The sequence below is a fragment of the Ceratosolen solmsi genome, unplaced genomic scaffold, assembly GCF_000503995.2.
Source record: "Ceratosolen solmsi marchali unplaced genomic scaffold, CerSol_1.0 scaffold10, whole genome shotgun sequence".
NCBI classification, from domain to species: domain Eukaryota; kingdom Metazoa; phylum Arthropoda; class Insecta; order Hymenoptera; family Agaonidae; genus Ceratosolen; species Ceratosolen solmsi.
Window position 1 is genome coordinate 21,277,085 of NW_011948412.1, and position 72,089 is coordinate 21,349,173.

At 34.9% G+C, this 72,089-nt stretch overlaps 1 protein-coding gene across 2 annotated transcripts; it reads right to left on the reverse strand.

The window, feature by feature from the left end:
* Nucleotides 1-33,883: 33,883 nt before the first annotated feature.
* Nucleotides 33,884-44,146, reverse strand: Amun (protein amun). Of its 2 annotated transcripts, none has more exons than XM_011499428.1 (4): nt 43,952-44,146; nt 37,209-37,305; nt 35,924-36,239; nt 33,884-34,672 (listed from the first exon to the last, which is right to left on the reverse strand). In XM_011499428.1, the coding sequence occupies exons 1-4, from the start codon at nt 44,026-44,028 to the stop codon at nt 34,077-34,079; spliced, it is 1,086 nt and encodes a 361-aa protein (XP_011497730.1). In that variant the 5' UTR covers nt 44,029-44,146; the 3' UTR covers nt 33,884-34,076. The 2 variants fall into 2 exon arrangements, with proteins under 2 accessions (XP_011497730.1, XP_011497721.1); XM_011499419.1 differs by lacking the exon at nt 43,952-44,146 and adding an exon at nt 42,083-42,591.
* Nucleotides 44,147-72,089: the final 27,943 nt, after the last annotated feature.

Sequence of the window (72,089 nt, forward strand, 5' to 3'; positions counted from 1 at the left end):
TAATTTTAAAGATGTTTTTGTAATAATTTTAAAGATTATATTTACAACACAATGCATCATGTATTTGTAACGTATTTTCAAATTGCATATTACGCGGAACGCTGGAAGGGTAAGAAGAATTTTTATAAGGACAATAAGAACAGTAGGTAATTTCATTCTCCTTGTGTTCGATTATTGACTTAAGGCTGTCATTTTTAAATAGTTAAGCTCCCTCGACAGGCTTCTTAAGCTCTCGATAACGCATAAATCTTACGGTATTACAATAGCAAATAAAGTTATATTATCACAGTTGTAATATAACGCTGAAAATATGTACGAATTACTGGACATAATACAAGCACGTCTAATTGTGGTAAAGTTTATTGCTTTCAATTTGCTTCTAGTTTACTAAAAGGGAAACATATAGATAGGATGACAATCGTTTGACAGATCGTTGACTTAAATGTCCCTTATACGAGACTTCTTTTACATCATCTAGAGAGAGAAAGAGAGCACAACAATTGAGTTCTAACAAACAGTGAGTAGGTAGAGCTACTATATGACTATATACTGATAATTATTTGCTTAATGTGGCTTACAATCTGTTGCATTCGAGTCATCGGATTCCTTTGTCGGTCAACGTATTTAGAAAATCTGTTATGCTTTTCCATTACGAGATTTCCTGTAGACTTGCCTTGGATGTCACACATTTATTTAATTACACTGTCTAGGCTTATACGTCCATTTGTGACTTATACCCGTTTCTACATAATTTATATAATTATCTCTTAATGTCTAACGCTTATGAAGACTTCGATGAGTTGGCATGCAAGTGGTGATGATTCGGCGAAATTTCCACTACAACCGGAGATACTTTTAACTTTATTTAATCACTCGGCTCGCGAGTGCTTGTCCTTCCTTCGGATGCGCGTAACTATTAACTAATATAAAATAAGCCCCTTAATTTATGTAAAGTCAATTTGTTATTTTCAAAATCAAAAGAATGATAATAATGTATTGTAATTTTAATGAATATTTAATCGGCTGTTTGAGCGTCTGAAACGTAACTCTAAACTACGATAAGTAGTGGAAGGATTAATTTTAACCAATATCATTGTATGCGAAAATCCTTACTTACGAAAAAGCTTACTATTCGAATTCATCCAAAACGCGCATAATTTTACGAAGGAATATCCAATTAGAATTAGCTTATTTAATAGTAACTATAATATTATTTTACAGGGTCATTATTTATAATTTCAATATTGAAATATTTATTCTTACGAGCAATAAAATTTCATGATAAAGTGCACTTTTTAAACTAAATTCATTCTTTATTGTCCTTATATTTTTAAAGCTCGTATACATTATTATGCATAGTTAATATATCGATGTGCGTAAAGAGCACACTTTTCAAGATAAAATAAACGTTATTCATTACGTCTACTATAACTAAGCTTCTTTCTCTCCATTTATCGTTCACTAAATGTATTGTTTATTTTTCAAGGATACGTAAATTAATTTTACGAGCTCAAATCTGAACTCTAAAACGATGTCAAAACAGAACAAAAACAAAAGAAAAAAACTGCTTTTGCTGCTGTTCCGTCAAAGTGCCATGAACAGAAAAATTAAGGAGTATGTTGAAATTCCGAAAACAGGGAAGTAATGCACTTTATTATCTCGTTCGTATGGAATATGAAAATACACAAGAGGCGGTATAAATACAATCTTCCAGTAGATAATCATAATCTGCAATTTGTTCGATGCCACAGCTGCGTTTTAAATTAGAGTTTATAACAATTCCCATTGGAGCAAATTTTTCCCGCCTGCCATATTTACATTTATTCACGTAGAAGGGAGGAGCGAAGGAGGAGGGAGATTTATAGCGAAAAGTCGTTTATGCTACTAACGGCTTTACAATTGAAAATTTTATCGAGAAAAATTCTTTGTCAACACCTTAGAATCAATGCAATATTATAAATTTTATGATTTAAAAATCTGCCTCGGGTGTGTGAAATAACTAAGCCGTTAATCAAGACCTATGAAATGAAAATAACAATTTTTGTACGGTGTACTGGTGTGTATTGCTTTATTTCAGATGATGAAAGCTGTTACAGACCGTTATAATTATAACGGATATAAAATAACGAAATGAATGAGTTACATAGGCCTACCTTTTACATATGAACGTGCTTTGCTTGCTGGCGAATCGAACAAAACCAAAAACGTCATCTCCAAACGCACTAGTCGCACATACAAAAGCTTAAACGCTATCAAGCTATGATATCCCATTGTATAAAAATTTTCACGATTAGTCGGGATTTAAGATCGACAAAACGCGCAATAGCATTCGCACAGCTACTAATCAGTTGACTCTTAACGAACAATCACATGCTTACGTAAAAGCGCTTTGCTTCGATATAATATATTGTCTCGTATAGTATGCTCGGATCATTTGTTATATTTACCGGCTCGAAAGCTGCTTCGAAAGAAGATCGATCACTCGCTTACAATTCTTTGTTATATTATCGATTTAATTAGAAGTATGGCTGTTGATCTGTGGATCAGCATCGCGGGGCTTATGAAACGGACACACTTCCTTCTCCTCCTGCACTTCCATCGCATTAGAAGACAAATATCAACGAACGCCCTGGAAAATACGAAACTTAGAGACTAGCGAAACAATCACTAAATGTAAAGGAAACGAGATTTTCGTTTGCGGCAACCTCGACTGTAGCCCTCCTCTTTCTGTGTGCGTGTGTGCGCGCGCGCGCGTGTGTGTATTACCTACGCTTAAAAAGTATCAATTTCCACCGATCAGGACTCTCGGCACACGGGGCCTTGCACGTCACGCGTTGGAAAATCACGGTGCCGCCAATGAAAAACAAGGGCAACGGTCTCGCGTGTGATTCGCCGAGAAACTTTCCCTCCCACGTAAGCCGAAGTGCGAAAATAGCGCGAGGCCGAAAGCGTAAGGTTAGTTATCCGCGTCTGCGTTCTTTCGGCGATGGATCAACGGCGACCACGGACATACGCGAGGGAAAACCCGGCAACACGCGTAAGGGGATATCCATTCGCTGGATGGGATAACGAGGCACGGGGAAAGAAAACGCCCCTTAGGAGCGCGACCCCCATTGATAATGTAAGACTGGGGGAGGGGCGGAGGAGGGAGTATCGATCCCGCGGCCATTTTCACTACGGCGCCGGCGGATTCCTGTCCTGCAGCTGGACTGCCTACGACTCGTTATCCCACACTCAACGAGCCACTTTTCCAAACGAAATTCTCCCAACAACTGGCAAAGCTGCTGTCCTTCCGTTTTCAAGGTTAGGATCCGTGACTCTCCGCGCGCTCGTACTTTAGGACCTGCGAAATGATGAGTTGGTGCGGGCAGCGGGCTGCGGGCGGAGTGCGGGGGATGGGAGCCACGTTCACCGAGTATTGATTATAGGGGCTTACGTACATTTTTTTCTCTACTCCACTCTGCTCCGCTTTATACCACTCTCCTCTCCACCCCCTCCCGCTGTCCAACACTCTATCTCTATCAACCTCAGGATATATCGCTAATTGTAAAATAAATCTCAATGTTCGTTTTTTCCGTGAAGACTTTTCAATTTCATAGGCTAATTTTACGGCGAACTTTTGACTAAGCGATGCCACTGTATGGCTGTAAATATCGATTTGGAAATTTACAGGATCGCGTTTGTATTTAACGGCATGTTGTGCTTTATGGATAACTATAAAACAAATCATTTTTGCATTTCACTCGCACGTTAAAATACAATTTTGTTGCTTAATGGATAAGATAAAAGTTGCAGGATGTGTAATAAAGCTCGCTGAAACGAAAGGTAAGTTAAATGAAAATTTTACGCTATTCAATTTTTCCTAATTGTAGATACTACACCTCGGCAATCGTATGAATAATTTTTAGAATAACGCCGTCAATTCTAACATAATTTATTCGAAGTTGCGGCTTACAACAATTATTATTATGGACATCTAAAATAATAGAAAAAACAAAGGCAATAATACTTTCTACTTATTGTATATTAAATATTGTAATAATATTCAATTATAAATTAAGCCATCTCGTTTGGCAATTATCGTAATTATTTTAGATTGAAGGCTTTATTTTTCATTATTGATAGGTATGTCGTTATCGAATGATATCATGTAAAAAAAGTAGCCATAAGATGAAATTAATTCACTAACGTTGTATCCTTGAATGAACGGCATTCGTTAATCGATTTAACGCCGGTAAGGTAGAGGAAAATGCGCGTTACAATGATATTAGGAGACAAGCAGGAGATAGATATGTATAATTTTTTATTTGCTTAACATAATTAGATGGCGTAGAAAAAAAATCAAACGAGCGAATTTTTACGGCACATGGGGATAAATTTACTTATCGTGACTAAATGTCATCACACATTGAATAGAGCTTTTGTACTTTGTACTCGTACACTCGTACACTCGGTTTCGCGAATAATGTTGCGGTTCGTGTTGTCTTCGTGCACATCGCAATCATCTTGTCATACATTTTATTATTTGTGACGAAAGTCTCTGCATCTCTACGAACAATAACGAAGTCCAATGGCTAATACACGAAATCTGGCACTTTTTTGCGCACGTTGAAATCGCAATCGATCATCTCAATCGCGTACCGAAAGACATTGGATTATTATCAGCCCTAGTTTACGACTGAATTAATTGCGGGCCTTTTCCGTGCTATAACTGTTAAATTCAACATTAATTGAGCGAACGACGACTCGATATTTATATTATAAAATAAATTCGTCACCGAAAATAAAGTCATCGGTAATATTCCCAACAGAAGTTTCGTATTACAACAAATAAAATGAAACATTTCTCCCCTATTCAATTTTGACAATCGGTCGTTACAGTTTAAAGTGCCCTATGAAGTGCATCTCAATATTTTCTCAATCTTTTAGCTTTATACTCTCGATACTATGCACTACAAAAACAAACAAAAAAAAAAAAAAAACAAACAAAATAGTAATTAAAAGGGAGACGCGTCGTCATATCTTTTTTTTTTATTTTTTTTTATCAATTTTTTTTACCATCACTCTTCCACCAGTATGCGCAAGGCTTGATATTCTGAAAGAGCTTAGAGCGAGCCGCCAAAATCGATTACACTCGACCTTTCCCGCAGACAATATCGTATGTCGCAATCGCTTGAAGCACTGCTGTTGTTGTTGCTGCTGCTGCTGCTGCTGCTGCTGCTGCTGCTGCTGCCTTCGGTGGATCGATACACCCAAGTATAATCATTAATAAGTGTATTGATCGCTTTCACAGATATTTTCAAGAACGCCGTCGTAAATTCGTCGAGTGGGAAGATCGTTGAGCTTGCGAGTACATAGACAACGAGGCGCTAAAAGCAATTCGTATTTGAGAGCGAATATCGATCGGTGTTCGTACCAACCCCGGCTATATGCTTTTATATGGTAAAAGAATTATGAAAGCGCTTAAAATATAATAGCGAGCTTGAATTATGAGAGAATTTGCTGCAATTATTGGGATTGGTAGTTCATCGGTCGCGTGGATATTTGCTTAGAATTCGCCATGAGATATTTGAAAGAACAAATGCTAATTATTAGTTATTTTAACGAGGAGAAAGCAAGATGCTCGAGTGAATGATAAAAGAACGCTTCGTACAATGTTGACTTATAAATGTAAAAACAGAAGGAAAAAAAGAATAGAGGAAAATTTAGAATAAATAATTCACGAAGCATATAAATTTTGAATATGGAAATTTTTATAATTTTGGGGGAGTATTGGCGTAATGATAATTGAAAGATACGTAAATAGATAGATGCGTAAATGTTAGAGTTATTGAATCAAATTTATATAATAATATCTGTGAGGGGAGCCAGTACAATGAAAATAAAGTAAATGCTAATACAGTCGAAGCCAATTATAATTGCGATGCCGATTGAGTGAGGGTAAATCATTAAAAGATGTATCACTGAGATGCGAAAAATAGAATCAATTAATCTGTAATTATATATTACACTATGATGTTAAAAGGGAAAATTTTTATTTCTTATTGGACAGTTGATCAATGAAGAAATTAATGCCGATATCTCGAATGATGATGAACAATTAATTACCCAACGTACATGCGATCCAACAAAAATTGTAAAGAATTCTAAGCGAATGATTTATGGGCTATAAGATTGAACATTGTTATACTCAGCGCTTCCGCATTTAGAGGTTCATCTTCTTTAGACAGATTTTGTTTATTTATATTGATAATCATATATCCCCTTACTACATTGCTTATGATTGAAAATTAGATGAAATGTTATCTATATCGATCGTTAAAGTATGATTTCAATATCAATAAATAATAGTCAGATAGGCCGCATTATCGATCAAGGCAGTAATTTATTTATAAAGAAATTTGACAATTACGAATAAATGGGAAACGAATGGTAATATTTTACCAATTATAGTAGCTTATAGCAGACATGGCTTATAAATTCCTATGGTTAAATATTATTAATACGGCAGCAGGTTGAAAAACTATTAATACCATAATGCACAGAGTCTTCGATCTGTAAAATTATACATTTATGTTTAGCTCAAAGCCCCCCAGGGTAGTAGAAAAAAGATTTATTTTTGATTAAAAAAAATGTAATCATACTATCGACATTATCTAAACTACATTCACATTTGTTCAATCATGTGAATAGTATAAGTATTTCATTTAATTCTGCACCTACGAATCATTTATTGAGCTACAAACATCCAATCGATAAGTTATGCTAAATGCACAACATATTTATACGCCGTAATAATAAGAACATGTCATTAGCGTACATGGGAAAATTCTATAAATGTGCATACGTAAACTAAAAGTGGGTTTTTTAAATTTCACGTATGCATTAACGTGAACAGTACTGGTCTGCCATCTGGTAGCCATATTGAAATAACTTCTCTTTCCCAGCTCTGTCTCAATGATATTATCTGCATGTCTTTTATTTCTATCATCATGAAGCTTTCAATGAAGGTAAAAAAAATGTTGCTAATAAAATAAAACTAAATTTAAAAAATATATTAATATGGGCGAGAATAGATTTTTAATTATTTAATTTAATTATTTAATTATTTAATTGTTCCATTAAATAATTCATTTATTTATTCCATTCCAATAAATACTTTATGCGTTCTGTCATTCCAATTCAGACAAATCGTTAATAAATTCATCGGTAATTGCTTTCATCTATCTTTTTTCGCAACTCTTTTTGTACTATTTTAATCCTATTTACTATGCACATTTATTTGTTAATTGCTTTTAAAAAGAAGTTTTATTATAAAAATGAAGTAAAATTATCATCACTATGAATTTATTTTCGTATATAATACGAAACGATATAGCACAAAAGAAAATTCACTATTTATTTCATAGTATTTTTCTTTTGGAATTAAAATTTTCACTTGCAAAGGCATTCCATTGACATACTTTTTTTGCTATATTCAACAGCATCAGTACTCTTGTACAGGAAAAGGCAATAGAATGCTGTCAGAAAAAATTCATCGTAAACAATTGAAATACTTTTACATAAATTGTGAAATAATCTTGTTTTATAATAGCATCATATTCTTTTTAAAGGACTGTTTGCTTAATATCCATTTAAATTAAGGTCTCTTATATTCGATTTAACAAGTCTGATATTCAATTTAATAAATAAATTTCAAGTATCTCAATTCATACTATATTTTTATACCCCACAAAAAGTTGTTTCGAGCAACAATTTCCTTTTAAATAAACTGTAATATTAATTTAATTCAAAATTTGTTATTTATTGTCTAAGATAAAATAATAATAATAACATTTTAAGATTTTAAAAAACGATTTTTTTTTCTTTAAATATTAACTGTGAAATATATTATTTTAATTTCAGAAATATTTTATAAGTAAAAGCTTAACATGTTATTTATTATTATACTACAATTTTATATTGTGAAATACAATACATATAAATTAACAACTTTTATGTGAAAGAAAGTACTTAATTCTGGATAGAAATATAAAAATTTATTTCATTTACTATTTAAAATTAGGTAAACAATTATAACGATTCACTATCAAACATCAAACGCTAGCGATATTTAATTAAAATTAAGATTGACTTTTTATTTCAATTCTTAGTTTTTAATCTAATTTTGATTGATCCCATTATATGAATTTTACTATTTCATCAATTTTTTTTATATAATTATTTTAATTCCTTAGGCTCGCTGTTCGTTAGAAATTTGATAAAATTTATATTATTAAAAGTGCACACCGTTTGATAAAAAACGCTGTGCCGTAAAATTATAATAATTCGCTGAATCGATCATTTTTTAAATCTGAATTTTTTCATACATTATTATAAAAATTGGATATAATCGAGGTGGTATTGAAGACATGGAATATTTATACAGAAATATAAAATTTATCTAAAGGCTCTATTATTATTAATTTATTTATTGCATTTGAAGAGTGAAGCGTGATGGATAGACAATTAACTTATTGAAAAATTTAACTTAAAATTAGAATTACCATCACTGTGGAATAAAAATCAATACAGGACAGCTCGTGAAGATTAATAATTCTTTCATTAGCAGAGCAAATGTTGCCACCTTACTCGTTTCGTTCATTTTCTTAAAATAAAGAATAATTCTAACCTACATTTATGGTGAAATATATTTTTCGAATATGTGACGTTTAAAATTTAAAAATGACGTTTTGTGAACGTGAGACATGAACAAATACTGAAAAGAAAGCTGTAGCATCTGTATATTTATGTTGAGAAATATTTTTACACGTTTATGTTCTGGCGAAGAGTAAAATTACAAATTTCAAGTATAAAGATAATCGTAATATCAATATTCATCACTATTATATTGATCTAAACGATTTTGCCGATTACTAAAAAGACTCGTACAAATTTGCGATACATTTGCTTCATTGGTAATTTTCTTGTTCAAATAATTCTTTTTCACTGGATTTCAAGGCAGATCGAGAGACAGGTGTAAATGTACAAAAATTATAATTGAAGGGAGTAAATCGGTACCCAATGAAAATTAGGAAATAAAAGACAAAGAGTTGGAATGAATAATTATCGAGCGAGATGTACAGCAGTTCTTCTCATTTTCTCATAACAGCAGAGAAACGTAATATTAACCATATAATAATCAATTTAAACATGAGCAATGATCGCACCGTTCCTAATGAAAAAATGACGTGTGCATGTACTGCCGGTTCTCATAATGACCATTATGTCATAGGATCTTCACGCCCAGGATAATTTATACAATTGTTACAATTTGCGAAAGACTGAAGTCCAAATCCAACAAACATTTGAATCCCAGTACACTTTACTGCATTCGAATTTCAACCATCCGCAAGTACATAGGGGTGAGTGAAACGTGGTTGCTGTGGCGGGGGAGGGGCCTGATGTGATTGATGGGAGTGGGAGAAAGTAGGGGCGGGAGAGGGAGAGAGAGAGAGAGAGAGAGAGAGAGAGAGAGAGAGAGAGAGAGAGAGAGAGAGAGAGAGAGAGAGAGAGAGAGAAATCATTATGGAAGGGAGACAAGAGTAGCAGCCATCTCGCACGTATGTGAAAAAACAACGCCAGCTGCGCGATTCTCTAACGAATACGTGTACCAGTGCGCGTGCGCCGGCGCTTTCATCGATATGCGCGTGTGCGGATTAGCCCCGAGCAACGCGATAATCATGTTTTCTTCCATTATTAATACTTTCGTTCTTTCTGTCCCTGTCTTTTCTTTCTTTATTTTGTTGGGGTTTTACTCGCAGCGTACATTGATTTCGTTTTAGAGAAATGATTCGGATTGATTTAAATGATTACCGAAAGTACCGGTGATTGAAAAGCTGCGTTTACCAAACTAAACGATCGCTGTTTATTTGACTTAAATTTAATTGCTGAATGTTTAATTGCATTTATTGCCAAGTTTTTCGCGCTCAAGGACCGGTCCGAGTGTCCGTCCGTAAATACCTCGGCTTCGAACATCCCCAGTGTTTTTTCTCCCGTAAATTATTCACTTTTAATTGCGTTTTATACATATATACAGAATTTGTCGAAAACTGTAATTTTAAAAGGCGGTAATAACTCGGAATAAATTTTAATAATTTCCTATTCGTACATAATTTGGCAAAATTGTTGTCGTAAAATTAATCTAAAATTTTAAATCTCATTTTAATGAATATCAAATTTATATTTCACAAATCTAATATAATAAAAGCTCGTAAATTAAAATGACATCTCCCCAGCTTTTTTTCAATTAAAAAAAGTATTGAAGTATTCTCAATTTCGTTAAATTGTGAAAAAGTAAGAAGCCTAATTTATCGTACGAATAAATACGACTCTATGTTTTATATATGCTTAATCGCAATTATTTTTTAGCATTGATTTATTTAGTTAAATTCATTAAGTATTCAATAGGCAAGATTAAATTAGAATAATAATTTTAATCGAAGAATAAAAACAAAAGACATTTTTTATAATTACATATTAAATATGTTCGATTACATACTTTTGATACTTTTAAACTGTTCGATCACATTATGAATTCTGGAGCTACAATTTATTGAACCGTGGGTAAACGAATATTAAAAAAAAACGTGATATAATCTCTAAATAAAATATAACACGTTTCTCAATAAAAAAAAATTAACATTTGAAGAAAATGAATTTGTCTTTGTGATTGAGAATAAAAAAATGATAAACATGAAATGTGAAATGGGAAAAACTTGGTAGTTTCCATTCTTTTTATTTTATATATATGATTTAAAATTTCACTCGAAATAGTAGAATAATTGAATTTTTGGTTTTTTAGTATTCCGGCATTTTTATTTTTTACACTGCCTTTTTTCTAATCTCAAGTTATGCATAAATCAATAAATAAATAAAGCCTTCTAAAACAAATAAATCTAAACCCAATCAAATATTTTGATTATTACTAACGTACACATTTTAGATGTTGATAGCATGCACATATGATATCATATCTATCGGGATAATGTTTCTATTTATAAATAACTACAGAATCAAACATCTCCAATTAATTTCATGCAACTGAACGCTATGTATCCTTACAATGCTATTTATTGTTATTTGCTTCATTTCTTTTGTGATTAGACCTGGCTTGTGGACAAAATAATATCCCTTTTTAAACTCCCTTTATCCACCCCCAATCCATCCCATCTCCACCATCACCCAACACATATCGATTATCACTGATTGCGTACAATTATCAAAATAAATTATATAGTACACTCACTTAAAGAGTATAATAATGAGGAATATTATTGCCAGCATAGTACAACTATTGCACTCGTATATTCAATTGAATCTTTAATGTTTCGAATAATTTCAAAAACTTCCATTCATCAACAAAACTTTAATATAAATAATAGGAGAATAAAACTTTCTCAAAGAATCGCTCAACGCCGTTTCTTTGTAAAAATACTATTTTCTTCGTAACTTCTATACACTACCCTATAATATATTTATGCCGACTGTTTTTAATGCCTACTTAATGAATATTTCGAGCTGACAATGCGAAGCGTTCAATAAAATACATTAATGCACAAACATTTCAAATATTTATAAGAATATCTTAAGAATCTTATTTGTAGTACGAATATTTTTAACGCTCAAGATCGAGAGATTCGTTGCTGATCTGAAAAATGAAGTTAGCAAACAAGAAGTCTAAAGCAAGATAAAAAGTAGTGCACACCATATTTATTATTACGTACGATTACCAATTGGGACGGGATGATTTTGTCAAGACAATTATCCGAGCAAATAATTAGGCAATCTATCTAACTTACCGATAGCACGCACAAAATAACAATTTATAAAACGATTTATTTTCTATTTTCATTTTTTATTTTTTTATTACAACCGAGGACCATCAAGAAATTCAGAATCACGACTTAAAAACATTTGGCGCGGCATCATCGCCCCTCTTCGGCATTTCTCCCGTGAATTCGCGCACAATGAAGCGCATACGTCAGAGCTCAGGCACAAGGTCGAGTCCGACCCCAAGTGAGGCACACCGGGACGATGGGGTCGCCGACAATAGAGCTCCAGGCCGTTTTCAGAAGGGGCCCGATGCGCCCCAGGGTACTTTTCCCTGTCGGCTCAACCACCCGTTTGTTTGTTCCCGAAATCCCCCTGGCATTCGAGGTACAAAGACAAGAACACGAGCCGTGCCGTTTTATCTAGTAATTACGGCTCGCGGACTTTCCCAAAAGTGCATAAAGATCCGCGATTCGCAAAATCGCGGCCCGCTGGGCTTTTACGACGAGTTTTGGTCATCACAGTTGGGAAAAATATGGCTTATTTAATTGTCGGCATTTTTAATGCTATTTAGAAACGGCCGATGCTCCTCGAAAGATAAAGTCCCGGAGAAGAATAACTGATAAGGATACGCGCATCATTGTTATCTTTATCGTGCTCTGGCTTCTCGACTCGGTAATAAAGAACTTTGCGCAAAATCTTAAAACTCGATTTTTAAGTCGGAAGTTATTCCATAGGTTTCCGTCGCCAACAGTCCCAATGTAGATAGACGAATTGAAATTCCATATGCATCGGACGAGTCATCTTTATTGTGCCTCATAATATATGTCACGGACTCGCATAAAAGTTTCAAAAGCATAAAATTAAGGCGAAACGGCGCCAACTCGACGTTAAAACGCTTCGCTTCGGGTAATTTAAGAAAAGTGAGTTTATTTTTTTATAAGATTTTCCGCCGTGACAGCGTTGAAATTTCAGCCTGTTTCGTGATGATTAATTTTGTGGCAAAAGACTTTTGCAGTATCAACGAAATTGGATCAGCATTTCTTGCATTATTTTTCGAAAAATTCGAACAAAAAAAAGAAAAAAATGTGAGAAAATTATGTTGAGAATTTTTTATCAAGGTACTAATTTTTTGTTTAAATAATAAAGATTGAATATCATGCACGCACGTACGCATGCATGCACTCGTACGATAAAAAATATTAGATAAAACCTTAGAGTAGTATAATGAAAAAACAGTATTCATACTACTCTTGATTAAATTCATTCTATACATCTCGTATCCATTACATAGGATCTGATTTAATAATGACCATCCAAATAAAATTCTGACTAATTTTTGTTCTGCTTTTTTTTTTTATTAATACAATAAGATTGTAGTAATTATTATAATTAATGGAACTAAATATATAAATATAGAAAATACGGATCGTTACTATTTAATTTCCGTATCAAATTAAAAATAAAAATTTTAATGGCCATTTTTCATGCAGCCAATCGAATTTGAGAATATATTGTAGTTGTAGCCTTAAACATTGAAGTTAAAGTGACAAATATTGATTTTTATCCTTATTCTATTCATAATTCTTACTGCTAAAGTTGCACATTCCACTGAAATACAACTGTCGATTAAACTAAATCGGTAAATAAATCAATTGTCTCCCATTGTTTTACCAATTTTTGCTGCTTGAATGCATTCAATTTGAAACTTTGTAGCGAAGTTCGAAATACTAAAGCTCCTGTGCCCGATCGATCCATCCTTTTATTTGTTGTTGATAAGAATAGGGTTGATTTCTGGCATGTGCCGAAAAAAGGAGGAGTACTGGTGGAGTAGGGATTAGAGTGTATAAATAAGGCGATGCACTGAAGCAAATAATGAAGATGAATGGAAATGTAGGTGAAAAATCTGATAAAAAGATTGCTTTGGTGTGATATTAAATGTATTTTTTTTTATTTTTTTTTTTTATCTTTTCACTGATACCATTTGTTTCTTGCACTGATAATCTATCCAATTGGTATAATAAGCTAGATAAAGCAGGAACCTAAATAAAGCAAAACTCCTCAAGGATCCTCATTTTTAAAAGATATCAAATGTGTGGTATGTGCAAGCTGCACTTTATCTTGAATATGCTACTAATTAAATTTACAAAGTATCGCATTGGCTTGACCGCACAAATGTACCGTATAATATCGTTGGAGTAAAATTTAATGGCGCCAGAATGTTGAGAACTTTCGAACAGACTTTGATGTCGCACGCTTAAATTTATTAATGCAGAAAACTTCGGCACTACGATTTATATCTGCCGGCGAATTTCACTAGACCGGCTAGAAAATCATTTTCAGAATCAAGCCGACGAACTAACGAAATGCGAAAACGAATTCTAAAAAAATTAAACATCTCTCATAAACATAATATATAAACATCTCTCGTTTACGAGCCGTATAGTTCCAAAGCTTAGCGCATAACGAGACTCGCAAATTCTATAAATACTGCATTGATATTATCATTAAACCGACATAAAATATTCTGTCAATAGAATATTTAACATTACTAGAGTTAATAATTTTATCCAAAATTTTCCATCACAAAATGAATTACCAGTCCTAATATTGTCTTTGAAACTCAAACAAAGTTAAATCGAATTGAATGATGATGTACGGCCATCGATTTATAAATATAACAAAGATATATTGAATATTAGCAAACTTTTACACATTGTTATCGGCATTTTGACCCACGGTTACGTTTATTTTCAAAATAAATTATCGTTGCCATATGCACGGCTTTGCGTGTCACTCTATAAAGTTAGTCACTACTAAAAGCAAAAAAGTATTGCTTGTGAATATAGTTCGGAACACGGGTGCGTTGAATACAAAAATTTTTCGCCCATGAATAGATAAAACTGGATAATTTTAATGCAGCTGAGGTTCCATTTCAATTTTTGAAACCTTAAGTCAAATAACAATATTATAAATTGTGAAAATATTTTTAAAATTATTAAATTTCTAATAGGTAAGCCTAGAAAATGTTATGTAAAAATTTTATTTCACCACTTCAAGTCACTGATTGATGAAAGAAATAATAATGAATAATGATTACGAGTTTTTTACATTTTTTCAAATTAATCCTTAAAATAAAATATAAAAAATGATAAAATAGGATAAAAAATTGTTACCAATTTGTTTATCAATAATAAACTTTTGAATAACACACATAGTAGACTAAATTTATTTATAAAACATATGATGTGGAAAACTCAATTATCAAGCATCAACATCAATGAGGAACACAAAGTATGCGAATCTGTGAAATTTCATGTTATCGAAAAACACAAAAATAGCTTATCATAAGTAAGAATTACTATTTTTTTTTAATAACGTAGTATCTTTTTTGCAAAAGTTATAAATGCAAGTTATTTATATAATCAAAATTGAAGCGTATAACACAGAATTAATATGAAGTTAATAATCATCGATAATTGGAAAAGATTCACCTATATATAAAACTATTCAATCCTATTATTGAAATATATGTAATTGCAAGTTTCAAGAGAATTATAAATTAAATATAAATCAAATACTTTAATTCGCCATGTGAAAGTTTTCCATTAAAAATATTTCGAAATCCATATAATAAATAATGGCAACAAACAATTTCGTATGTTTTTCGCTTCGAGTAATAAAATGATTTCCAGTTTGGAAATACAAACTACAAAAATAAATAAAAATTGAAAATATACGATTTAAAAATATCATAAAATTAGAAGATAAGAAGACATTTTACTAAAATATAACCAAGTGTAAATCGAATAAATACAAATAGGCTTTAGAAAAATGGCAGTATCATGGAAATTAATTGCTTTATCGTTTAAAATATCGATAGACCGTTGCTTTAAGGCTACTGCAAGTTATTGGTTTCAAGGATCCCGTAATGTTCCAAAACAATTAAATAAAATCTAATTCTATCAGCCCTTAATTCCATATCTGCCAACTTTTACATCCATCCAACTATCATTCCCGCGACTACTTAGATTACACCATGACGTTACTAATTGCGTATACATTCAAATATCAGAAATCTCGGCGGCATTACATTTTTTTTACTCCGTTCAATATTTGCATTTCCGAATCATACGTAGTATATTTAACGTTAAAAATGACTGATTGATGATGATTATATATGTCTTTCTTATCTTATTTTACCATTACATAATCGTAATTGTCAATCATAATTTAGGCAATTTTTCAGAAAACTAACCGCAACGAGCTCGAATAAAATAATATATTGTGTAATGTTTCTTGCCGAAAATATTCTTTTTACCTTTCGACTCATCCTCCCAATGTATTATTTAATAGAATAACTAAATTACTTTTATTATATATAAGTTGTTATATCCAATTAACGAAATATTGATAAGTATTTTAAGTTTTTTTCACGAATAAATACAAATATTTGCTACATTTTTCATTAATATATTGTATATTTTGTTGCCAATATTTGAAAGTTCCATTTAAAAAACGATAAAAAATTATCTATTGATAATATAAATGAATCATACTAAAAAATTACGATACATTTTATTATATATTTTAGTTATGCCCATTAAATATATATGAATTATAAAAAAGAAATAAAGTGTTATAAAAAAATTATTAGTAATAAACGTAGTTATAGTAAAAATGTTAACAAGCAATCGTATTAATTAATTAATTAATGGTATAACGGCATTGCTCTTTAATGCACGAATATATTACTTAATACGTTAAATAAATTATTTTACTGGCTACTCGTATATTTTATGTTATGAGCACATTACTTTTGCATTTTAACAAAATAATTTCGAGTAATGCTTGAAGCCATTTTTGTAGCTAACGTATGACTTACATGTATTCTTAGTTTATTAACTAGTTTACTTAACCTTAATTATAGCAACCAATAATCAACCAGAACATAATCAATAAGATTAGTAGTTACTGATAAACTAATTACTACAGAGTACAAAGATGGGACAAGTGAAATTAGATGAAAAATATATACATAAGAATATTTATATATAAAAATTAAACTATACATTGTGCCTAAACTTTTTGAGCAAAATTTTAATAAACAGATAAATATGTTATTATTGCAGTAAAATGTGTTATTATTGTTAAAGTCACCAGTGTTAAAGGTCCGATTCGAACGTCAATTATGCTCGAATAAAATATGAAAACTGCTAGTGTCAATTGAAAACAAATACAAATTTTTTAAAATTTATTTGAAGTTTCAAGAAAAAAACTGTAAATTCCGGAAAACTTTAAAGACTACCATTAGCATCCGAATTATTTATATTTTAATGCAAAACTAATTTTAAGCATCTTTGCATTTTGTTGCTATCCTCGATACATTATCCGGTTTTCTTAAAATGAAAATTTTTGGATTATTCTATATCATAAATATACAAGAATTTTAAAAACATTAATTATAAAATAATTATTATCACAATTTTTTAATGAATTTATAATTTTCTTAATTATTGCATAATTAATTTAATAGTAGCTTGTTAAATCACTAATCTGTTTCTTCATAATACTGGAAATACGTATGTGATTATACATAGTATATACGTGGAAATAAGTATATAAATTCGTTAAAATGAACAATTATGAATAAAAATAAAGGAGGAAACCGTTATTTATGAATACGCAGACATTTAGAATTGATGGAAAGTATCGTCTTAAAACAAACGTTTTTAAGATAATACAAAGCTTGGACAATAATTCATCAGTCAAGGCCAAGGTTACCTATACATACAAATCCCTCAAGGCCAGTACATATTTATAAATACTGTTTTATCTCAATGGTTTAATAACATTTAAGTTATGTTTACAAATGAATAATACAGACTTTAAATGAATTAAAAAGCGTGACTCCGATCAAATATATATATATATATACATATGTATATGTATGCATTTATATGTATGTATTTATATGTATGTATTTATATTTATGTATTTATATTTATGTATTTATATTTATGTATTTCTTTATTTATTCATTTAGTTATTTATTTATACAATTTCTCATAAGCTACTGCTGTATTATTGTCTATTATTTTAAATAATGTAAGCTTTAATAATTTTGAGAAATATATTTTTCTACATTTATCTTTTTCTTTATTATTGCTATTAAAATGAATTAAATTTTCGTTCCAAAATACTTGAAGTTTATTTTTTATTTATTTTTCTTCTTTTTGTTTGCTTAAGTGTAGAACATTGATGATAGATTATATAGTTATCGAGTTTTTATAAGAACTTAATATTCAAAATAATTTATTATAATTGTAATTTATTGAATTCCGAATAACTAGAAAATTTTAAACAATCGTCATTGTATATTATTATTTCTTAGTTTTTTCCATATTTTATCTGACGTTAGATATTCTATGAATTTTGATATAGTTTTTTTATAATTGAGATGCGTTATAGTTGAGATCTATGTACTAACTATACAGAAACAATCTACTTCATTTTTCTCTCTCTATTAAACACGGAAGCCTATGTTTTCCTTATACTTTCACGATATTAATTATAACCGAAAGAAAACTGTATGTATAACTTATGAGTTTTATTTTAAAATTAATATAATTCTAGCAAATTTCTTATTTTTAATAAGATTCAGAGTATGAATTTGATAGAGGTGAGTTTTATCTATTTTAATATGTATGATACGTTAATGTTTTTTGAGGAAACGTGATGGAATATATTGAGATTTTCGATAGTATGAAATGTTTTCAATCAAACTGACCGACAGTTACACGCGCCTAACTTCAAAAAGACAAAATATTTAATAAATAAAAACTTAGACAAAAAGGCAAATATTAATTGAGTAAAATTAATTAAGGCGCTGTTATGTAGGAGGAGGAGGATGAGGACAAAAGTTTATTTTAATTATTTATAAATTTTTGAACAGTTAAGTATTATCGGGGAAAAGAGAAAATTAATTTTAACTAGATTTAATCGACGAATTCATTGCCTTTTCAGTGAGTAGCGTAAACATATTTTATAAATTTCTCTATTTGACTAGAGAATCGGCTAAAACGAAGATAACTTTTTCATCGTGACTTTAAAGATATGATTAATGAGTTCGTTGCGTAACATAGGGGTATAGTCTTATTGTGCATCAAGCACTATATTTATTTACATTACGAGTTTAATGATAAATCCGATAAAAAACGTGATGATATTTTGCACAAGCATGTTGCAGAAAATAAAATCTAAATGATTATACGAGCATATATATAGACGCGCGCACTCGCTTTAAAAAAAATTCCAAAATTAAGTAAGAACACGTTCTAATTCCAGATTATCAGCATTAGGCGAAATGATTAGGATTTAATATTGATAAGAACATCTTATATTCATTCTAAGCGAAGAGTTACCATTTTTCGAATTTACCAATTTTTACAAACTACATTATCGAGAAATCTATCAAAATCATTTCGCTCCAATGTATACTCGCTACTTTCGGCCACACAACGAAAATGTCCGGTTCTGAAAAAACTTTCCAATACTTCCATCACTGGACGGGAGAGAAAAAGTGCGCCAACGCACGCGCACGAAAGTGGCACGTGATAATCCACTGATGGAAATCGGCTCAGGGCACCTTTGGCAGCTGTCACTTTTATTCTGGCGGCTGTGTGAAAATAATCTTTCCCCCGCTTTGATACTCCCCACACCCCGCCTCCACCCCGTACCACCCCTCATCCTCAATCCGTCACTGGTAGCTCGCAGCCATACGGTGGTGACTGGTATAAAGGAAAAAATAGGACACAGCGATGAAATTCAAATGGACGAGACGATGGGATAGTTGTAATTATCGGGCGCACGAAGGGGCAGGCGAGAAAGGGTCAAAGATCTATATCGGATGCTTTTTGCAATTATTTGCACTCGCTTTTAAATAGCCATTTTTTAAGCGTCGAATGAATTTGTTATCGTACTCTGTCCTGACTCGTTATTTTTCCGTCTGGGGGCTTATTAATATTTATGAAGTTACAATTTATTTCCAAACTCACAGTGGAGGCATTTTCTTGCATCAGTCAGTTTTTAACGAATATAAACTTCAGGCTTACTTTCATTATGCACAACTTCAATCAACAGTAATTTGCCCGCACACGATAATGCGAAATATAGAACATTTAACTTTGTCGTTCAACATCCCAGTGGTTATTGTTTAAAGAAAGTGCAGCTGCAACTACATTCCAATGAGCAAAATACTCCCTCAACTTATCATCCTAATGATCATAAGGATCATGACTAAACTCCAAAGACAAAGTACTCGTTAAAAAAAATAAATATAAAGCATACACATTGGAAAAAAAGTCGTTTCGAGCGTGAGCGATATGCAGATGAGAACCCCAGTTACGTTGGATAATCCTTTGCTCCCGACAAGCTCCTTCCAATTCATCGTCTGTCTCGCTCTGTGTCTTTGATCCTGCGCGAAGGACAAGTTCGCGAACGGCAGCGGCCTTTGATAAGCAGTCGCGCGCGTCACAGGACCGGATCGACGTGGCCTCGCTCCTTTACCACCTTTCTGCCGCTGTTCATTCACTTTCCTTCCCCCTTTCGTAAAGAAAAAAAAGGACTAGTAGTCGTCGTCGGACCCCCCGACGGGCGTCTTTTTTCGCAATTTGAACGTCGACGCATTCGGCCTCATTATACACTCGCATCATTCTTCACCCCCAGGGCTTTATACATTGCATCAAACTTTCGCGGCTTTTCGCTCAGCCGAGGCTTTGCTATCGCCGTTGCAATTCGTCCCGCGCTTATCGTAAATTCCTGCGCATTTGTCCTTTATCTCGAATTTAGCAACGGTGCATCGTGGCGAGCTGCAGTCGTATGCAGCGTCTCGCTCTGCTTCGCATTCGATTAAAGCTTAACGGTGATTAAGCCCAAATATCGCCAGTGCGAGTGCTAGTGCTTGCAAATATCACGTAAAAGCCCGTGGTAAGAGCGGAAGAGTCGAGACAACTTTTTTTGTCGTCAGGCGTCCCGCTAATATGCTAATTTGCGTAATGCAATTGTTATGCACGTTCGAGAGTTCCATTACGTTGTCTCGAATGAAACTCGTAAGCGCGAGTGCTAGTGCTTGCGAATATCACGTAAAAGCCCGTTGTAAGAGCGGAAGAGTCGAGGCAACATTTTTTTTGTGTGAAACGATGCAGTAATCGAGGAGTCTAACGGGCACATTGAGAGCATCGAGTGGTAATATCAAAGCAATCCGATCGATAAAGCGGCATGCCAGCTAACTTTCTACAACTTTACACAACTATTTGGATTTTCATATTGTAAATCTCCTAGCTGCTTCACTCCATTAAGCTACCTTTGTAACTTTGTATCTTTGTAACTTTGTAACTTTGTAACAACACACTCTTAAGGCACCTACGAAAAAGTAAAAAGCGCAAAATTAAGCAATTTATAATACCCTGACTCGAAGCCTCGACCCCGACATTTGCCGAACTTATAGCCAATTATGCGATGTCGGCAGGGAACATTCGAAAGACATTAGCCTAGCTCAACTTGGAAATACATTTAAGAAATTAAAATGTAGTCAAAAGAGCTCTGTACGGCCGCGCGCACTGATTAGTTGTAATAGCGAATAGCGCGGTTGCGTAAATCTGCGCGCAACTATCCAAGAATATTCCAGTGTTAAAAGCAAGCGCCGTGAATGTAAGCCGCAACGGATCGCACTCAAGCCTCCCGCCAAAAATCGCGAGCGCCTCCTCGACCGAAATTTCCATTTTTCCAATTGTGGCGCCGAGCAATTTCGCTCGCACATCTCGAATCGCCCCCTTCTTGTTCGCAACTCCGCTTTCGCCCTCCTCCTCCTCCTACTCCTGCTGCTCCTCCGATCACCACCGCCAATGCATGACTCCCACGCCAGTGTAACGCACGCGACGCACGTGCTAAGCGTCACTGTGTACGTATGGAGAGAGCCGTCGCACATCGCCCACACGCCCGCACACAGATGCGCATACACGGCACCCATGCCCGTACACGCGTACCCGGCAAACACAAAACAAACGCGAGTAGAGCGCAACCTGTAGCCACCGCCTAGCCGTGACCTTGTCCTTCTCGCACTCCTTTGGTCGCGCTTTTCTCCGCTTGCAGACTCCCCGCCGTCCGCCGCCGACGCGACCCGTCACGCCCCCGTCCTCCTTGCTCCTCGTCGTCCCATCCGCCCCTGACACGCCAATGCATGCCTACATTGCATACCGACCGGCTACACCGGAGGCAATGTGTCGGTCTGTTCTCGCCGGCCGCGCGCTTCCGGGGAATTCCTACGTCCGCGTCACCCTCGCGCAATCGCACTCTATCTCTCTCCCTCTCTCTCTCTCTCTCTCTCTCTCTCTCTCTCTCTCTCTCTCTCACTATTTCTCTCTCACACACATACGCGCGCGCACCATCCCTCCACCATCATCGCCGCCGTAGCTGCCCTCCACGCGATCGTTTGGAATTCCTCGCACGCTCAGCCCGACACTGCGTGACGTAATACATTAGAAACTCGAGGCATTGATGCGTTCGTGTGTGCGCGCGACGAGCCGCTGCCTACTTATACCCGAACCGTGACCACGTGCTTCGCGCTCGCTTTCGGTCCGACGGACACCTATCGCCACCGCCCGACCACCAACGACGAAAATACTTATGGACGAGTGCACGCCGGTCCGACAATAGTATTGTCGCCGTTTAATGAGTCGAGCTCGTTGGTTGCGTCGTGTGCGAATGGATCTTCAACTGACTCACCCTTTCTTCCTTTCTTCCATCCTTTCTTCCTTCCTTTCTTCCTTCCACTCGGTGTGATGAACAAAGACAGTGTGACTGTGGCTGCAGCGCGGATCGCTCCTCTCTGTAAAATAAATAGGGCACGAGTCCTTGGCGCGGTAAGGATATTCGGGCGGTATGCAGCCTTTCAGAATTTACACTCACTCTTCTCGTATTCAACGCTCTCGTCGAACACTCGCGACTCTAATGATTTATGATTTATCAGCTGCGCAGTCAACTGCTGTCGTCTGTTTGATGATCGAACGTAGGGTAGGTGTGCTGGGGTCAGACTCGCATTAAAGGCGAATGAGCTATGCGCTGCTCCTATGCTCCATGCTGATGGAACTGGAACTTTGGAGCGTGCAGTAATTGAGGGCGAGTGCAATGTCGCGCTAAGAAATCCTAATAATAAGTCGAGAGAGTGTGATCAGTAATCGAAAGAATATACGAAAGGATGATATTTAGTAATCATGAGTGCACCCTTTATTTTCATAAATGAATGCGCCTCGCGTCAATTATTGAAAATTAGTGATCCCCTTTTTTCGTTCCTGTTTTATTGTTTGGATTTTTTCTCTGCTTTTTCTTGTCCATGGTAATCGCAATGAAGAGTGACGTTGGAGCTTGATTGGGTGAAAGTTATGTTAGAGAAGTCGGTCCTTCTTTTCTTATCGGAATCCGTGGTTGCTGTCTAAAGCCAAGGACAGATGGATAATGGGGGAAATGTAGCGTGAGAAAGTTGCGAAATGAATTTAAAATTTATATTAAAATAATTTAAATTGGAAATCGATGGCTGTTGGATTCGTACGGAGTTGATATTCTTCGAATACGCTAAGGGAAATGAAAATGCCAACCAAGATAGACTCGCGAAATAAATAAACGCGCACTCGAATATTTTAAAATATTGAATTACAAAATGAAATATCATTATTTTAGCATTAAAATGCTTCGTCGCAGCACACTGTAAAATACTTGTGCTAATAATTGTGAGTATATTTGTTGGTGTCATTGCTATTTTCTATCGTAAATCGGAAATTTCACACTACCAAGGAATATTAATAATCAACCGTGTCTTCTCGCGTCTTTACGAGTGAATATTTTTATTATTGATCATTTTTACCCGATGAGTAAATTGAAAATATTCTTTAAATTCTCGCGTAGATACGAGTGTCAAGCTCTTCGTTTCGAAAACTACTTCGTTACCTTAACAACAGAAGTAACAGGCTTGTAACGAAATTTATCGTCAGTCGATTAAATTAAGTCTTGAATTAATTGGAGTACGATCTAATGAACTGTTCCATTTAATAAACTTTTTTTTTTAATGGAAGTCTCACTAACAGAAATAATTGAATACCCGTTTAAAGTTAATTGTAATTCAGTAAAAGAAGCGAAATATGAAGAATAATATTTAAAAGAAATGTTAATGGAAAAGATATTTCTTTCAGGCTAAATGTCCTATAAGTTGTTATGAAATGTCGCGCACGATGATTACTCAAAATATTGACATCTTTCGAATTTCTATTATAACTGTAAGAAATAATAATAAAAATTTAGAGTTTGTTTTAAGCCTCATTCTGATAATATGACCTCTCCACCTTTCAATCTTAAATTCTGAATTTAAATTTACAATGTGTTACCAATCAACAATTTTACTCTATTGAATCCAAGCCGTGATGTATTATTATACCATCGTAAGTAAAAAAATTGAATATCTTCAATCCCTCAGACATGTTGCTGTACAAAAACATAAAAAAAATAAAAATAAGATTTCACCTGCAATCGAGGAAAACCAAATTAACCAAAATGATATATTTTCTATTATATTTATAAATAATAATACAATTCTTATTATATTATCCGTATTTTGCTCCGTTGAATTATGTTTATGCCAAGAAAAAATTATTTTATACTTACGACGGAGATGAAAATGACAGGTTATTATTGAATATTCAGCGCAGGAAAATGAGTTAGTAAAAGACAAGTCATAATCATTGTTCTGTAGTTATTTATACACTACGAGAGATGAGTAAACGTACAGGAAGAAAATTTCAGTGTAATCGATATTGCAATTTCATGAAAATATAATAATTTCAAGTGAAATTTATTTTTAACATAAATACAGTAAACATTCGTTATAATTATTTGAAAAAGTATAGTCATTTACCAACAGGAGTGCAAAATCGTGATAAAAAATTACGAGACCTCTTCAGAAGCTCCAATGAATTGCATGAGCCTAGTCAAGATTAAATATCTGGTATAAATTAATAGGTGATGGCAATATTACGACAAGCAAAAAATGATCATTCACGTGTTTCAGATATTTAATGGTCGGAAGTAGTAATGTTGAAATTAAATAATAAGCGACAGTGTAAATATCAACGCTTATTATACCATTATCCGGGAGATTTTGTAATTAAATAAGCGCCTGAAAAATTGCCAAAATAAAGTCATCCTTTGCATTCAATTAGCAAACAATGAACAATCGATGATATTGCTGGTCTACGTGATAAGCAAACTTTGTTTATCTCATTTGAAGCGTAAACCGACAATTAAAATAACTCATTGAAAATTGATGGTAACGGTATAGCATAATTATCTCGTAAAATCAGTCCTAGAAAACAATTATTTCAACAAGCATAGACGCAAACTTTTAAGGTCTCCTAATTATTCGTCTTGGATGATCTAGGATATGAAGATTATGCACACTTTTTTAATTTAATTTTTCCCAAAATTGTTCTCGAACAAAGCGGGGGTAAATAAAATTCATTGAATTCATTCGTTTAATTGATTTTTCGAACTCGTCGTTACAAACAATGATCAAACCAATCTCTAAACTATTTTATTTTTTCCACATATCTGCATTATTTAAAATAAGTTCTATTATTGCACTCGTGCACGTTCTTTTTCTCCTATGCACTGCTCATTCGCGGCATTCTACCCGACCACCTTTTTTCTTCACCCACGCAGAAAATGCGGCCATTTCCTTCGTAAAGCTGCGCAGCAACTGGTTATCGACCTGACGCCCAATGTGTCTCTGTCGCTCCAAGTCCGTGCGTCTCCGTGTGCATGCACGCGTACAGGCCTCCACAAACTTACCCTCCCATCCTCTGTAGGTGCGTTAGGGCTGTCGAAAGGTCGCGTCCTTCCTCTTGCTGCTCCGCCCTTTTCGCGTTGGCTCCCGTCACTAGGTCACGAGTCGTGCGTGTGTGCCTGACCTCGTTCCCTCCATTCCCGATCCCCTCCTCCAGCTCGTCCGCCGTACCAATGTTGACGCGGGGGTGGTGATCGTCGACCCCCCGCGCATCGAAAGGATGAGGTGCCTCGGAACGGGACGTCGATGGCCTGACCCTTCGCACGCTCGTTCTGGGAATCGATGGGGAATCTAGCATCTCTCGGTTCGATCGAGTCCTCCCCCCTCTACGCTATAGGGAAACACGAGGCTTTTAACGAGTCGATACTTAGCCGACGCTTTATAAGAATCCGAACATCTCTTTGATAAAAGAATAAAGTGATCACTTGGGGTGTACGGGATAGTGGGGACTTAGGCAGGGAAACGAAATACATCGGGACAGGGAAAACATGATTTGCCGTATGACGATACAAGCAGCCGATAATTTTAGGTGCGAGGTAATGGATATATTTGCCACAATGCTGTAACTGTCAACGGATACAAGCGTGTGAAATTAACCATTGATCGTTAATTGACATTCGTTTAGAAAAGGCCGTGATGCGTTTAAGGCCGAGACGAGTGCACGATTATTGAATTTCGCCAGCCGTTACAAAATGAAAATTCTATTTTCACGACGACCAATGTAACTGTGAAATAATCGTACGCGCTGATTGTCGTTATTACCGAGTAATATTCAAATACCTTGGCTGTTCTTATATTTGCCGTTGCAGTTATAGCAGATAATAAGTTGATGAAAATTCGCTGGCTTTTGCGGTGTCGGCGAGAAATTGACCCGAAGCAGCGATATTTTCCAAGGTCGTATTTTTCACGACTTATTCTTGTTTCCCAGTAATCTTTTTGACAATTACAGGCAACCGCAACTGTACTATGAGTTCCGATTTGTATCAAGGCGAATAAAGACCTTGGAATTGAGGTGATTTGTAATGTAAGGGAATTAGGAGAAGCTTGGAAAATTAAAAAGAATAATTATAGAAGCCGACAGTACTAAAATGCTTAATATAGCTTGTTAAGTTACCAAGTGTGCAAGTAATTTTCTCGTGTATCTAAGAGCTTTTTTTCTTATTCTAAGTTAATTCGGAATTGCGTAATATTGTAAGTTAATATTGTGCTTGGATGAAGTGCGCCAAGTTGCGTTATCAATCTTGAGACGACGGATTTCTATCGACATTAATATACTCGATAAATCGAGTCTTCTGCCGATAACAACAATCATGATAAATATTGGTGAATTTTGCGTTGACATATCGAATGCTCGGTGACTCGAAATAAAATGAAAGGTAACTCGCGAATAATTTTGCTCTACTTTAAATAAGATATTTGCTACCATTGCATCTATCGTTATTTTAGGATGCAATTCTCCATTTATTGTAAACAAGATGATTTATATATATGTAATTAAATTTTATAAGTGTCGACAAAGAAATTGAAAAATGCTAACCGGAAAATTAAAAAATCAAAACTACTTCCTTAATAATTCGAGACAATACCTCGTCGATATTTTGTTTCAAACTAATTACCAATTTTGCCGAGCATTTGGAAAAATATCCAGACCGTAAGCTGACACCGTTACGCAAAGCTTTCCAAACAAGTTTGCAAGTAATCCATTTTATCCTCCTGAGCGTGTGATGGAAATGATGAAATAAGCTTGTTACATCCTGCTCGGGCCTCCTACTGATTAATGCTCGTGTCATGCAAAGTATACATCCATCGAATACGCGCACGCACGCAGATTAAATGCCTCTGTTTGCGATTTCATCTAGCACAGTTGGGTCAAATTGGCTAATTAAATAGCGCGAATTGTGTACATACACCGTGATTGTCAAGATGTCTGCGATCGCTCATTTATTACAAGTTATTAGGAAATGCAGATTTATAGATGCCTCGTCGAATGCCTTCGACAATGGTTGCGTGTTCATGTATTGTGAGAAAGGAAAGAGCTTTATAACGATTAACGATAGTTTTAGACGGAATATAACGGGATTTACTAGGTAAAATAAAGATAGGATCGATCGATTAATATTTACAATTGAATAAATTGATAAAGCACGATAAATTAATTTATCCATATGAGAGCTGCAAATTTTGACAATCGCGCCTATATTTTTAAATTAACACTGAAATTTTTAATGCAAGTTAAAATTTGTTTTTGCAGTCGTTCGAATTTGTCAGTTGCCTTATCAGGTGATGCGAACGTTGATTAATCTTCTAGGCAATCTCAATTTCATGAAAATAATAATCAGCGATGGAGGCTCGTTTATAAGAACTGAAAATTAGAGAAATGGCATTGACTTGACGGGAAAGTTTGTAGCAATTAGCTTGTGTATTGTTAAAAATTTTAAGAGTTTTTTTTTTTAATTTTCAAACATATTTTAATAATCTTTCGTTGATACAAATAATATAATTTTCTTGGCGCATCATATTCTATATTAAATACTTCTGATAGATGAAAATACATTATAACTAAGAATTAATTTACATATTTGTTAATAAAGATTAATTGTCAATATCGTTTTTCTTTTTTTCTTTATATACTTCAACTTAAATTAAGACAATAACGCGAGCTAAAAGAAAGTAAAATGTTCGATAGCTTATTTAAATTAAATACTATGACAACAATGACGATGTAAAGGTACAGTATGGGCCCCGTAAATTGGTAATTAATATTTCACATAATGGAATTAACAGTTAACTTACAACTCCTACATTCGTCAAAAATAAATTAATATTCTGAGATGCACAATAGTCTTTATGAAGGCCTTCGACATCGTGGACGTACAATAAGCAAAATTATTGCGTATATATATGTTGCAGCATATGGGGCTTAAGATTGCCAAGAAGAAAGTGTTAGAATTAAAGAATTTCGGTATTATGCTTAGTTATGGAATAACTAAAAGTAAAACAATCTCTCGTATTATTCTTATTTATTTTTAAATAATCGTCCACTACATTAATATTCACTCTGATAATTATAATCGTCAACGCACAACTAGGCGACGATTGAAGTCTCTTCCTCATATTTATTTTCCATTTTTATTTTTCTTCTTTCCAACACGTCCATACATGTCGTCTTCAATATTATAATCGTCGTATCATCATAATCGCTCACTTTTAATTTTTTTCTTCTTTCTTCTTCTCCTTCTTCTTCATATATCATAGTGCACATCGCAGTTGCGTCACTTTCTTCACATTACATACAGAATACAACTGAAACTCTGTCTTATTTTGCACACGCTCACCCTCATTAAAGTGGAATCATTTAATTAACAATTAATTAGTATACAACCGTCTAACGATCGGTGCTGCGGATAAGTTTCTGAAGTCGTAAGTCGGTGTTTTTTCTAATTTTTTTCTTTTCTCTTGTATTATCCCTTTAATGCTTCTCCGTGAATCCAGAGAACATGGAATTAAAAATGCACCGACTATATACGGCGTAAAGTGAAAAATAAAAAGTTTCAAAACATTCCTTTTTCACTTTTTTATTCCTTTATTTCTTTCGCCTTTTAACCTCTCGCTCTATTTTGTTTATATTTTAAGGCCATAAGTGAAATATCTAAATTTATAATATTCAGCGCTAGGTATGTGTATGTATATAAATTACTTAATTTTTATATTTTTTTAATATTTTTTTACTTTTATTATTTAGGATCTTATTGTTTAAGGTACAATATAACGCAAAGTCTTTTAAATTAATGTTTCCTTGCGATAATATTCTCTTCGAGGGATAAGAAAAATCTCTCTAAATGTTTTAGACTGGGATTCCACACTAACGGGAATTAAGGATCACTCTTTACTGAAACACATTTGTCCAATTTTAGTTACAGTGGATATTTATTACATTAAAGTAGAGTGACTATGCTGAGCTAGATTATGCCTTATAAGGCAATTTTTTTCAATTTTATCCAGTTAATATTAGAGAGTTAACTAAAGCGCAAATCAACATAATTAAACGTTCGTTAAAACGTATGTTATTTATTAGTGCACATACACAATCACGTATACGAAAATTTAATGTCGTTTCATATAATTAGAATGGAAATTTTCATCGTACCAGTTTAGAGTTAAAAACTCACTCTAAAATTTTTAGAGAGAACCGACTAGCGATTAACACGAAAGGCTCTATTATAAAGAGTAAGTAAATCGTAAAGGTAATACCATTCCAAATATCACCGATTCAGTGTTAACATTAGCGATATAACGTTAATAAATGAAAAACAAATTGGAAAAAATATTTCGCAATCATTACAATTTACTCAACGAACAGCCCTTAAAAGAAATAAAGTGTCATAATAATGAAATCGACCTTTACTTCAGCTCGACCTAATAATAATCATAATAAATTAAGTAACGTAATACGTAATTAATATTTGAATATCGATATCCCCCGCGATCAAGAAACGAAGTCTTCCAAAAGCAGTAATTAATGATCTCAGTTCAGGACCTTAGATCGTTATCGACTCAGTCAGCATTTAAAATTCATTTTACTGGCGGCTCATGGCAGTGCTCCTATTGTTTTGATAGAATATTTAGATCCTGTGAATACTTAGCGACAACTTGATTTTTTGTTTTTCAAATTTTCTTTCCGTTATATCGTTATTATTCGTGCGTCGATTGTAACATCAAGCACAAAAACAGAACCAAATCTGCTTTTATCCATTAGTCAAAGCTTTCGTAATAATTTCCAGTGTCTATGAATGCCTTCGTATAAAAGAATTTACACATGAATGGTGAAATACGTTTTATATATTGAAATCTGCTTAATTAAGTTAATTTTGTAAATTATTTGAATGAATGGCGAGGGAATAGTAACAATTGATGTGTGAAGTGGTAAGATTTTTGTTTTGTTCGTACATTTATTCACTTCAAACATCGGAGCAGCTGTGCAAGTTATTTCACAAGTCAGACTAATGCGGGTTAAAGCGTTATTCTTTTCGTTTTTTTAATTGAATAATCTCAATGTGTGCATTAAAGTTATATCGTTTTCTCATTTCCCTTTGCTATGAAAGAAAATAATTTTGATGGTTCGACAAAGGAGACAGTAAGGCAATTTAATTCTCAAGTGTCGTAAGACTGATTAATAAGACTGGGAAAAAGAAAACGAAACGAATGAAAGTTGAAGGACGTTGTACCCTCCCTACTTTCCTTGTTTCTGTACAAATTTAAATGACAATAAATTTTTTTCGTTTATTCATTTGCATATTATTTAAAAATATTCGTACATATTTGTAGGTGGGAAAAGAGAATTAAATAATAATAATTATTATTATAAGAATAATATCATAATGATAATAATTATAAGTAGTCATAGTAAAAAATGAAAAAAATTAAAAAAAAAGATGAGACTTGGAATGTTTTGCACGCACACACGCACGAGAATGAAATAATGAATAAAGTGATAATAGGGAAAAATAGGAAGACTGTGACTCAGAACAATGCGATAGATAAATAGTTCATTCACATTATATAATAAAAAAATAAAAAATAATTATTAATAAGATCAATCATTGTCTCCATCTTTTTCCGTTTTTCTCGAGAATGCATCGAATATACACGAACAACACCTTTTTTGCATCTTTGGCGCAGGACTGCGGCTATATTAATCATCGAAGCCGGAAATTAGAAGATCGAAAATCAAGCAAAAGTAAGAGGGGAAATAAACGCGCACATGAGGGTAGAGGATAGGAGACTCGACTCTCCGGAATGAATTAGGCACTAAATAAATATATTTAATAATTACGGTGTGACAAATAAATGTGTTTATTACATCGCTAGAGGGCTTTACCTTTACGCCGCGAAAAACGTAAGTTCTCCATAGTCCCCCGCCTCCCCTTATCGCGTTATAAATCAAAGTTGACTCAGAGGATGTCCAAGCACAACGTACATACAAATTTCATCTCGTTAATTTCTTGTTATCCTGTTTTCCAGCTCCATATCCTTAGCATCACTTTGCGCTACCTATTTATCCCTTTTATTCGTTAGCTTTATTTTACTTCACAGTACTTTGTTTGCTTTGCAAATGTGTGTGGTATCTCGTAGCTACTTGTGGCAGACTCAGTGAATCGAACTTCATATTGCTGGTTATATACCCGTTTTGGACTGCTTGTGTGAGCGTGTGCGTGTACGTTCCTCTCGTGCCCACTAAATTACAAATATATATAATATAATATAATATAATATATATATATATATAATTTTAATGAACGCTTACGGGCGAAAGATCGGGGGGAGGGCGGGGTTACCGAACCACTACATTCGCTCACCGGCCATTTCATACCACATATACATGTGTCGCAGCACTCACTCCACCTTGTATACTTTAAATCGGTTCTACTCATCGATTCATTAATGAACACTCATCTTACGTTCTGTTTTCACGCACACATAGACTCATTTTTTCTTTATTTAGACATTATGCAAAAATACTAGTTAAATTCCTATACAGAACCTTCGATTACGTTTGTGTGTTACGCAGATCTATCATCTTACCTTTCTTTTTTGCCCTGTGTCATGAATGATTTACTTAGTTTTGTTTTTGTTCAATATTCCTTCTATTTATTGTTAATCGTCTATACAACAACCTCAATCCCTCTAAACAATAACCTCTTTTGTGGTGTTACTAATTTCCCGACTTTTTGCTCTTATTATTGTTTTCAGTTTTCATTTTCAATAATATAAACCCGCAATTACTTTTGTTTCTAAATGTTTACTTATAAGATATTTGGTTTGCTTTTATGCAACACATTCCGACGTGCAACGTATTCTTTTTTTGTTTTTTTTTTAATTTTTTTCTGCATCATTTGAATATTTGCTTACTCTTTTCATTACTTCTCTCTCTCTCTCTCTCCCACCTCTCCCCCTCTCTATTTTCAATCTTTAGGTGTATAAATTATGGTAATGATTCGGTAGTATTTAAGATTATCGTTATTATTAATTATTTTAATATTATCGTAATATTCAGCGCCACCGCCTTTGTCGCCATGTTTTGCACAAAACTCGTAATCTTTACATTATAATTATAATTTATCATATCATCTCTTTCTCTAATTCTACGCTCCCTGCATACAAGCTCGCACACACATACTCTCTCGCCTCTCTCTCTCTCTCTCTGTCTTCATCAGGGTGGAATCGGGATATGGATGGGTATGACGATTGTATTCTCATTGGAAAAGCGCAACTGTATAACATCTTTTATGTACCCTTCGTTTGCAGATCACCAGAGGTGCGTGTACAAGCGCTTTAAAAAAACAATAATACGCACAAATAAACAAAAAATAAATTGGTCAGAATCTACAAGTAGTTTGTCATGAAACTTATACGTGCTTAATTAGATTTTCCTCGAAATTTGCCTCGATTATGATTCAAGTCAAGGGCCCGGTCAAGAGGATTGCGCATTTAGTGTACCGTCGCAATTATAAGCACGAGGAATAAAAGTTGCGGGCGAATTGATCAGCAAACGGAGGAGACATCGACGAAAATAAAGAAAAATGAAGTATCAGAACAGTGACGCATCTGTGCAATTTACGCAGCTGCTACTGTTGTTGGTGATGAGTCCACAGCATTGTCTTCGTTCATCTTCAACGGCTGCTCGTACGAGAGAAGACAAAAAGAAAAATGGGTTACGACGTACGCACTATCAATAGTACGGTCAAGTTCAAATTCCATTGTTGCAGTGCGGTTGGTGCCCAAATTCAATACATATGCCTGCCGCGTCTCAAGCATTTATCGCCATCAGTATAAGCTCAGGCTCGGAATCACGTACGCATGTGTACATATAATTAATTTGCTTATATATGTATACATTTAACCATCTGGTGAAAAATACCCCACCTTGCCCTTACTTTTGTTATCTGTCTGTCTGTCTGTCTCTCTCTCTCTCTCTCTCTCACTCACTCTCTTTTTCTTTCATACACGCTTTTAATCCACATCCTCAGACCATCGTCAGGCAAGCTTAAAATTTTCTCCATGATGATGATAACGATGATGATAATGAGGATGATGAAAACGATGACAATGACGACAATGACGAGGCTGATGACGCTGATGACGATGTGATGGCAACGGTTTTGTTGTTGTGTTGTTGTTGTTGTTGTTGCTGTTGTTGTTGTTGCTGCTGCTGCTGATGCTGGTGTTGCTTATGCTGATGAACGATGAACAATAGCGATATTAATCGAAGGCTTATCATCATCGCGGTTGCGGTTAGTGGTCGGTGGCCTTGCGATCAGAGCAGGATATCGGCGTCGGCTTTGGCGGCGGTCCTCGCTCGTGGAGCCGCGCCGGGTCACTTCTTGCTCTTCTTCGAAGGGGGTTCATGCACCGAATCTTGGGAGCTGTCTTCTTCGGTGGCCGCCTCGCTCTCATCCGTTGGCCTCGGCGTCGCATTACTGCTGCTGTCCTCGTTCGTAGGCAGCGAGTCGTTCGTATCGTCGCAACAGGGTGGTGCAGTCACGGCACCCGCGGGCGTCGACGGTTTGTCAAGCGAATCCTCGGTAAAGGAGGTCGTGGTACTATTGTCGTCGAGAGCAGCCGTGGGGGCGGTGGGCGCCTTACCATTGGCGACAGTCTGGGTAATGGCACCGACGGGTGCTGTTGCGTTACCGTTATTGCTTGTTGGGAAGCTCGTAGCCGAGGCAACGGCACCGCTGCTATTGTTACTGACCGCGACGAGGCCTCCCGACAATAGCGGCTCTTGGTTGCTATCGTCAGAGGCCGGCTCCTGGGCAGATTCGCCGTTGCTCGCCGGGTGTGAGTTGCCGTTCTCGGTGGCGACGCCCTCCGGTATGCCGTCCAGCAGCTCGGGCTTCAATTCCGAGGCGACATAGTGGGTCCACAATGCGAGCTCCACGCGATGCGGACTCCAGGAGTTCCCGTTTGTGTCTGCAACAGGGAACGGATAGGGCCAAGCGTGTAAGTCGAATTTATTTTCGATTTTAATATTAATTATCCTCAATTGCTACGTGTTGGACTGCGTCAAAAAGGAGCATTTGCGGTCCGAGCTTTCACCATTTTTAGAAACGAATTAGGGGTAATACGTAGATTGTATTTTGGTAAATTAATTGAAAATAATGAGATGAGAAATTAAATAATGTTCTTATAAAAATTCAATTTTGTTTACAAATATATATATAAACGATTGTCTCTTTCCTTTCGTGTTTCCATTTTTTACGTGACAGATAGTGTAAAAATAATGTAGTATGTATAGGATGAACCCAATTAATATATGACAATAATATATGACAATAATATATGACAATTTTTATTGCATTTTTTTTTATTTTCTATAATAAATTAGATTATGTTATGAAAGTAAGACTGTAACCTTTGATTTATTTACTATATTTATATTGTACAGACGTGGAAATTATTTACAAATAATTATTTTATTAATATTATATTCAATATTGGATTAACGCGTCAGTTGCGGATCATCCAGAAATCTATTAGATAATATAGATATAAACACGCTCTTTTTTGCATGTGTAATGTGTACGTTTCTGAAGATCTCTCGGTATTCAAATGCCCTAAAAAATTACGCTAATTTTATGAAATAAATCTTTGAAAACCTCTCTCATCTCCGATAATTATTGAAATATAATAGTGCGTATTAGCTTCGAAATTACATTTTTATTCTATTGAAAATTATCATTAGCCCGGTTTGAACGTGATTAAATTTGAATATTTGGGCAATCACAAGCACGTAAACCTTACGTGAATCCTTATTAGTTGCGTACAAATATTTTTCCCTGTCCCCAGTTTCTATGAAAATCATTTCAAAGAGCCAACGCATGGGGCTCTGTCAATGTCACACAAGATTTACTTGTTATTTAAAAATCGCCTAAGATTCAATATTCAAACACCGAAGATGTTTAAAGACAGTGCGCGACCGACTACAATAGACCTTCAATCAATCCATATTAATTAACCGAAATTGAATTGGAGAACATTACCCGGACTACTCGTACCTACAGCCCACCCACTCCACTGCTACATCCCTTTCATTTCTAGTACGACCATAGCGGTTAAGCTCTTAAATGCTTATTATCGGGTGAAATGATAAGGAGAGTCTGCTCCTGTCATCAACGCCCATCCACACCAATGAATTTGAACATACAGGAAGCGTTTACTCACTCTGTTTGTTGAGCCTCTCAACGGTGTTTTGAATGTGCTGTACGAAATTGAGATATTCCTTAGTCGTATAATCAATGCCTTCGATCTCGGGTATGGCCATGAGGCACTCGTCGGCCATGAAGGGAGCATTCTCGGGCGAGGCGGCTGCGAGGAGGGCCGAGGCCATCGTCGTGCCGACGCCTTTAAGGTTCGAGAGAGCCGTGATCGCCTGCTCGAGGTTCGGCAGCTTCTTAAACGCCTTCTTCGTCTCGGCCATAACAGCCCGAGGCGTATTCACCTTAACCAGGTACGACAGCTGCGGGTAAAACTTGCCGCGCTGCGGACACACGTGGCAACAAGAGGGCACTTTACTTTCATTCGTACGGCACAGGTTGTGAGAGTTAAAGTTTCCGTGTTGGGATTCACTCGCACACCGCAAACCTTTTACGACTCTTATCACTTTCTAGTTCTACTTCGAACGCGCGCTCCTCGTTATTTATGGGATTGAAAATTTTACCGCGCGCCTTGAGCGATATACCAATCCGGGGTTGGATAATTATTTTTCGACTAATCGTTGGTTTACTCGTAAGCCGAAGATATACAGTAAAATATTACAGTGATACAGACCCAATATCTTATCACTTTAGAAATGAATTCATAAATAATACAGATCTATGTAAGATTTTAATACGTACGTAGGACTTTAATGACAATTTTTTTATAAAATTACTGTTGGGGGAGGGGGGAGGTAGCTTGGATTGGCGCTAATATGAATGTGTCTATTATTAAAGTAAATTTATTCGTTGTAATAATTTATTACATTGATTCAAGTTATATGTACAAATTAGTTGAAAAAAATATATATATATTAACTGACAACTTGTCTTATTCAAGAAAACATAGATGCGTAATTAAAATTTCTCAAAATTTATCCAAGTAAAGATACAAGTATTAGACGTACATTATCTACCGTACTCTATTAAAAATTTAAACAATTATAGCTATTGATGCATTATCAATAATGGATGTATGATGCCTTTTTAATTTTTCTTTGCTACAATTGCCGACTCATTTTTTTATAGTAAAATTTTATCAATGTTATCGCAAATAAATATACGTTAAGCAAACCATTTTTTATTTCAATATTATCAACTGCTATGCATAAAACATTATTTTTGGAAAAGTTATTTTAAAATGTATTAAACTACTAATGGAAGACATTTTTCTCATCTGTGTGATTTTGAATGTGATCGACTTATCACATCAATATATAATAAAAAATAATTTATTATATACGGGAACTTACGATTTGCTTCCATTTCATAGTCTGCACTAGCTCTTCGTGATTCAAATGAGCGTCTTTTCCACGAGATTTGATCTTCTTTGGAAGCTCATTTTGATACCTGAAACAAACAGTTTAATATCAAATTAATATTAACAATAGATACATAAAATTAAATGATTTATAATAATTTAAATATAATTTTATAAGTTTTGGTTCTTTTTTATTAACGCTGTTTATTACTATATATATATTAATTTTCCATTTCTCGTAAGAAATATAAAAAGTACTGTAAATCTTGAAAATCGTTTCAATAAATAGTATCGTTGTTTCGTAAAAAAGTTTAAATTACGTAATGTAAAATATCTATTATTTGTGGTAAATTCATTTTCAATTTTTAATTTCCATAATTATGAATTATTAGTTCTGCCAAAATGTGTATTTAATAATGAATACATCAATATCAATATCATAATTTGTAAAATTTATGTGCTCGTCAATTTCTTGACGTTTTTATGAGGGCGTTGATACTCTAATTCGGCCACTAGGGCCTAACGGAATAATAATTTCAATAATAAAAGACAAAACTCGTCCGGAAATTTCAAAATCCCTTGTAAAAAAAAAAGGATAAAAATCATAATTATATCCGGGAATTCGTCTATTTCGTTATAAATATCGATTTAAGCACTTGAAGAGTTATAAAAAGGCTTGGAATGAAACTTGAATATCGTTTTGCCCTGTTACGCGAATGCAATGTCAATTCTAAGGCTCGTTCCGCAAACAAACAAAAAAAAGCGTTCGCATCGGTACCTCGTAACGTACCCGTAAAAGAAAAACAAATAAACATCGCCGAGAGCCAAGTGACTTTCCTTCCCCGCTAGGAACGCTGAAAATGAAGTAACCACAGCGTCCAGAACGAGAATAATAACTCATTCCGAATGTCATTATCGAAGGAAAAAAAGAAAGAAAAAGCAGCCACCAGGAAGACAGAATAAAAGATAAAAGAAGCGAGAACGTCGCGCACGACACGTAATCGACCTGCAGATGAGAGCGAGCCAGGCTAAGAGGAATAGAGATAGAGATCTCGTAAGTAACCTTGACACACAAGCGCGCTCACCAACACGCAGCCGGCATACATAAGCCACCGGAATAGAGAATGAAAAGAACGGTACAAAGGGAGCATGTACGCAACGAGTTGTACAGTCTGGCGCCAGTGTTGTCGAGATGACAACGCGTGCTCGTCCCGATTATTTTTGCAAGACAGACGTACTCTGTCCATCCTACTCGTGCCCTCTCGTCTCAACCCGTAAACACTTCATCAGCGTTCGATGCTAAAGGCTATGCCTTGCCTCACTCGGGTTTCGCGTTACGAGGGATGAACGACGAATTTTACGCGTAGTTAACCTCACTTCACATCCATTTTAATGATGTTTACTTTTATAATCGTGGCTATTATCGATGATGCAATGGTATTCCTCGGTATGTTTCTAATATGACATTTTCTTGTAATAGTACGGGTTACGAGTTTCGAGGGTTGCGATAAAAAAAACACGTTACTTGACAGGGGACGTAATTTTCGTTACGCTACAATACAAATAAATTTACAGCATTGCAAGGAAAACAAAACCGAAGACAATGAGCAGAAATTTAACACTTGTTAACTTTTCGACTATCCTCTAAATTTCCTTGCAATTCGAAATAAGGTACAAAACATAAGTCAATAGTTGGTATGAAATAACTAACTCATTTCGTTTGCTAGCAATTTAATAGTAAAGACTCACCATAAAACGTAGTATCGTTAGCGTAAAATATATTTACCATAAAGACACTTTGTTTATTACATAAAAATTATTTCGTCATTTATTTATTTATTGATAAGGATATATAGTGACTAAGGCTTACATAAATTTTATTTTTACTGTGTTCTTATACTTTGAATATAAGCTTGATCATTATGCGCATGACAACTCTAATTCAATTTTATTTTCAGTTATTAACTCGAATATTCAAATGGTTTATTGGTTTTTATTTTATATGAATTTTTTAGCTTTCATATGTGTTTACAACATTGTTATTAATATGATACTGTACATCTCTTAATTGCCAATGAGAGTTGTATTTGAATACATTAATGGTAATTGTCGTAAAACTCATGCTAGTCATAAAGAAAAGAATAAGAAAAATTAAAAAAAAGCGACTTGCGAAACCTTAATTCCACCGTGTGAATGAAACAGTGAGACACATGTGCGCCATTCTTATAATTTCTTAGGATTGATAAACATGGTTATCATGGTTAGATTTTTAAAAACAATCTTCTAGTCAATCTACTTTTTATTAGAAGCGTGCCCGATGCCAACAAGGATCACGCTTATTTTAATTATATATGTATTTATATATATGAAGCATCAGTATTGTATACTTTAATAAAAATTCTATTATGTATTTTAACGACTTTCGAAGATGGAAATTAATGAATTTGAGATTTATTATTTTAAATTTGATCATCGAATGGGCACAAGTGTCGCGAACGCGGTTTTCACGCGTTAAACAGAAATTTTAATATCATTATGTAAAAAACTTTTTATTAAGTGAAGAAAGTCATGATTCCATTAGTTTCCAACTCATGTAGCCAACAGCAGGGTATTAACATTTTTTACTAAAAATTGTATCTGTCGTCCAATCCAAAGAGGAAATGAAAAAAGAAAAAATACTCCCTTCACCCCTTTCGCGTTTACTTTGATGCTTGAATTACGAGGTGGTACAACCGGGCCCCTAGAATGATGAGTTTTTCTTTAATGGAAGTACGCACATCCTCCAGCCGTGTCAGCGGTAAAATTACCAAGCGCTATAGGTAGTCATCTTATTTAAAAATACGCGTTATAAAGTCGTCGTTTGTTTGCCATTTTTTTCCTTAAAGTGTACAACCATTAATTAAGCTAAAAAATTAATTTAAAGATAATTCATTAAAAAAATTTATACGTTATTTTAGATTTTTTATTGCATTTTGCATTACGGAAAAAACATCATAAAGGGATATAACCAGTTAGGAGTGTCGCTTCGCACTTCTCAGCATTAACGTGAAACGAATTGAAGAGATCGATCGACGCCTCTTTGAACGCAATTATCCATCTGGACAGTAGGGAGCAATTTTTTAACAAGAAGTTGTACCAATGCCGCTAGATGAAGAAAGCAGTTGGATTAGGCAGGTCAGCGATTACGCATCAACTGCGTAATTAGTCGTAAATTATAGAACGCGGTGTGCTGAGAGAGTACCTTAGGAAGATAAAAGCATCTATAGGCGACGACGGTAGGTCTCGTAACGCCACTCCTACAATGCAGGATCGAACGCTCTCACCTCGTGGTATAGCCAGGCCAGACCAGGTATGGCGAGGTAAGGTGTGGTAATATGAGACGGTCTGGCGAGGTAAAGAGAGGTGAGATGAGATGAGATGAGATGAGATGAGGTGAAGTGAGGTGAGGTGAGGTGAAGTGAGGTGAAGTGAGGTGAGGTGAGGTGAGGTGAGGTGAGGTGAGGTGAAGCGAGACGAAGCGAGAGAGCAAGAAACAAATACAAGGAGGAGGTAACAGATGAGGGAAGTCGTCGCCGTCGTCGTCGCCGTCGTCGTCGCCGTCGTCGTCGAGGTCTACGGTCGAGGCGCACGAACCATTCGCTCATGCATCGGAAAAGGGTTGGGCGAACGACGTGAGCGTCGGCGGCAACATTTACCGACTATCGCTCGACCTGTAAAGTCCTGTCCGGGTTTCGACACACGCATACACACACGCGCGCACGCGCATACATACATACACATATAAAGAAAAAAAGATAGAACAAAACCGAACAAAAAAAGTAGCAAATATGAGAACGATGGAAGGAAGTAAGGGTTGACTGCTGAGTTACGGAGCGAGCGCTAAGGGTCACAAGGTGCTTTGTTTACGTGGCAAGAATTCAAGTTCTGAGCGGCGCTCGTCTAAGTAGCAGATTCATCGAGATGCCGTGCGAACTAATGATGAAGGATAAAAACGGCGGCGCGTAATAATTCACGATCGACATATTGTCTGCCGAACGCTAGTTAAAAATAAGAGGGTGGCTGCGGTGGCGGCTCCGTTTCGGCAAATAACGTACGAATGCCAATACTTCCTTGGTAATGACACAAAGCAAGTGTATTGCTGAGGCAAATAATACGCCCGAGAGTTGGAGGCGACACTTCCCACGTTACCGTTCCGCGCTCCTTGCCGGCCGGCGTCAACCCCTTCCAAGAACGGCCCGCCACCGTCGAGATACAGAACAAGACGACGTATAAGAAGAAAAACAGAGGGAGAGAAACAAAAAAAACGCTCGGTTTTCGTCCGCGAGGAGTGGGCGAGTTCAACGGGTAAAAGTGGGAGATGCGAGGGGGTGGGCTGAGTCGCCACCAACGGTAAGGAAAGAGGGCGGAGGGAGGGAAACAGAGAGACAGAGCGCGAGCGGATCGTGACGCGTCTTGCTCCTTCTCTCTCGCGATCGAAGAGATAGCGGCGGAAGCCCCCACCGCGTTGCTCGCGATCCTCACGGCAGAGAAAAAAGCGTCACAGCCCCCCCTTCTGCCCGTCCAGCAAGTCTTTGGGAGGACGCGCGCGCCCGAAGCCGAGGAAAAGTGGTGGACCTACCTCCCTAAGGAGTTCATTGTCCGCGTGATGATGATGAGGTTCGGCCGAACCGACCGCGTGCGTATGAGAAAAGGGTTTGGGAATGAGTGGGCGCGCGCGCGCCAAAGGCGAATGGACGGAGGGGAACGTCCCGTCCTCCCGCGGCTCCACCTCCTACCGCCGCGCGTTTTATCGTTCCATCGTCCTTCGCTATCCCCTACTGTCCCTACGGCCCTTTAAGTGCGCTTACGTGCATAGGCACTACTCACCAGTTGTCGAGCTTGATGAGCTCCTCGGACTTCTTGGACTTGTGGTTCTCGGCCTTGAGTCGCAGCGCCTGCGGGTAGAGCTTGAGTACGTGCTCAAATTGGCTGGCCGTGCCCTCGGCGAAGAAAGTCGCCGTATCTTTCACGGAAGCCATTGCGCGCGCGTTGCCGTGCTAGGCGACACACACACGCACACGCGCAAACAATCACGATGTAACAACGAAGAAGGCTGCGGCCCCAAAACGCTACTGCCTATCGAACAGCACCGCGAACAGCGCGCGCCTGTTTCTACGTTAAAACGCAAAGCACACGCTGCTGCTATTGCTATTGCTATTCTTTTGCTTTCCCTCTTTCTCTCTCTATTTCTCTTCTTCCTCTCCTCTGCGCTCAACGGCGCGCTCTCGCTCTATCCTCTTCGCCGTGGCTGTGCGCGTGCGGGTTCGCTCTGCGTCGAACGTTGCAGGCGGGCGCCGGAAGGTGGCACACCAGGGCACCTCCTCGTCCGTCCTACCTCTTCCACGGCTGCAGCGGTTGGTTTCCCCCACCAGCTCGGCCTTCTACGGGCTTGTCCCGTCGACGCTTACGTATCCCTTACGCTCTTAGCCTCTTTCTCCACGGCATGCAACGATCCACGCCGCAGTATGTAAGCGCGTGTGCGTAAGAGAGAGAGATGAAGAGAGAGGGAGAGTACGTAAGCACACGTACATACGGACACCAATGCCGTGCGAGAAATTCCTGCTCTCTCGCTCTCCTTCTCGCTCGTTCTTGTTGCTCGTGCCTAGTCAGCAGTGGCGCGTATCTGCCCCTGCACTCTCGCTTCCACCTCCACCACGTCCTCTCTCTCTTTCCTTCAATCTATACACATACACATAAGATTTATTTATACCTCGAGGCACATGTACATATGCAACACCGCCCGCGTATTATCTACGTATATATGCGAATATTTATTTACACATATATACATATATATTTACTTATTTATTTATTTATTCAATTATTTATATATATATATATATATATATATATATATATATATATAACTAGTTATTGAGTAATGTTTTGGCGCGTGTACGCATGCACTTATGCATAGGCATATGTGGATGCCCGATTATATGATTGGGTATGTGTGTAGTAGCTTTCAGTGACACAGGGGCGCGAGCAGAGGCGCGAGCACACAACCCAAGCGCGTTTAAATCCCAGCGGTCGACTCGCGCGACAGCGAGGGCCAGACCAGACGTGGGGGCGAGCGCGCGTTCCAATTGAGGTTAGAAGAGAACGAGAGGGATCCCTCGCTTGCTTCCCCGAGCCTCCAACGTAGTACAGTGCTCGAGCCTCGTCGGTACCGCGAGCGACCTCGCCGAGAGACGGAGAGAGGCGCGCTTGGCAGGCGCGCACCACTCCGTTTCCCAGTGTCAAAGAAAGAATAAGAGACAGAGAGAGAGAGAGGGAGAGAGAGAGAGAGAGAGCAAAAGCAAACGGGAGAACGTGCGTGTGCGTTGGGTGCTAGCGCGATTGCGGCGACGGCAGCCGAGGTGCTGATGACGACGAGGATGCGACGATAACGATTACGTTTTTGCTAGCTTGCTTGCTTACTTGCTTGCTCGCTGGCTCAGCTCGCATCCAATGCTGACGAAGAAACAAGCAAGGATGAAATAAACGCGAAAAGGATCACCGAGTCTCAAGGAACCTAGTGCTCTTATCTATCAATCAACCTATCTACCTCTATCTACCTATCGGTCTCTCTATCTACCCGTCTCCTTACTTCACTCTCTCTCTCTCTCTCTCTCCCTGTCACACGCACGCACGCACGCACACCCACGTAGTGCTGTTGCTCGTGTTGTCGGTCGCAGGAGCGGACGGGCCACGCACCACTTCTCTATATCGTATAATCCCGAGAGCGCCTTCCGTTCCTCTCTCGCTGGACTGACTCGTTCTCTCGCACGCATACGACTCCGCTCCACCGCACGGACGGATCTCGTCGGACTGCTGCTGCTTACGAGCTAAGCGGGTGAGTGTGGCCGTCCCGCCAGATGGCGCCACGCGCACCCGACTAAGCTCTGCCCCTCTCGCTCGCACCCGCTATTCACGAGCGGCTGCCCCCACCGTGCCAGTCCTTACCCACCAACCAGTCCGTTGACGTCCCACCCATCGTCCCATCTCGGCCCCTGCCGCCACCGCATCCGCCACAACCCCTACCACCACCACCACCACCACCACCTCCACCACCTTCACCACCACTACTACCAAACCACGCCACTATCGCCGCTACCAGTGTACGTGTGCACGGAGCCGATTAAGGCGCGCATCCACCGAGTCAGAGAAGAGCGAGCGAACGCTCAACGGCTGGCAATGGCTAGTGGCGGGCGGTTTCCTCGCAACGAAGGAATGGAATATGACGATGTTCCGCCGAGCCCTGGCCCCAATGCCAAGTTAAGAGTGCTCACCTCGCTACTCGTAGTAAGCATTAAGCGCACTAATAGAGGCCCGACGAAACGAAAGGCCCAGTACACTAGACTCTTGTTATTCCAACGCTCGGCCAATTGCGCAGTCGATGGGAGCTCAACGTTCGTAAGACTTGTAGCCGAGAAGTGGAGAGCGATCGCACGGTGCAAGAGCCTCTTCTCGCTATAAAGTACAAGCCGTACTTTTTAGCCGTTCGCGGGCTCATTGCATTTTCCGGTGAGCCGGTATTGCAATGTAATATTACGTACCTATTCACCCACGACTGCTAAGCTGAATAATATTATAATGGGCCGAATTTTGATGCGCAAAAATTGCGGCTTATTGAGCCGTGATTCGCTAAAATAATATGCAGCACGTATACGTGTACGTCTCGGGTTATACACATTTTTGTACATATATATGCGCACAAACGTATATTAATTTTTTTTTGCGTGTACATACGTAAGCGCGCGAGTGCGGAAACACTGTGTACAGCAGTCGTAGCCATCTAAAAACATCTGCATTTAGGGTTATATTTGAAATTCTAAATATACGGCAGCCGTCATTGTCCGGTGTAAGCGAGTGATCGGATCGGTTAATTACATCACGCCTGGCCAATTGCAGCGTCCGATATAGCGGACGCCGGTCCGCGCACCTTCATCTCCAGCGCATCTATAGTTATGAAAAGCGCAGCCGTGATCATCAGGCGCGTGTAAGCGATAAAAAGGTAGGCGAATTGCTCGGTGTGTCCCGATGCGAACATAGACGCGGTTCGACATCATCTCTCTCTCTTTTCCCCTCGCTCACGTTGCGCGTCCGACAGCACACGTGCGGCCGCCCCTGAAAGATCTTGTTTACATTTACAAAGGCCCATAGAAGCGTAGCCGTGAGCGATCGTAAATGAAGAGGAAAAACACAAGGGAAATAAAATGCAATAGTAGTGGAGCGCCAGCTTAAGGCGGGTATACCGTCGATTTACCACCACCGTCGGAGCACCTACTCCCCGCTTCGCGTCCTTGTTCGTCTCTTTATCTCTCTCACTCTCTTTCTCTTTCTCGTACGTGCGCGCGCTCTCTAGCTGCCGTCTGACGCGGCCGCTTTGCATTATATACGTACGAAAATTTCGACCGTTGAGCTGTCAGTTGGCGGAGCTGTTCCCCGCACAAGAGCGAGCGAGAGGTTCGAGATCGCATAAAGCTCGTTCTTTGCCGACTCCTCGTGATGTCGTCGCGCGCTTTTAGGTTATGAGCGTTCGAGCGAGTCTCTCTGTCTTTCCCTCTCGCACTACGCTCGGCTCTTCGCTGAATTGGAATTTTTGCTCGCTTCAGCGGAATTTCTGTACTCCGTCCTTGTTCATTCAGTGTTTGTACGTTCTCCAAGTGGAGCGAACGATCAAACGATCGTGTGAGAGAGTTATAGAGAGAGTAAAAGAGAGGGACAAAGACAGAGAGAACGAACGAGCAAATGAGCCGACGGTCAAAGTTGGGAACGGAAGGACGTGGGGCACTTAGATTTTTTAAATATAATTTTGAAATAAAGTTGGAATAGAAAAAAAAGGGAAAATTATAGACTGCCCCACGGTGTTTCGAATACCCAATAAAAAAAAGTTGGGAGACTTTTTCTAAATTTATCCGCGCGCCTATATCTCGCTCTCTCACGGGCCGCGCTCGCTCGTCGAGGATGACGAGGCTGAAAGCAGTGAGGCCGTAGTGGGAGGCGGACAAGAGGCGGGTACGAGTGAGATGGAGAGTTGCCGAGCGAAAACGGGAACGCCGAGCTCCGAGGTCTGCGCGTTGCGTGCCGTGTTCTGTGCCAGCAACGGAAAGTCGATTTTCCCGGCTGGCCGTTGCGTACGTGTGAGAGTACTGATGCCCGTGTGCGTTACGTACGGTCAAACTACCGCGCTATTTGGGTCTCGTGACGGTAAGGCGACCTATCAAGATTTTCCGATCGACTTTGATTCGCCCGACAGGGGCGCGTCTTTGCTCGTATCAAATTATGAATATTTTACCGCGATGTAAATCAGCACTTCTCCGAACTTTTATATTGGATTATCGCATGACGTCGTTGGCTACCATTGGTTACCTCTCTCATTCGTATTTTTAGTATTTCTAGAGCAACAATAATATTTTCGATTTTGGAGCGCAGTTCGTTCGTAATGACAAAGTTGCTTCGCGTCGCCACAGCAATTATAGCTCGGCACTTTCATAAAAACATGTTCTATATTCCCAAGATAAGAGGGAACATTTTTGACGGTAATACCTCGGCAACTGAAAATTCGTATTTCTCTCTCTGGTTCTCTCACTCGTTAGTCGCTCACTCAGTCATTCAAGAGTGCATACACACACAACACACGGTTGCGCGCGCGCTAACGCGACGCACACAAAGAGATAGCCTAGCTTGCGTTTGCTCGGCTCCTCCGCTGACGTCCCCTGGTATTTCCCCCACTGTGCGCTTATAGGTTATGGCAACGCGGCGTGATGCGAAGGGGAGCCACGGCCATGACGCGGTGGGGATAAAGTGAGATGAAGCGAGGTTTTGAGGTTAGGGCCCCCCTCTGTGCATCCTCGAGAGCAGCCGTTCCGACTTCCCCGCCTTGGCAGGAGCCGACGGCGACGGCGCCGATGAACGATTGCATGGAGGGCCCTTATAACCTCGGCTCTCGCTTCTCATACAGCTGGTTCCTATGAGCGAACACCGACTGAAAATAAAAAGGAGAGGGGATATATGCTGAGATGCGCGGGTAGCGGGACGAGGGAGGTAGGCAGGCAGCGATCGTGGTTACTATCTGGAATTTCGCGCGCCGGGGCCGCCGCCTCGCTTTTTCTCCGCAAATGCGGACTCCCCTTCTTTTTTAACTCTCTGGAGGCTGTGTGTATTGAAAGTCGAGCCTGACCGCGCGTTCCTCGTTCTGGCCGAGGGAGTCAGGCCTTGAGAGTGAGTGAGCGAGCGAGTGTGAGAGAGAGAGAGAGAGGGAGAGAGTGTTCTTCGTGCACGGTTCTCCGCGCGCTCTCTTTTGCCGTCTCTCTCGCGCAGTCGCTTTCCCTCTCTCCTTAGCGTTCGCGCTGCGGGTCGTCCGACTGGAAATCGATGCTAAAGCCTGGGAAGCGGCGCGTCGCGTTGCTTGCATATAGAGGTTATGTTGCCCGTGTGCGCGCGCCTACCTACACAAAAACGCTGCGGCTCAGTGTAGCTGGGTGCGTGTGCGCCGCCCAAAGCGGCTTATCTACATTGGGGTCTCGGGAGGCCGATTGGCCAATGCGAGCGTCGAGGGCGCTTACGTGCTCCGGGTAGAGGCAGGCGTACACGTACATTCGAATCCCCGTCGACTGCCGCCGTGTCGCTGAGAGCTCACACGTACGAACCTCACACAAACACGAGGTTCGTCGGCTGCTTGACGACGCGGCGGGTCACGCGGGGAAGGAGGGAGACGCATGCGCGAGCAGCCTTCTTTCTTCTCAACAGCCGACGCGCAATGATCGTCATGTAGGCTAATTTCGATCGCTTTGTATCGCGATACCTCGTGTTTTGGAAAGACGAGTGACGGTGACGACCGCGCTGTAATGTGTGGACTCGACTAATTTTGAGGTTAAGTCGGCCTCGTACGCTTTCGGCGCGCTTATCGCGTGCGGATCGGTAATTAATGCAACGAGTAAGACAGGATTTTCATAAGAGATAAGCGCGCTTATGGGCTTGTGTTGTTGGAGGGGCGAGTGTTGCGCGTTTGCTTCCACGTATGTGTTTACGTGTGCGTGTGGATGCGTGCGCGCGAGGGCTCGTGAGAGAGTCTCTTCGTGTCTTTGTCGATATTGTCATTTCGCTCGCGCGCCCGTAGCTTTTGCGCCACTCGCAGCATTTTTCTCGAAACACAGTACGATAAATAACATCGTCACTGCTATCCTTGTTTTTCTGATGGCTTTGAAATAGTCTGCTGACGGCTCTAGATCCCACATCTTGTACGCGACGTCGACGTCTTACGCACTTACGACCGATGATCGTTAGATCGACGCAGTAATAGCCTTTGAGTAATTAAACTGGAATGACACACTAGGTAATGAATTAATCAGCCATTACGCAATGGGGCCATCAGCTTTGAGGCTCGGTAACTTTGAGAATAAAGTAAAAAACAATCTCTTTGAAGCATTGATTGGTAATTGTGAGTTAATTTCCTTTCTTCTGTTAATCTTAGCGATCTTGCAAAAGGCCAACTGCCTCTCCATATCTTAGTGCGGAAGCCAATGGAGTTCTCATTTTTTTACATTTTTTTTCAAACATAATTCGATCGAGGCTGAGCGACGTTTGTTACTTCTGCCTGATGTTCCTGCGAGTCTTGGGTGTTTTATTCAACGGAGCTTGACTCACGCCCGTTCGGATTCTCGCCTTCGGCATCGGTTTCTTTTTAATTATATAAGTTAAATATTAATTTGTTACTTTCTGACTCGAGTTCTTATCCTTTTCTCCCTTTTTTATTATTTACTATATTATAATGCGAAAACATAATTGTTCAGAATGTACATTGTTACATAAAATATCAAATGATTTATTATAATTAAGTATAATTAACATAAATATTTGAAAATTATTCGAGTGAGCTTGCTAGATTAAAGAATATCAAATAATACATGTCCTCTTTCTGATGATTTTCATCTTTTTTTTCATTTGATTAACCATATACTTCCTTAGCCTTTGGTTTTTTGCAAAGAATGTTAAGTTTTTAATAACATTGAAGATTAAAATTATCTTAAAATTAAATTAAAATAAAAAAATTATATTAAAATATATAAATTGAGACGCTGCATAAGGAAAAAATACAATACAGTATAAATCTAATAAAATTTATATAAATAAAAATCGTATTATGGCTTATAATATCATATACATGCATTATCTAAACATATATGCATACATATGCATATATTCTCGACTTTAGAATGCGGAAACACGCACACACACGTGTGTGTGTGTGCCTATAAATCAAGAATTAGTTCTAAACTTGGATTAAAAATTCACGTTTGACTCCTTTTATTTCTTTTTGTTCAATTAGGGATTTAGACTATTAAGGATTTTTACAATATTATATCTTCCATTGAATCACACGAAATTCAATACTCATGATTGATATTTCTACATTTTAAGTTGATCAAATCAATCCAACACGTTTTATTTGTATAAATTCCTGAATATAAATGAAAATTCCTTAAAATTAAATAATATTAATATTTCATATTATTAAATATGTTAACAAAAAACTTAAACATTCAGTCGAGTAGATTTAGAGAATTCATTCGAATAGTGAACAATCAATCATTTATAGGTATAATTATTTTATTACAGATTTTAGAATAATAAAATCCTCGTTTCCAAAGATATGTGTATTCTGCGATATTTTATTAAAATTTAATCAATAAATTGAAACAGTAATCAACTGTATTGAATTATTCCATATTCAAATGGCAGTATTTAACAAAAGTTATTCAAACAGCGTCATATTTAACATAATCGTAGAAATTTGGGCCATTTATTAGTGGTAATTTTTTCATCACAAGTAAATACCAAGATAAAAATTACATAAATAACAATTCGACTTAGTGATTGCTTAAAATATTAAGAGCAAGTTTCTTGAAGAAAGATACAAAAAAATACTTGGCATCTTATTATAACTTCCTTTTATCCCAACTTTTATTCATTGCTATTCTTTAATCTACGATAGATATTAGATAAACTTTTCGTTCACAATTGACGTGGGTAATAGTGCAATCACAATCGCTTATGTCTGTTTCATATCTTCTAATGAAAAATATAGAGAACACGATAGCGCTGTCGAGCGAATGTCAGCGTCCTCCGTTTATCTTTGTTTTTTTTATTGCTAATTTGGACAAAAATAATCAATAAGTTTAGACAGCTGTCTCCAGTTATGTTCTTACCCTCTTTGGGATCTGCGTGGGGGGCATAAATGGACAATTTCGGATCTTTCTTCACAGCTAATCTTACTTCGTATCTTCGTTTATTCTTACTACGTCTTTCGCTTTTCCTTCCGTTTCTTACCTGACTACTCGGACGTTTTTCCTGGTCTTTGCAAGCCTCCTCGTCTTCGCCTTTTATTTTTCTTCGGTATACTCATTCTTACTTTGTCCCACCCTTCTTTTCTGCTTAATTAGGGCAAAAGACGCCACGGACTTACAGAGTTTAAATGCCCTATAGATGAAGATGCATCCTTTGAAATTTTTCGCGCTTCAGACTACCTCTTGTATGTTTACATACTCGGGACGACGTCTGTAATATTTCAACTTTTCTGAACGATTATTTAAGGTAGCCGACATTTCAATATTATTGAATTTTTTGTCAGTATTGACTCCTTCGATAGGAAAATGCTTTCCTCAGATTTCTGGTATCTAGCAACCCGCGCGCGTTAATTAAATTATATACAATTGCTTGCAAAAATGTGAAGATGAAATTTACAGAGAAATAATGTTTTTTTAGAAAGATCTATCTTTTATAGATATTATATTATACTCACTTTACGACAAAAATAAGTTAAACTTAGGAAACAGTCATTAATTGCGGGAGGGCGGGAGAAGATTTTTTCTATACATTTAATTCGCTGAGTTGAAAAACCGTTTTAAACTCAAATTCCAAAAACGGCGTTATTTGGCTGGCAAGGTCGGTCCTTAAAAACGACCATAGCCTGGGACCATCGGTACATTTTCCAAATTCGAACACGAACATAGATGGTACGCAGAAAGACCCTTAATCTTGTCCCTCGGATTGTTTCTAATTAAGGAAAAACGTGTAAGTAGAGATGAGTAGCATACTGAGCAGCATGGACTAGCTTCAGGATCCCTATCACCGGAGGTACGTGCGATATTCTGAAATCGCCCAAGTGACCATCAGACTGTCATCGAGTACGTTGGTAATGGTTGGAGTACTAACGAAAAACGAAATAAGATGTCCCGACCTTTCTCCTCCCTCTTCTGACGAGGGCCATATTCTCGGGAGCTAGTCAGGCTTCTCAATTCGTCTACTTATATTCCGTCAAGCTTCAATGTCTTATTGCTTTAGACGTTTGGTATAGCACTTATGCAATATTCGAGATGTTAGTTAATTATACCTGATTTTTATGATGCAATTAAGGAACTGGAAGGACTTTACGGGCTCGGTACATTTTTAACGTAGAGTTTTTGTAGAATTTTAATCAAATAATGTAAAAATTAAAAATTTATAAATATTCTTCTTAATACTTTATCGAATTTTAATGTGTAAAAAATGTACGTTCTCCGTACGTAATATGAGAAATATATACGTACGAATAATCCTTAGATTACTAAAATATTTCATCTTGCATCATCCTATAGTATATATTTTTATAATTTGTTTTTCAGAATTTAATATATTGCAAAAAAACAATGACGAAATATTTGTAATTTATCATTATTGGTAACCAAATTGCCCCTACTTCATCAACAATATTTAATTATTTTAGTAAAACAATCTATTATCTGAAGAATATGGTTTACCACTATTTTAGAAAATATCTTTATTGGTTATTGTATAAAAATATATAATAAAAAATACGAAATCATGAATTTTGTATGAAAATTAATTCAAAGCTGCTGAAATAAATATTATAAGATCAAAACATTTTTATTTAATAAATGAAATTATATTATGCTGTTTAATAATTTCTCCAATTTAAATAAATGATATAAATACATTAGGAAATGAATTTACGTTTAATATTTTTAATTTTATATTAAGTAAGGTTATTTTATATGTAATGTAATGTAATATTATGTAACATCAATTTTTAATATGCATTGGGTAATATTTACAATTATTTGATTTGTATATGTTTATATTTAAATAATACGCAATAAAATTTCAAAACAAAAAAATAAAAACAAACTAAATACATAAATAAAACGAGATATAATTTAAAAATAATTATTGGTATTTGTATCAAAAATTTTGATAGTATAAAGTTGATCACAAAAAATGTTTAGCAATTAGAATTAAATGTCAATATAAATATTAAGTATCAGCGTTACGAAACCTACTGTTTATTTATATTCTTTAAACTTACGTAGTGTCTGGGGCTTATATTTAATTTTGCAAAGTATGACATACTACAATTAGAATCGCAATTTGCATCTTCAGATGTTTACATAAACTGTGAGATCCAAACGTCATACGTTGCTGTACTTTCTTTTATTTCGCTAGTTGAATTTTTTACAACCAGGAAACCGGATAACAATAGGTTTAACTCACAAAGCCACTGTCATCATTTTCATCGGCGAATAAAACGGAAATAGCGGTCCTAATGAAACAGTATTTATATATTCCAGACATAGCATAATGTATTTAAAACATCAATATTGATTATTTTATGCAAACACTTACGTTGGTTATTGTAGTTTTAATATGGTTTTATAGTTTTATAATGATACAGTAATGTAATGAATTTAGGCTAATATCGTATTATATTTATTAACAATAAAAATATAATTTGTACACATATACTCATCGTACAATTTACGTTTTTCCTCGAGAATAGAAATAAAGTTCCATGAGAAATTCCATGATATAAAAAGAAAATAAGTGCTAATATATTAGAAAATGAAACGTAATTAAATAGATAATGCCGTATTTAATTTGAATAATATGTTGTGCTTCTTATAAAATATTAGCTTCTACGTTACATGTGTTTTGCTCTATTTATGGCTACACTAAAAATCGTTCTGTCCACTTGTATTTTAGATGGATAAAATACTTTTTAATAAAAATAATAATACAAGTGGATATTTGCATACTATTGTATACAATACAATATAAGAAGTTAACAATATATCCGAATGGGAGGCTTCTCAGATGTTGTATTTCCGAAAGTTTACCTGATTTAGCCCATAATTCATCAGGTAGTCCTACCCCAAGGCGGTTCATGCCAAAGAGCATATTTACGGTCGAAGCTTTAGATTTGGGATATTGCTATGTCCTCACTCCCTATGCTTGCAAGAACGAATTCACAGTGGTCTCGTTCTTTAAAACATAGTTTAGTATTTTACAGGAACTAATTACAATCAGGCGTATGTAGACTAATGGGAAATAATAACAACTATGTTGCAAATGTAGCGATTGAGCTAACCAGTGTCATTCAGTCATAAATATTGTTTTGACTTTTAGAAAACCAAATAAAAACGTAGCCTTGATGTAGGCGAATTTCTATGTACGCGCATACAGATGGGGGCGGAAACACTGACATTTTTGCAAAACTCTCCACCGATAACGAACAATGCGCTTGGGGTTGAAATATGACTGATTTACCATGCAGCTAGCAATGAGGTTCAGAAAACAAATTTATTGGTTTTTATGTACCAGGGTGGCGGTGACTGGGGGGGGGGGGTAAATTAATTTAATTTGTAAGGAATTGACGATCTTTATTTTTCTTGAACGAGGGGGAAGGCTTAATTTTATTTGAATGCTTAAATTTATAAAGGAATTTTATAAATATCGTTGTTTGATCATTTTCATTCGACTTACCTAAATTATATTTTAAATATTTTAGAATTTATATATATTTTCACCCACCCTAGAGAGATATTTTATATATTCATATTATTTAATTTTTTAAATTTTATGTTACATTTATCCTTGCTCCAATGAAACAGCTTAAAATTGCAATATTATAATTTCGTAAAAACATATATGCATTTTCAAGACTTTTATATTTAGAATTTCAGTATTATTTATATAACTGAACTAAATAAAAATATTCTACGTATGAAGAATTTTAAAATGTAGTCTATTCTGAAATTCTATAATTATTAAAACTGTTGAATTTAATTTAAAGTTTACGGTCGTTCATCAACATTTTTGAAGAAATTTTGATATTTCAGTTCTTTATTATTAGAAAATACTTTTTTAAAAAATTACAATTTAAAACGTGTACGTCAAGAATTGGAAATTTTAATATTTAGTAACAATATATATTTTCATAGAATATTTTGCTTTACATATGCACAAAAAATTAATGTATAAAATATACGACGAATATAATTTTTTGAACATATCTTTTTGAAAAGCATGTAGTTAACTCGAAGTTATTGCTAAATGCATTCATAATATTAATATAAGCTTAATTGATTTTGTGGCTTTTATTAATTACATTATAATCTAATATTTATAACTTACTTACACTAAAAAGAATCTTTATATGTTTTTAGTAATTAGTATTGTTAAATTGCTATAATGTTAAGAATGGATCATTCAACTAGTCAAATAATTTTGTAAATTTTTCGCATGTTGAAATATATCAATGATTTTACATTATAATAGGAATTTCTTTTATATTCAACAGTAGTTGTCTCTAAGTATTTACTCAAAGTAATTTCATTTTTTGGACAGCAAGAATTATAACAATAATTATGAAAACTTAAAACATCTTTTAATAGGTGAAATCATTTTATTTTTATAAAAAAAAATATATATTAAATATATATAATTTTTACGGATTAACTTCAAAAGAGCATGTTAAAATTATTTCATGATTTTGTTTAATTTGAAAATTTCAAAAGCCGTATATATTAAGTAAACATAAGATATTCTATTTATTGGAAACACCAATAGATAGTAGCGTAGAAATTTTCGACTTAATTAAATTCGGTAAATATATTTTTTCTAATTGCGTTGATACAGAATACGATCACTTATGTGCAAACAATAAAATATTATGAAAAATAATTATGAACCAAATTTAAATAAGATCCGTAAATTCTTGAATTAAATAATCAATGAAATAATTTTTCATTTTTATATATTTGAAGGACAATTATTCATTTAAAAAATACACTCTAAATTGCTTGAAATAATAAATTTATCACTTGCCTGTAAGACATACGCTCTGCGAAAATTTAATTAAGATTCACATTACTTAGAATTCTGTAGATATGTACAATATATATTTGCAGAAAAAAGTGAAAATCTAGAAATATAATAGTAATAAAAAGATTTTTAAAATACCCACTTTTTAAAATCGTATATAAATCGTTGATCAATTTTTTTATTTTAAAAGTAGAATTGTATTTCGATATAATGAAGTAATTTATTTCATGTTTATGAGTAGATTTATTTATTATTAATCGAATTTTTTCTTTTGTATTACTCTTTAAACTACATAAATATTTTTCTTAATAAAAAATGAGAATTTGATATGAAGTTCATAAAACTACTCAATTATTGAATTTGAAGGAATGAAAATAAAAATAAAAGTAATCTGTCCAATTGAATTGAAATTGTAAATTTAATTTGACATGTAAATATTAAATTTATTGTTGGAAAAATTATTTACGAAAATAAAATTCTGTTAGAATAGTACTCTGAATTATTCTTATTTTAAACAAATAGTTAATTTTTTAAAATAAGATAAATAATGTAAATATGATAGAAATTTATGCGATAAACCTTTTTTTAATAAAAATTATATATTTCTAAATGTAAAATTTATATAGCCAATTAAATAAAAGATTTTCCATTAGAGTAGCAATGAAAAATTAATACAAATATTACATCTGAAATAGTTACATTAATTTATTTAATATTTTCGTATATATATTAAAAATGTTACAAAAATATGTAAATAATGGGAAAGGAAATAAAAATTTATTGAATTAACAAACTTGTCATTTTTCAGATGCACGTATATTTTTAAATAAACGAAAGTTTGTAAAAAATCTGTTTGAACTTTCAGTTAAGAAAGTCTCATTTTTCAAGCCGCTCGTAAGAAATGAAATAGATGAAATGTCAGTAATTCTCCCTGTTGAAGCCTGATACTTCATACAATTTCCTATTGATATATATTTCTTTGAGTTTATAATTTCTTGTAATTCTTGTCTCTTCTGAATAAATGGCCTATTAGATTTAAAATGTTTTAGGTCATTTCTTTAATAATAAAGATTAAAAATACAAACACTAACTTTTAAAGTTTTCTAATGGAACTTAAATTATTGTTAGGAATTACAGAAAATTGCATAAATTCTTATATTATGTAAAATACATATGTATGAATTCTTACGAATTAAATTATACACATTAATTTTATAGTACAATACTATTTAAGAAGAGAGAATGTAATTAAAAAGTTGTTTAGTTGTTTTTCGGGACAGGGTACTGATAAATAAATCGCGTATAAGAAAGGACTTGTGGTACTTATTTGAATTTATTTTGTATTAAAACCTTTTTTACTAGTATCTGTTCAACTAATTCAATTTGATAAAGTTGTAGCTAGAAGAACGATGTAACTTTAATTTCTGATTGCGCTCAAACGCGTATTTATTTGCTCACTTTAAATTTACAAGGCTGCGAATCTTTATATTTTTTAGACCGAAATAAATTTTGATTTGTTATTAGCAAAGTAGGTATATCCAAATACCCAATAATCATCATATTTGTAATTTATACATGTTTGCTCCAACAGACCTAATAAACCATAGTCACCACAGACTTTTTACTTAAAGAAAATATGTTCTCACTTTCATACTACACATTTCATTCCCACGTACTGCTACGTGAAAATAAAGTTTATCAATCCATTGTAATCCGCACTATTACTATCCTCGAATTTATGCGTGCGTGGAACATTGTGGATCTTCTCCGATTGATCAATCATCCGTTAAGCGGCGTCAACTTCTCACTCGATTGGTGAAAGAATTGCTGCAGGGCCGTTTCTTCTTCTTTTTATTGCCCATTTTCTTTGCCTAATTGCAACTCTTAGAGTACGAAAGAAACAGAGAGATAGAGAGAGAGAGAGAGAGAGAGAAAATCTATTTACGCAGATGTCAGGAGTTCATGCTGGATTTTGAAAAAGCGAAAAATTTTTCACTTAAAAGAAATTCTATTTATCATTTATTTTTATGGTTTTTCGCATGGTGCACATGCAGTTGAAATGTCATTCGTTATTATTCGACTTTCAATTAATTTGATATCGATGCTTGATAAATATAGCGAAGGAATTGAATGATATAGTATCCGCGATTAATATCCATATGTACATGCATTTGTCATTTGACTTCTAGTATATTTACCTATTAGTTCAACTAAATATTTAGTAGCTATATGGTAGAGAAATATTAATAAAACAATTAAGGTCATTAGTAAAGAATTTGCAAGAAGGGTAGTTTATTTCCGCTGTGACTCAGAAGCAAAAGTCTCCTTCAAATTCAATTATTAATAGTTAATATTCATTGCTCCTAGAAATTCTTATTAAACCAAGCTCAAGTTTATGTTATAAATTGAAATTTTTATCAGCTCGCGGCGAGAACTCCATTCAACAATTAGTATTTCAAGTGCATTGATGAGTAAAAACAATTACTGTCTATAAATCTTATCTGAATTTTCGTGTACGTTTTTAACATTAATTAGTAATATCTCGTAGAACTACATTTTCATGTAGCCTATGTCTGTTCGGTTATAAAACACAAATGAACACATTTTTATTACCGTAAAAATAACATTACATTATAATATTAAAATTATAGTATAGTAAATAACTTAAAAGACAGTCATGCGTGAATGTTAAATTTTCTTGTGAAAAAATACTAAATCTATTTTCGTATGGACGGTAGCGTGAATTTTCTAAATAATATCAAACCAAGGCGGAATGATCCTCAACGACACGTTAAAATGCAAAATTCAATCTTCGGAATGATCAAACATACGGTTATTATCGATAATAAGAGCAGCGCAATATTCAATTGCAACAACCAACATATCGGCCACCTACTAAGAATCTCAAATTCATGGTAAAAAATCCACTAGTCGCCCATCAATCTGTTAAATCGCAATAAGTATTATGTACTCGCGGCTAACGTTTCCATAAAGCGCTGGTTTCGCTACTTTTTACAACGTGCGATTATTGATAAAAATGCGTGATTATATTGAGAATAAACGAGGGAGAGCGCTCGCTACCTAATTTCAGTCGAATGATTCGCATCGATGCAAACAATAAAGGACAGCGGAAAAATCGAAAAATATATCGGGTCGAGGAATACTCGCAACCTTCGGCAGCGCCAGCAACGCCCGGCGAGTCGAAACGAAAGTCTCGGCAAGTCCCCTTCCCAGGGTGAGCCGTCCTCGTCCTCGTCGCCGAGCGGAACGACGCACCGTTACGCGGCTTATGGATTGGGGCTGACGCGCAGCTGCGCCCGAGCGGGAGGGAGAGAGAGAGAGCCATAGACCGACGGAAGGTCGGCAGAGGGGCAGAAGGGGAGGAGATCTGATAGGATCGGGGAGCCCCGGTGGCCGCCGGCTTTACAAAGGATCCTGGGGCGGGCCCCTTCCGCCGTGAAGAGGCTCGTAACTCGAGCCCTGCGGCCGCCCGTGTCCCAGCTGGCCCCTTTTGTTTGCCCGCACCTTTACATCGAGGATAGACCTCGAAGAGGGCTCACGAGGTCGATACGCAATGGGAAAGAATTTCCTTTGCCTGCGATGCATTTTGTTTCCGTAGTGTCGTGAAAATCCTTGGCCATTCTTAACCTGGAAATGAGGGAAAGGCGTGCGCGTCTAACGAATAGTCCTCAATACATCAACTTAAATAACGAAGATAATAATTCGAGCTCGTCTTCACCGTCCCCACAATAAAGCGCCTCGAGACGAGAAGCCTAGCTTTTCGATTTTCGTTCCCTGCGCGCGCAGACGAGGGGCAGGCTAAGCGAGCGAGTTAAGGAAAGAAAGAGGAGACGAGGCCGTGCCAGCCGGCACTGAAATACACAATATGACTGCGTGCCTTACCCCCGACGAGCGCCGAGGACGCACGAGCGTTGGCGAGTCGAGCAGCCTAACCTCAAAATCCAACCGCTCGAAAAAGCTCTTGCGAGAGTGGTCGCGATTGCACGGCGAGGGAGAGTTTCGTACAAAAGCGCGAGGATACGTGCGGCGGTAGCGGTAGCGGCGACGGCAACGGCGGTGGCGCGATAGCAGCGGCGGGAAAGGGGCAAGAGTAGAGTGAAAGGCGCCGTCGGGACGGGGACTTTAGTGGCGAGGTGGCCTCAGGAATTCCTTCGCCGGCGTTCGTTTCTTTTTACTTCTGAGTGGCGGCGCTGCTTGTTGGCCAGCGCCCGCGAGCGATTCAACAACGTCGACACTTTTTCCAAGTGACGTACTTTCGTAGGCCTCCGTGGATGTAATCGTCTGAACGGAGGACGACGGAAGAGATATGCGAAATTTTGAAAATTAATACTCGAAGCAGCTTATTATTAAAGTGTCGTTGTTTTTAGTTTTTGTTATTGTTTATTCTTTTTTTTTCTTTTTGGGAAAAACTTTATTAAAGCAATTAATATTTCAGTAAGGCGCTTGATTTTTAAAATATGCAGCATATCGATATTGGATGTTCCTGCATGTGTATGCGGGCGCCAGCTGGAATATATGAAACTAAACATCATCCTTTAAACCTGAAAATTTTAGTTAACAATATAATTATTCTAATCGTTTATTAAAATGATCTACGACATATTCTAAATGTCGTTGAATATAATCTATGATCATTCGATAATTTGATAATTATTCATAAATTATTAATAATTTGATATAATTTGATAATAATATTACATTCTTAAACATAAATTTCATGAGCGCACCCACGCACACATGCACACACGCGTAAGTAAGTAAACAATATTTTTCTTTTTTTTTAATATTTTGTCTACCTATAAAGCTTTTACTTTTATATACATGTGTTATGTTAATAAGAGGTCGTACTTCTAAACTTAATAGTTTTTAATATTATTTTTATTATTATAGCTCCGAAGGAATAAAAAATAATAAAATTATTAATGAAATTTTCGGCATTCAATTTTATTAAAATTTAACAATTAAATATTTCAGAATACATCAAATTATATATAATGAAACATGTAAAAAATCTGAAAGAAATTAGGCGTATCATCGAAATAAAATTTCATTCGTGCTTTGTAATTTTATTATTCAAATGAATGTACTAAAGTAAAAAAAAATTCAAATTCGGAGTTGCCAAATTCTGTTTGATTCATTTTCTAAAATATTCTTTATTATCATAAAACATTATACATAAGCATATAATGTGCAGTCTCATTTATTTATAACACTTATTATTAATGATGCAATCTTTTGCGCAAGAAATTTACTTTATCCAAAATATTTTCACTCGAACTTTATCTATTTAATATCGAAGTTGTATTAAATGAGAAAAAGTTCATTACGTCCAATCTTGTATTATCTATAACGATTTTTAAAGCCTTACGAAGGTAATAATGTTCATATCATTTAAAATATATTTAATGTCGTATTTCGTAAGCTTACTACATCTGAACTGGATTCATTTGAAATTTGAAAATAATTTATTCTAATTCTCATGTATTTTTGTTAATTTTAGTATTAAAAAATGAATACAGATGCAATTCTAGTTGCAATTGAAATACAAGAACCTCCTTCGCCTTTATTCTTTATATCCGAAAGGAGAAATAGTATGAGATTATTATTGGTAATTGTATTTACAATAGTAGATCCAAATGAAAATGTCAAAATTTTAACATTTTTTTTTAAATATTCTGTTATATCAAGCTTTCGGTACAATTAATCTTTAATGAAAAAAATTCGACATGAATAAAACGTTTAGTGAATTTCGAGATATTCTTTCACTTAGCAATGAACATATTATCTTAACTTCCAAATGTGTATTCATTTAACGTAATTTAACTTTCATACTAGATTCTGTACAACGTTATACTTTACTTACTATACCTACGCTCCCTAACTATCATGCCCCTCTACTCGTTCTCTTGCTTTCTCTTTTTACTCCCTCCTTTCTTCCAGCATCTCCCGTTCGTCCTTTATCCACTTTATTTCCAACAGTCAAGACAGATATTTACTTTTGCTATCTAAAATTTGTTCCCATTTTAATTTCCTGTCCTCGCTTACATTATAACTTTTTATTATCTGTTTTGAGACTCTTTTCCTTTTACTTTTTCTTTCCCATTCAATCTCTGACTCTCTAAGTACTGTAGCTATTTATCGGTTTTTTCATCTTTACATATTCTATCCGATATTCGTATTTACTTAACTTGACGTATAAACGACTTAACAAATTTATAAGGACTTATGGATTCCATCATATATTAAGTTATACATATAACAATATACCGTAAAAGCAGTTATTGTACTACTAATACGTTAGAAATCTCCTTTTCGCATTTCGTTCCCACACACTCACTATCAGTATTATCGTACCAAATAATAAAACAGCTTATTACCTATGCTTCTCTGCAGTCAGATTTTTATTAACTTTCAAATATTACACTGTTTATTATATTACAATATAAGAAAGTTTACAAAATAATCGATTATATGTATTATTAAGCTTGAAAAGTTGGTAATTTATAATACATATAGTCCGATATTATAAGATATTATAAGATATATAATAAGATGTTATAAGATAATTGATAGTCAGTAGATAATAGATAGTAAGATAATCAAACGATATTTACTGTACGATCTGGTAATTATTAATAAAAATTTGAACAAATACAGTTGGCAAACGATTGAACTAAAAGTCTGAATCATTAGAGATTTTCAAGTTATTGTATTCTTGATATGGACAGGTAGCATTGCAGTTTTTAATTTCAAATATCTTGAGCAGCTGTTTGATAAGATTTCAAGTTGTCGAATAAGCTTTTTCGAACTCAACTTATTTCATAACAATAAAACATAGAGAATACTTTTAAAATATTATTGAATCGACTAATATCGGTTCTAAAATAATTTGAGACCGTTAATTTTTTGTTTTCATTAATCTATGTGTATTTAAGATTCCTTATTAAAACTTTGATTAGATCTAGTCTGAATCTTATTAATACATCAATTTTTGTATATTAATATAAAATAATTAGATATAATTAGATTATATTTAAAGCGTAAATGAGATTTATAAATAGAACAAAAAAAAAAGTAAAATTCTTAATTACTTCAACTTCAAACATTAAAACTATCTATATAATTTTTATATTGATCAAATCATTTAGTTCATATATATATATATATATATATGTATATTATTTTGAAAAAATATCTAGTTAAACATTTGGAGTTTTTACATTTTACAATGGTTTCAATTATCGGAGATATTTTTAAATATTTTAAGATTAACTTTTTAATTAATTATTGCAAATTATTTCAATTTCAATTTCATATATTGCACTTATAAAAACGAAAATTTTAAATATTTAAGTAGTGTTTTACTTTATATATATATATATATTTATAAATACAATAATGACGTAGATGACGATGAAAACGATAAGAATAATAACTACAACAATAACAGCGATAATTTCACATTAAAAATATGAAAAAAGAAGCAGAATGTAGAAGAAAGAATAATATTTATTTATTCAATTACTTATATATACTATTATCTACAGGTATTTAGTTATGATACTCTTTACTGCCAGATAATCTTAATTGTGATATTTTATAATTTTAGATGGTTATATTATTGTGCGTGAACAGCGTGTGTCATAATATATCCTTTTTTGGCAATTCCAAATTAAAATATTTACGATACCTTAGAAAAGAAAATGCATCATTGAATGAAATGATCATAATCATAGAATTAATAGAAATGAATGTATGCTTGGTGCAGTAAAGCACAAATGTCCGTAAATCTAATAACACTTATATTTTTATACGTTCTTGATGTATAAAATATTGTACTGCATTGTATGTAATGTATTTGCATTGTATTTAATGTATGTGTAGTCAAATATATAGAGTTTCTGAATAATATATATGCAAAATATGAAAAAATATGCAAAAAATCTATTATTTAATTTTCTCGGTATTATTCTTTACATTTATTTTAACGTATGTTTAGAGTATTTTGAATATATTTCTGAAAAAAAAAAAAATATATATATATATAAAAAGAAAGAAATTTTTACCGACAATGTATGCATTTAAAATATACGTTCTTGTAATGCTGTAAACTTAAGTTGAAATTTGAAATGTAATTTCTTCCTAATTGCATTTTCATAAACAGTAACTAAACTCTGAAAATCTGAATACTTTAATTTTTGCAAGTTAGAATAATTAGAAAAAATTACATTCTATCGTAGTATTAATGATAAGTTTATATTCTAGGTTTTTGATCTCAATTTATAAATCAATGTTTGGAAATTATTTTTAAAAAGTGCAGATTCTCACCAACAGTAGATAATATAATAAAAATAACCAAATACGTTTTTTATATGCATAAGCATTATCAAGCATGTTTGCGGTACATAAAATAAGTTTTTAAAAGTTTCTTCATAAGAAGAATAAAGTAAAGGCTGTTTTGTATAATGTTGCACAAGGAATGGACACAATTATTAAATAAAGCCTATTTCAAATACAAAATTTTTAAAGGTTCAATAACCATCAAACCCTACAACCGTAAGATATCTCATAATGTTTCCTCGTATCCACACTAAATCATTTATTATCGTCTTTGGATTGAGTGAAAGGTTCGTTCGGATTTTACCATAAATTGGGCAGCATCCGCAAAATCTCGAAAATTGTCAGCGACGTCATTAGACGGCTTAGGTAGATTTTAGTAAGCATTTGGTTAGCTTTGCTAGGCGACTTTATCGAAAAACCGAATTTAATTTAGACCTAGAGCATATTTCGCCACCTAGTGCCTAAACATGTTATTTAAATGACTAGGCGAACTCGTTTCTCGTTGGACATCATCAGCGCGCCGCCGTTCGAAAGGTTGACACAACCTTTTCAAAGTCACTCCCCCTACGTTACCATAACCCGTATCACATATATTTGGCAAGCGGCGTGGGCATGGCGATATTTTATCGTATTTTTCATTCGTGGCTCGGTTTCTTAAACTTGTTTCTTGTTACCTGGTCGTCGAGTGTCACCTCTCGTCCAGTGTCTCCGCACTTTTACAGCTCTTGTCTAATAATTTTTATTATCTTTACGTAAGGGGAATTGTATACTACGTAATTTCATCGTTTTACGCCCTTTATGACCAATTGAATTAGAAATTTCGGTGTTTCGAAATTGTCTGGTGCATTTTGTTCGCAGTCTAACATCTTAACGTCAACTTCGTTAATTATCTCAATAGAATATCGTTCGAAACCTTTACAAATCGCGCGCGCGCCTAAAGAATTCATTACTTTACCAAAATTCAAATAATTTGCTGGAACAGAATAGCCTCCTGGCCACTCACATTTCTCTTCGGAGTCAAATTAACGTACGGAAGTTTTTGCACAAATGGTGTCTGACATCTTGCCTATCAAATCGCTACTTCCTAAAAATTATTACAATACAATATAAAATAATACTAATTTCGCATAAACGAGGAGCTCTCAATTACAGCGGGGTAGGCGAATTCTATAACTTCGTCACTTCTTCGTCGAAGTCTATCCTTTTCTTCCTTCTCCCCTCATTAATGTGCTCAGCATTCATGCTTATTACTAGTGCTGCTAGTCGAAGTCGATGACGATGATTAGCCAAAACTCGTCTCAACTTTAATGAACGACTGCTTGGGGCGCATTTCATGCTTGAAATTGCCGTGGTACGAGACAAAAGACAGGCAGAAGCCGTCAGAAGGCAGCAGCCGTCGTTGACTCATCGCGTATCGGCGGGGGAGTGGTGAGCAACAGGTCAGGCTTGTGGGTACGTAATCCGCGGTCGGACGGGTGTTTCTCAGTCGGCTTTTTCTCCACGTGCTCACGCCGATCAAGGGCGAGCGTAAGGGAGGGGAAGGCGCAGGTCAGCTGTTTTGTTTACATCTCGTGTCATCGGCGAGAGGAGAGGGGAGAGCGTTCGTAGGAGGAGTTGTGTTATCGCCCGCATTGAAGAGAGAAAGAGTGAGAGAGAGAGAGAGAGAGAGAGAGAGAGAGAGAAAGAGCAACAGCGACACGCGCGCTTACACACGTATGCGTATGCACTCGCAGGTGCATAGGTATGCATGTATGCGTCCAATATATATATATATATATATATATATATATATATACATATTTGTGTGCATACGACGTGTGTACGTGTTCGGAAGTTTTGCAAGCAGCATCGTTTCGACGACGGCGGACTCTTCGACGCTGCGCGCGTCGCTGCGTGGTCAACGAGATTAGTATATTGCGTTTCTCAGATCAGACGTTGATGCAGCGTTGAAACATGGGACTATTGTATTTCATTGTACTTTGCTTTCTTCTGCTGCTTTGTTTTTGTTTTATTTTATTTTTTATTTTTTTAATCAAGAGTAACATGCGATGTGAGTATGCTCGTAACCTTGACCTTTGTTGGATTACGCAAGTTTAATAGAGCATTATTGACATAGTTGATCGCAGTTGTATTTTGAGAAGGTGCATAAGGAACGAGAGCGCGTAAATAGAACAGAAATACTTGATAATGGGTTTTTAAGAATAAATTTTTTATGGATTATCGAATGAAATCAATTTCGTACAACTTATTCAATACAGAAGAATATATGAGATCATAATCATGTTTTAGTATTAAATTAACTTTTCTATAAGGTTATGGAAAACTATCGATTGCACAAATATTCGGATTATTTATTAAAATCTTCGATATTATATTGATTACCCGTCTAGAATTTATTAAATGTAAAATACGCTTGGATCGAAGGTCTAAAAACATTCATAAATCTACGCGTTGCCAAATAGCAATTGAGTGTAGAATATTGGACGAAGGTAAACTAAATGCTTAAAAAGTATGAAAATAATGGAATTCAATGCAACTAGGTTCAACGTTATTATAATAAAATGAATAGAAAATGGAAGTAGAAAATGTAAATTGTTGTCGAGAAGAACCACTTTTTCATAATGAAAATAATGGAGTATTAATACTTCAAAATTTAGAAAATCAATGCACGATTACATAATTTTAAGTATAATACTTTTTTAATTATTACTTAATTAAAGATTTATTTTAAAATTGTCGTTGATATTATTCGCTTTTAAATATTTAATTGGTATTCGACATGTAGAATCGCACACCAATTTCTTGATAAATGCAATTTCACGTGTATCTTGTCATTAATTACGCGAAAGTTTACACGGTGCTATAACGAGTCAACAATATCTACATAAAACGCAATATGCTTTCACAGTTGAATAACATTTACATTCAAGGAAAAATTAATTAAAAGGTGTTTTTAGTAATGGACTCACCAAATTAAGAAAATTTATTTATGATTGGATTATTTGACAATTACCAAAGAACAACTTATCAAACTTGTTTGTAAACAAATGTGCTTTCTCAGAAAAAAATCGAGGCTATCGGGATTTTGTAATAGGGTTATTACTAGATCTTAGATTCCTAGCGTACATTATAAAGAACTAATAATTCAACTAATAATCATTACTTAGAATTGAAATAGGATTTATAAATGTAAATATTCATGTAACTTATATTACCTTTATCACACTCTTTATTGTTTGATTATGGCTTCTATAAAATGGTAATCATGCATTTTTGCCAAAGAATATAAAGGTTAAAATGTATTTTAGATATACGGATATCAGCTAAAGAATTACATTATTATCACGCTTTTTTATTATGTCGTATAATTATATGCTGTATAATGTAAAGATCAAGTTGACTTAATAATTGAAATAGTAGGTAAAATGTATCTAACGGAAAAGTTTGACTGTCATAAGAACTTTTTTCATTTGATAAAACACTAATTGAAAGTATCTTTTATTATATTGATTTTATATTTAATGTTTATGTAATCGGGCATAATACAGAATAAGTATGGATTGTGCATACATGCTTTTATATATTGTTTTTAAGCGTAACTAGTCAAACAAGAAATTCTTTCGCGCCTTTTTAAAATGAAGGAAGCAATAAGTTCTGTTCCGATATGAGTTGATTTTCTTTTATTTATTTTTATATAGAATTATCAAATTTACGAATTTGTCGTACCATGTGTGCTTACAGTTATAAAAGATAATTTGTTCTCATTGCTGTTCTTTTTAAATACTAAACAAATAAAATCGTTCTTTATCCCGGAAACGTTAAATAAAATATGCTGGTATTTATTAGAATAATCGACAATCCAATTGACGAAAAATATTTACTATTTTAGTTCAATTAACGTAAATTTAAATCTATTATGAAAATATCTTGTTTGCATTATATACATTTTAAATTGTTATATTTTTCTAGAATTGTATTTTTGGAATGAAATTTTCGTTTAAACTGAATTAAAATACTACAATTCTAAAGTGAAGAAATGCATAATAAACATTTCCCATTCTTACACGTGACCTTTATTCCTTCCAGCAATTAGTTCTACTTTTTCTGAGGATGATTGTATATTCGCTGTAACATATCGCAAGTAAAAACAATTTTATTCGATCAGTTAATAAATTATAATCTTGTCTTGCAAAATGAACTATTCAGGCTGTTTTCAAATGCCTCGGTATCATGCAAAAATCAAGAGAATTAAGGTGTGTTGCACGCTTAGGCAAACGAGCGAATACTGTTTATGCCAAGCCAACGTGGCAACTTTCGATTTCCATATCTCGACATTCGTCCCCCTTAAAATTTATATTAATATTACTGATAAAACATCAAAGCGCTTAGATATAATACGTTAGTGTGAATAAAACTGTTTGAATATCGATAAAGTATACCCTTGAAATATTACGTTTATTGATTAATTATGCGTACGAGGTACATAAGGGAAATTTAAAGCTTCATTATAAAGTTATTCGGATGTTAGAGGGATAAATGTGAGAGTATGATACTGTTTGACATATCGCATCTTTTACTATATACGATAATTTTAATTATCAAACAGGGTGGGGCCGAGAAAAGGGAGTGATCATGAAATAAAATCAAATGACGAAAACTACTGATATAACGAGTTATACGTAATAAGATCTTCAACTCTTCGGCTTCGATTCTTAAGATATTCGCTTGAGATATTATCCGAGTTATTTTACGATAGACTTGTGCGTTAATGTTTATAGTGTGAACGGGAAACTCGTGACCATAGCTTGCAAATAACGATGCGACGATACATTATAGCTTTAAAGAAGTAATTTTGTTTTGTAAATACGCGATACTCAGCATTTTAAAATGGGAATTTATTTTTCATCTTGCTTTTAAAATTATACATATGATTATATTAATATAGTTAATGCGAATTATCTTGCAATAAGATATATATGTTGTAATTGTTTTAATAAATTTATATATTAGAAAGTTATCTAACATTCCTATGGAGTTCAGGATTTTTTTATTCGTATCAGAATTATTAGCCGTTGTTACGACATTTTGGTATTACTAAATGCAATGATCAAGCATGATGTGCAAAATCTACAATATTCAATGCTCTATTGATAGTTTTAATTTTAAAATTTTGTTCATTAAAGGTATTGGTGTTTATTGTAAAGTTAATTATTTTAAAAATATTATTAATAAGCGATTATATATTTAACCGAAAAGTAATCGTGAAAAGTGGTTGCAAATATTAAAATATTTCGATAATTTTTTCAGACAATCATTAGAAATATGAATATAAAATACGAATTTTACAATTAAATTTGTTTTAAACAAAATATACAAAAAAGAAAAGAAAATTATGTATTTATTTATAAGAATTATAATGCAATCATTTTAGTACTTTGGCTTTTTAATTAAAAAATATTAACGTTTTTAAATTAATTAAAAATATTATTAAAATAATTTTTTTCTTTTGAATAAAACACTCATAAAATACTATCTGAAAATTAATTTAAAATTGTACCTAATTTTATTAATATATACCATATTATATGACCATAGAATGAAAATTTCTTATAATCAAAATGATTAATTGCTATTATTCGAAGACTGAAATTTCGTTTTAAAGATAAGTAAAAGATACCGCTCATTAATTAAAAGCATGAAATTTTATAATAAAAATATTCAGCTTCTATTATGTACATAACTAATTAAAATTTCAAGATATTAAATTATACTAAGACTCATAAAGTTAAATTTGAATCTATTCTAATAAAAACTTTTCATTTCATAGCATATCCTCTTCCATTAAAAAGGTATAATTGATAGTTTATAGTATAATGATTAGTTTTAACGATATGTGAGCTTAAAATATATTTTAAATAATTAGTTGAAACTTTAATCACTATTTTCGAAATTACAGCTATACAATTATGTTCATTAATATATCTTTCTAATCATGTCATTCTACACTCTGATTGAGGAAGTAATAAACTTACTTACCGACTAAGCATGTATCCCTATATTTGCTTTTTGTTTTTTTGTTTTAATAATATTCTCATCAATAAAATAGCGTTTATTTTTAGAAATGGATTATAATTTTATTCACTAATTGAAACATCCGATAAGTTCTTTTTTGGTAATTTAACAATATCTAATAACTTGGACGATTTGCGACAATGTCTTCTGCCGCTTGTTACGTTCTTCTTCGGTGCTTTCTCTTTTCTCGGCGGTTCCTCAATTACATTGATGATTTCAAAACACGATTTTTGCGCGTTGGTGGACTTGTTTACTACCCTCCGTATTCTTTATTCTTACATTAGACCGTTATGTTTTATGTAATATATTTTTTTAAAGCATTTAATCATTAGATCCCAATATTTTGACATATTTAATGTAAGAAAATACTTATATTTGAAGTTTTTGAGCCATCGGTTCTTCGAGTCACCGATGGATTCAAAATATTGCTTCATTAATAGACTGTGGGAGTGGTGACTGAGTTGTGATATCGTTTTTATCTAACTTACCTGTTTCTTCTCAATAAAATATTTGACTAAATTACTGTATCATGTGATTCGAGGTATGTCACCATTTGGTATATCATAACTTTATTCTTTTTTCATTTTTCATTAACCAAATTTACATTCATCATAACCATTTAAGCTGTAGAATTTGTAGAGTTGTATTACAGATACTTGAAATTCAGAAATCAAAGCTTTAATTGTAAATAAATGAAATCAAAGCTTTAATAGTAAATAAATTAAATTAAAACTTTAACAATAAGTACGTCTTAATACTTATAAAATAATAAACTAAGAATTCTAATAAAAGATGAGTTTTATCAGTGTTTTATACATCGCGAATAGATTTATAGACGATGGGAAAAATCTGTTTCATTGATATAATAGTGATATTATAGTTAAGGAATAGCACAGCTCACAATTAATCTCCTTAACTTTCTAATCGCAAATAATAAATCGTCTATACTTTTTTACCAGTAACATTCAATGCTACATATGTATAGGCGTAAAGACATATGTGTGTATATGATCGTGCATGTGTATATGCGCTTATGCCTGACACTTTCACGTTCCACCCACTGCGGATAAACTCTGGTGTCGACGTTATGTGAGCCACTGCGCAAAAATACCTCTCATTTGTTCATTCGTGCTCTCTTGCCATTTCATAGAAAACTATTTGAATTAATCGTAATACGAGATTTTAATTTTTAAGATATTAATAAAGTGTATTTCCAACCTTCTCGTTATTTTTTAATTTAACAAGGTGATTTAATCAAATAATGGGATATGTAAAATTTAAGACACAATCAACGCAACTTATAAATCAATAATATATTATTATAATTATAACCTACTCTATCTTGATATTTATTTAAAATGTTAAACAATATCCTGGGGTTATTAAAATGAACGTCGATTACGAAATTAATATTTATAATAAATAATATTTCATTAATTTTTTCTCATTACAAAGTTTATTTTATTTTATTTTGTAGTACTTTTTATCTCAATATTTCATGAAATATCATGATATATCATGAAATTCTGTTATAATGTGAATTAAATAATAATAAAATAATAATTATTAATAAATGATAGCTTTTTATGGTCAAAATAAGTATTGAACCAATAAGCCGCTTGACATTAAATCCATAAAATTTTATACGCATCATTGTAGCATCCTAGTTTTTATATGTTTTATCATATGCAAAATTATTTTTAATATCAACTGCTTCAATTTTTAAAATATCATTAATAATATTTAAGAATAGAACAATTCATATATATAAATTAATAAATATTCATAATGATATTCGTATTTAGTATTCATATATAAACTCATACTTGACAGAAAGTAGGGATTACATTTCGAAGATAAACCACTGTACATCATTTTTTGTAAATACTGCAATTAATAATTCAGATTTTTTTATTTATCAACAATAATTTTTAATTTTTCATCATCAAAAACCAAATTTATAAAAAAATTTAAATAGGAACTTAATGAAAGGTTATTATATTACTGCACTTTTAATTTTATTTTTATCAGTATTTTATGCATTTTATATATTACGAGTTGCAACAATTTTATTGTAAAATTTGTCTCTGATTTATCTCATATTGATGACTTTGTTGTATAAAATAATAATTATAAGCTATTATAAATATAAACATAGATACTTAATTAAACGACGCACTATTAGTTTCATTAGGAATTATAAATTGATCCAATAAAATACGTGACTTATTGTCATATAAAATGCCTACGATAAGAA

Coding starts and splice junctions, on each gene's coding strand:
- Amun (XM_011499419.1), bottom strand. CDS start 42,234: ATGGCTTCCGTGAAAGATACGGCGACTTTCTTCGCCGAGGGCACGGCC. Junction 37,306..42,082: donor CTCATCAAGCTCGACAACTG/GTGAGTAGTGCC, acceptor TGTTTGTTTCAG/GTATCAAAATGAGCTTCCAA. Junction 34,673..35,923: donor TGAGAGGCTCAACAAACAGA/GTGAGTAAACGC, acceptor TCCCTGTTGCAG/ACACAAACGGGAACTCCTGG.